Consider the following 71,804-nt stretch of genomic DNA (forward strand, 5'->3'; position numbering starts at 1 on the left):
TTGATGTGATGGCACAGTGAGAACCGAAAGAAAGATGGGAAGTTGAAAGCACCCACTACTTCTGTCATTAAGTCTCTCTATATAGCTCATCTCTTTCATTGCATGTATTTATAATTATCCTCACTATATTATGCAGAATGAAGATCGCCGAATTAAAGAAAAGACAAATCGGTGATATTGGGTTCGTTAACACATATCTCATAGATGCAACTAAGGTTCAACATCGTCCCGGAGATACCGAGGCCAACTTGCTACGATCATTCAAAAAAATGAAAACAAAGATATAATACTCTTTCCTTACAACTTCAAGTGAGTGTTACTGTTTTGTGCATATTCGGTTTCCCTTATATATTAGTCCAGGTTATAGTAATGTAATTGATGAGTTATGCATGCGTGTGCAGTTTCCACTATATTCTCCTAGAGATTAGGCTTGAGCAGGGAGTAGTAACCGTCTTGGACTCTAAACGAAAAGATCCCCAGGAGTATGCGAACATAACTGAAATCCTCAAGAAGTAAGTTAAATCGATCATTATTCACCATATCAGCAACTTTGTTCATTTCCTGATATCAAGTAATTGTGTTCTTTGTCCGACAGAGTTTGGACAAAATTCACTAGAAAAGTTCCGGGACTGCCGAAAGAGCTGGAATTTAGACACCCGAAAGTAAGTACTATAGTAGCATGTTCCGCGCATCTCCTAGTGATTCAAGCGCTAGTTTCATCAATACCATTTAGTATTCTTGCTTATCAGTTTGATTAACCTCTATTTCTTGTAAAGTGGTTGTGGCAGGAAAAAGGGAATGATTTCTGTGGATACTACGTCTGCGAGTCCATCCGCCACATGACCTGTGAGCGGGGCGGGTACTCTGATGAACAATATGAAGTACGTAAATAACAACATTTACAATTTTATTTTATTACCATCATTTGTATTGAGTTTCATTCATTCATATATATATATATATGTATTGACCCCCTTCTTCAAATTAGATGTTTCGGAAGCGGGATGAACTCCTAGCACCAGCTCGCATGCGAGCAATTTGAAGAGGAATTGGCGGCATTCTTTCTTGACCAAGTGATCGCTGAAGACGGAGAATACTATGTGGACCATGAGTCCATATGATTATATTTGTAAGAGATAATTATTGTATATATGTAGCCGGTAGTGTCGGATAGATATACGAGAACTTGTTGTTCGACCAATCTCTCGGAGAAGGAGAGGTGGTCGATATCACTTCTCTCTGTATGCATATATGTTCATGACGATCTTCTATTTCCTTCGTTTTCTTACTAGCTAACTAGCGTGTCTAGTTCTCTCTATACGTATGTATAGTACGTAGCGTCGACCAAGCACGGACGTAAGAGAGGACACTTCTCTCTATTAATTATAGCTAGCTAATACAATATATGAAACACCTAAATTAACCCCCCAAAACCCCCAACCCCCCCCCCTTTAAAAAAAACAAAACCCCCAGCCACAGAAATGCTGACGCGTGGATGCCTATTGGTCCCGGTTGGTGCCACCAACCGGGACCAAAGGGTCTCCTGCCTGGGCTCTGCGCACTGCCCACGTGGAGGCCCATTAGTCCCGGTTCTGGATTGAACCGGGACTAAAGGTACAGAGCATTAGTACCGACACTTTAGTCCCGGTTCAGGAACCGGGACTAAAGGCCCTTACGACCGGGACTATAGGCCCTTTTTCTACCAGTGCAATCCAGAAGATCAACAGCGGCGGCCTTGCTGTCACTACGCCACACGCACACTTGTGCCTCCTCACGAACGGCGGCGTTTGGATTGCCTACCCCGTCAGGGGCAGCGCTTGGAGCTTCTGGTCCGTCAAGAGCATAGTTTTAAATAGCCGGCTATAGCCCCGCTATAGCTCCGTTATAGCTGTTTGAGGGTGTTGCCGTTAAATGATTTCACGTACAATTTGCCGCTATAGCCCAGCTATAGCTGTTTTTAAGGGTCGCCGCTAAATGCCATAGCCCGCTATTTAAAACGTAGGTCAAGAGCGGCAGCGCGGTGTTTCCCAGTGTGACGCGCGAGTGCGGCAGCAGCGTGGCCTCCCAGCCTCGTTCCGCTGATGGATCTACCGCCATGGAGCAGAGTGCTCGCCTCCTTCTTCCGCCAGATCCTTGGTCGAGGTGGGGGGTGGGGGAGGACGAGGGGCGGGAGACGCTGACGAGGCTGCACTTCCGCGTGGTCGGGGCGCCGGGTGGGTGAGTCAGGGAGAAAGGGAGAGAGAGGCGCGAGTGAGGCGTTCCGCGTGGTCCGGCCGATTCGGAGGAACGCCCAGGTTCGGCATAAACAGGGAATATGCCGTTCTCTGGAATCAGTGGATTCTGGTTCCTTCGCCAATCTAAACACAGGAACAGGCCCTCGGGATGGAACCAACCCATGACATTCCGCTTCGTGATAGAAACCAAACACACCCCTAGTGTCTCTTTTGGTCAAAAAAACACCGTAAAATTTCATCGTGTTTGGACCTCGTTCGTGAAACGAAGAAATAGACAAAAAAAAACAGAAACTGACACTGGGCACTAAGTTAATAGGTTTGTCCACAAAAATGATATGAAATGGCATATAAAGCATACAAGATTTGTAATATACTAGAAAAAATGCCCGTGCGTTGCAACGGGAGAAAAAGTACGCATGCCCCTATCTCAATAAGCATGGTCTCAAGATCTCCATAGGTCCACGTCCTTTTGTTCAACATGACGCCCATCTATGTCACCGCCTATCCTCCTTCCCACCGTCATATTATTGCTATTTACTCTGGGAAAAATCATGTTATTTATCTTAATCCACTATACATTTTTTTATTTTGTATTAATCAAACTGCATTTGTTAATTATTTAATTTAACCGATCATGCATTAAGTTTTAATGTTTGTTACCCTGCAAAAAAAGTTTTATCGTTTGTGACTGGCCATGCACTAATTGTGTTTGTACTTATAAAATAAAATGGTATTTTACCCCATTAATATTTGCGGACTGAAACAAAGTAAAGTGAAGCAATTGCCACACGATGGAGTTTCCAAACTTGCACTAACTTTTCTTCTCAAGCTATAGTCATGCTCAAACATAGGGCATATGAAAGTGTACGGATTGTGGATCTAGAAAAATTGTGCGTATTCACATTATACCTCATTATTTTTTATGAAAATAATCACGTTATTTATTTTCATCCACTGTACATTTTTTGATTTGTTTATTAATGAAACTGCATGTGTTAATTATTTATTTTAACAGCCATGCATTAAGTTTTAATGTTTGTGAGCGACCAATTTTTTACACTTCCGTAACCAATTAATAACTTGATGACAAAAAGAATCGACCGAAAAGATGCATCCTCTTTGACATGTACTCCTAACTCCAGTCGGCTAAAAAAGAGTTCACGTCTCTTTTCTTTTCCCCACTTTAAACTTGATAGAAACAATATGATAGAAAAGATCCAATTCGCTGCCTACTTTTGTTTCTGTTCCCACGACTTCGTTCCTCTTAATTACCCATTTAATTGCCCATCATATTTCTCAAGCATGCATTAGGAATCCCGTTCCTTAATTATCCCACAATAGTGTTGATTTCTTTTTGCCCCATTCGATTTCCCCATAATATTTCTACGAATCCTCTGATCACCAATTTCCGAGCTGGCTTATTAAGATGATTGATGATAGGTAATTTGAACACGTATACAAATTGATGGCTGTGCTTTTAAAAAAGCGAGGTGGTACTATTTGCTAATAAAACCAACCGCTACCAGCTAACGTAGTAGGCCTACTTTAGTTGGTTGTTGTCGAGCGCTACAAGATGGAATGTTGTGAGTTCTATACCTCACGCCCGTGTTTTTTTTTTTTGAGACAATCTCGCGAAATTTTTATTAAACCGTCACAATGTTTACAGGGACGAACGGAAGATCTCCGGGATGGCCTAACCAAACATGACGGCCAACCCCTAGAGAAAGTGCATGTTTCCCTAAATTGTGAGCCTCATAATTTGAGCTCCTAAATTCATGGCTAAACTTACAAAAATCAAAAGACGACGAGTGATCTATTACTTCATGTATGATTGCTCCATACCGAGATGCATTTTCCTTCGTAATGTCCTCAACCACCACTTTGCAGTCGGACGCCACATGGATCCTCCGCAAGTATAAATCATCTGATAGAGCAAGGGCTTCCCGAATGGCCAATGCTTCCAATGTCTCCGGTTCTGAAACATGTCTGAACACTAGGGTTGAGGCTCCCAGGAATGATCCATCAGCGCTCCTGCTTATCGCACCCACTGCTCCGTATCTTCTGCTATGGGGTACTGCAGCATCCACATTTACTTTTGCACTGTCCGCTACCGGCGGTTGCCAGACGGTAGATCTTGCGGCCTTCGCTACCGCCGGCTTCGACGACACTGTATTCAACACTTGAAGCTCGGCCAAGTATCGTGTGATGAAACCGTGTATTGATAATGGTGACTGATAGATAGCCTCGTGGATTGCTTTCCTTCTCGCTCCTCAAATTGCCCAAAGCGTGACCACAAGCCGAACAAAATCTTCCTTACCCAGTATATCATGTAGCACAAATAGCCAGTCCTTCGGGCTCTCCTCTTGGCGATCCACAAGATGTTGCACCAGATGTTCAGGGGCCAACGCCCAAACACTGCTGGACATCGGACATGTAAGTAACGCATGCTTCCATGTGTCTCTTGCCCCGCAGAGGTTGCATGTATCTTCTGTCAACATATGGCGATGCATCAACAACTCACCGCAGGGCATAGATTGTCTAGCTAACCTCCAAACGAACATTCTGAGCTTTTTTTAGAACCATGGCTACAACCTACACCATGGGGGGGACATATTCGTTCCTCACTACATCCCTCATGTCATTTGGTACATCAGCAAGGAACATAAAATCTCCTGAGACACGTGCGTTCAAGGCTAGCTCATGCGCGAGCCTGTTCCTTTCCCTTCTAACTGCGTTGATCTCTACACTTGCGTAGCTCAAGAGGAGGGCCTTAGTTTCCGCAATCCATGCATGCCATGAGGATCTGCATTTCTCCTCCGCCTTCAGATCCCGAACGACTCCGGTATTGTCCATCTCAAGGATCAAATTTCCAAAGTAATACTTTGCAAATTCAGATAATCCCAATGCCGCCGCTGCAGCCTCTGCCTCTTCTGCCGAACTGCAATTGGGAAGTCGCCGACCTACAGAAAGAAACACATGGCCCTTGTTGTCTCTCGCAACCGCTCCGCCCCACGCTTCTCCTGTTTCCTCCAGGAAAGCCGCATCTGTGTTTAACTTTGCCCAGCCTGCTGGGGGTGCAGTCCAATGGCTAGGTCCAGTTATAGTCACTATGCTCGGTTTGGTCGGGAATAGAGACTGTTTATTCTTCTCACCTTCGTGCATCGGTTCGCGTGCAGCCAATCGGATCTCGTCATGGAGTCTGAGCAGGTATTGGACGGCAACTGACACCGTTTGTTTCCCATCACCATGGATCACATTGTTTCTTAGGTTCCAGGACTGCCACATGATTAGCATCAACTTAGTTCTGATCTCCTTATGCTGTCCCAGTAGCATCAGTTGTAGCCAATCCCCACCAGAGTATGTAAGTACAGATTCCCTAGGGATGTCCCAGTATGTCCTCATGGATTGGCGGAGGGCAACACTCCTCGTACATGCGATAACAGCATGGTACTCATCTTCCGTACCTGTACCGCAAATTTCACATACATTGTCATCGGCTAGAGTCCTTCTGTAAGCATTGTGTTTGGTAGCGAGTGAATTTGTGGCTACTCTCCATCCGAATACCTTTATCTTCTTCGGTATATCTGCCTTCCAAATTGCATCCCATATGCTCCGGTCACCCGGATCTCTTGAGGAACTTGTTGCTATCTCTGTTCTATTTCTCGTGAGAGAATCAGCGAGCTTGTAGGCGCTTCTAACTGTGAAGGCACCTGACTTCTCGTAGTGCCAGGCATAGCAATCCTCCATTTCGATCCGTGGGATTTTAATTTTGCATATCTCATCTGCATCAAAGGGATGGAAGATCTGCCTCACTAGTCCAACATTCCACTCTTTGTTTTGTGTATCAATCAGTTGGTTTACCCACCTCAGTCTAGACCTCCTTATAAAAGAGGCCACCTTCAATCCCTCTTTCCTTGGGATCCATTGGTCTCTTATAATCTGAATGTTTTTGCCATTACCCACTCGCCAGATGCTGCTCCAATTCTTGCTTTCATGCTGAACATATGACGATCCTTCCGTTTCATGCAGCCACGCCTCTCGATTGATTTTTTTCCTCAAGATCATACGGTATGCCGAGCCAACACTGAAAATACCACGTGGTTCCTCGTGCCATGCCCAAAAGTCTGAAACTGTGCGCGTACAAAGTGGTATCTTTAGGATTTCCTCAGAGTCGAACGGAGTGAAGATAGACCGAACTAGTCCTTCATTCCAAGACGGAGTAGATGCACTGATGAGTTGCGCCACTCTAGTAGGAGGATGTTGCACCAGAGATGTTATAGGTCTTTTGAAACTCTCCCTCGGTATCCAGTTGTGTTCCCAAATGTCTGTGGTTTCCCCGTCTCCAATCCTCCTGATCATGCCTTGTGCCAAAATGTCCCGGCCATCCACAATGGCCCTCCAAATCTGCGATGGATGAGACCCCAGCTCTGCATCTGGCAATGAGCAGTTTGGAAAGTAAATTGATTTTAGGATCCTGGAGCTTAATGAGGATTCCGAAGTCATTGTGCGCCAAGCCTGCCGTGCGAGAAGTGCCAGGTTAAATATTTCCATGTCTCTGAACCCTAGGCCACCCATATGTTTCGGTCTAGTCATAACATCCCATGACACCCAACTGGGCTTCCTTCTGCCCTGCTTACTCCCCCACCAGAATTGCCTTATGATCGATGTGATGTTCTCGCAAAGCCGGCTGCCATGGAATAAACAGGTATCGCTTGTGCCACAGACTTGATCAGAACTTCTTTGCCCGCCGAGGACAGCAGCTTCTCCATCCAACCTTTGATCTTTTCCCATACTCTATCTCTCAGGTATTTAAACGTTCCATTCTTTGAATGACCCACATCAGTTGGCATTCCCAGATACCGATCAGACAAGGACTCGTTTTGGACCTGTAAAGAATCCTTCACCTTTGTTCTGGTGGGGCCCGGACACCCCTTGCTGAAAAATATGGATGATATATCACGGTTTATCCTTTGCCTCGAAGCGTCACAATATTTCTCTAGCAGGTTTTACACTGCAACTGCTCCCTCCACACTCGCCTTGAAAAGCAACAGGCTGTCATCTGCAAATAGAAGGTGGTTAATGGTTGGAGCCATGGGGTCCACCTTGATACCTGCTAGTGATGACTGAGAACTGGATTTCAGGAGGCACGAAAGGCCCTCTGCTGCAATCAAGAATAAGTAGGGGGAGATTGGGTCTCCCTGCCGGATTCCTCTGGTTGGTTTGAAAGGGTCAAGTTTCTCACCATTGAAAAGAACTGAAAAAGAGACAGATGAAACCATAGCCATGACTGTGTTTATCCACTGTTCTGCGAAACCAAGTTTAGTCATGATAGCTCTCAAGTATGTCCATTCTAGCCTATCATAGGCCTTCATCATATCCAACTTCAGTGCACAAAAACTGTTTGACTTCGCCCTAGACCGCTTCATAAAATGCAAACATTCATATGCACAAATGATGTTATCCGTAATTTGCCTCCCTGGCACAAATGCAGACTGCTCTTCCGAAATAATATCAGGTAATATAATCTTCAACCTATTAGCGACCACCTTGGATGCTATTTTGTACAGTACATTGCAAAGACTAATAGGTCGAAACTGAGACAAAGCAGTGGGATTCGTTACCTTCGGTATAAGAACCAAAACCGTGTTATCGTTACTTCCATACTACTTTGCTACTAAATATTTTGCTGCAGATATTTAGTCTTTCAGGTTGGTCGAATTGACAACTCAGCTGCTAATACTTGAGAATATTCTTTGGCTCCCCTTGTGTCGAATCAATAAATTTGGGTTGAATACTCTACCCTCGAAAACGGTTGCGATCCCCTATACTTGTGGCTTATCAACATAATGTAGAAGGATAAACTCAAGCAATATGATGAAAACCCCATCTATTTACCCTTGATGGCAACAATACAAATACGTACCTCGCTACCCCTACTTTGTCACTGGTGAGGACACCACAAGATTGAACCCAAAACTAAGTGATACGTCCATTTTGTATCATGCTTTTATATCGATATTTATTGCATTATGGGTTGTTATTACACATTATGTCACAATACTTATCCTATTCTCTCTTATTTTACAAGGTTTGCACGAAGAGGGAGAATGCCGGCAGCTGGAATTCTGGGCAGGAAAAGGAGCAAATATTAGAGACATATTTTGCACAACTCCAAAAGTACTGAAACTCCACGGAAGTCAGTTTTGGGATATATAAAAAATATTGGGCGAAGAAAGCACCGGAGGGGGGCCACCCACCATCCACGAGGGTGGGGGCGCGCCCTACCCCCTGGGCGCGCCCCCTGTATCGTGGGCCCCCTGGCAGGCTTCCGGTGCCCATATTTGGCTATATGAAGTCTTTCACCCTGGAAAAAATCATAAGCAAGCTCTTGGGACGAAACACCCCTGCCACAAGGTGGAACCTTGGCGGAACCAATCTAGGGCTCCGACAGAGCTTTTCTGTCGGAGAAACATCCCTCCGGGAGGGGGAAATCATCGCCATCGTCATCACCATCGATCCTCTCATCGGGAGGGGGTCAATATCCATCAACATCTTCACTAGCACCATCCCATCTCAAACCCTAGTTCATCTCTTGTATCCAATCTTTGTCCCAAAACCTCAGATTGGTACTTGTGGGTTGCTAGTAGTGTTGATTACTCCTTGTAGTTGATGCTAGTTGGTTTATTTGGTGGAAGATCATATGTTCAGATCCTTTATGCATATTAATACCCCTCTGATTATGAACATGAATATGATTTGTGAGTAGTTACGTTTGTTCCTGAGGACATGGGAGAAGTCTTGCTATAAGTAGTCATGTGAATTTGGTATTCGTTTGATATTTTGATGAGATGTATGTTGTCTTCCCTCTAGTGGTGTCATGTGAACGTCGACTACATGACACTTCACCATTGTTTGGGCCTCGGGGAAGGCATTGGGAAGTAATAAGTACATGATGGGTTGCTAGAGTGATAGAAGCTTAAACCCTAGTTTATGCGTTGCTTCGTAAGGGGCTAATTTGGATCCATATGTTTCATGCTATGGTTAGGTTTACCTTAATACTTCTTTTGTAGTTGCAGATGCTTGCAAGAGGGGTTAATCATAAGTGAGATGTTTGTCCAAGGAAGGGCAGTACCCAAGCACCAATCCACCCACATATCAAATTATCAAAGTAACGAACGTGAATCATATGAGCGTGACGAAAACTAGCTTGACGATAATTCCCATGTGTCCTCGGGAGCGCTTTCCTTTATATAAGAGTTTGTCCAGGCTTGTCCTTTGCTACAAAAAGGATTGGGCCATCTTTCTGCACCTTATTTACTTTTATTACTTGTCACCCGTTACAAATTACCTTATCACAAAACTATGTGTTACGGATAATTTCAGTGCTTGTAGAGAATACCTTACCGAAAACCGCTTGTCATTTCCTCCTGCTCCTCGTTGGGTTCGACACTCTTACTTATTGAAAGGACTATGATAGATCCCCTATACTTGTGGGTCATCAAGACTCTTTTCTGGCACCGTTGCCGGTGAGTGAAGCGCCTTTGGTAAGTGAAATTTGGTAAGGAAAGATTTATATAGTGTGCTGAAATTTACTGTCACTCGTTACTATGGAAAGTAATCCTTTGAGGGGCTTGTTTGGGGTATCTTCACCCCGACCAGTAGAGCAAAGAGTTGCTCCTCAACCTACTGAGCCTACTGAAAATGTTTACTTTGAAATTCCTTTGGGTATGATAGAGAAACTGCTATCTAATCCTTTTACAGGATATGGAACATTGCATCCCGATTTGCACCTACTCTATGTGGATGAAGTTTGTGGATTATTTAAGCTTGCAGGTATGCCCGAGGATGTTTTCAAGAAGAAGGTATTCCCTTTATATTTGAAGGGAAAGGCATTGGCATGGTTTAGGCTATGTGATGATATTGGATCATGGAACTACAACCGATTGAAATTGGAATTTCATCATAAGTTCTATCCTATGCATCTGGTTCATCGTGATCGTAATTATATATATATAGTTTTTGGCCTCGCGAAGGAGAGAGCATCGCTCAAGCTTGGGGGAGGCTTAAGTCAATGTTATATTCATGCCCCAATCATGAGCTCTCAAGAGAAATTATTATTCAAAAATTTTATGCTCGACTTTCTCTCAATAATCGCTCCATACTCGATGATACGTCTCCAACGTATCTATAATTTTTTATTGCTCCATGCTACTTTATCTACTGTTTTGGACTATATTGGGCTTTATTTTCCACTTTTATATTATTTTTGAGACTAACCTATTAACCGGAGGCCCAGCCCAGAATTGTTGTTTTTTGCCTATTTCAGTATTTCGAGAAAACAGAATATCAAACGGAGTCCAAACGGAATGAAACCTTCGGGAACGTGATATTCTCACCGAACGTGATCCAGGAGACTTGGACCCTACTCCAAGAAGTTTCCGGGGAGGTCACGAGGGTGGAGGGCGCCCCCCCTGGGGCGCGCCCCCTGCCTCGTGGGCCCCTCGGAGCTCCACCGACGTGCTCCTTCCTCCTATATATACCTACGTACCCCTATTAGACCAAAGCCGGAGCCAAAAACCTAATTCCACCACTGCAACTTCCTGTATCCACAAGATCCCATCTTGGGGCCTGTTCCGGAGCTCCGCCGGAGAGGGCATCCATCACGGAGGGCTTCTACATCAACACCATAGCCCTTCCGATGAAGTGTGAGTAGTTTACTTCAGACCTTCGGGTCCATAGCTAGTAGCTAGATGGCTTCTTCTCTCTTTTTGGATCTCAATACAATGTTCTCCCCCTCTCTCGTGGAGATCTATTCGATGTAATCTTCTTTTTGCGGTGTGTTTGTTGAGACCGATGAATTGTGGGTTTATGATCCAACTTATCTATGAATAATATTTGAATCTTCTCTGAATTCTTTTATGTATGATTGAGTTATCTTTGCAAGTCTCTTCAAATTATCCGTTTGGTTTGGCCAACTAGATTGGTAGTTCTTGCAATGGGAGAAGTGCTTAGCTTTGGGTTCAATCCTGCGGTGTCCTTACTCAGTGACAGAAAGAGTTGCAAGGCACGTATTGTATTGTTGCCATCAAGGATAAAAAGATGGGGTATTTATCATATTGCATGAATTTATTCCTCTACATCATGTCATCTTGCTTAAGGCGTTACTCTGTTTTTAACTTAATACTCTAGATGCATGCTGGATAGCGGTCGATGAGTGGAGTAATAGTAGTAGATGCAGGCAGGAGTCGGTCTACTTGTCACGGACGTGATGCCTATATACATGATCATACCTAGATAACCTCGTAACTATGCTCAGTTCTATCAATTGCTCAACAGTAATTTGTTCACCCACCATAGAATATCTATGCTCTTGAGAGAAGCCACTGGTGAAACCTATGGCCCCCGGGTCTATTCTCATCATATCAATCTCCATTACTTTATTTTACTTGTTTTGCTTTTACTTTTCACTTTGCATCTTTATACCAAAAATACCAAAAATATTATCTCTATCAGATCTCACTCTCGTAAGTGACCGTGAAGGAATTGACAACCCCTAAGCGTTGGTTGCGAGTTGCTACCGTTTTGTGCAGGTAAGAGGGACTTGCGTGTGACCTCCTACTGGATTGATACCTTGGTTCTCAAAAACTGAGGGAAATACTTACGCTACTGTGTTGCATCACCCCCTCCTCTTCGGGGAAAACCAACGCTAGCTCGAGACATAGCACTCGATACTTCTTGTACTGGTTCTTTTATCATGAAGACTATTGAATTCAAATGGGATTTATTGGAAAGAATTAAACGCAACTCTAAAGATTGGGAACTCGGCGAAGGTGAGGAGTTAGGTATAACACCTAAGTTTGATTGTGTTAAATCTTTTATGGATACCGATGCTTTTCGTGAATTTAGCACTAAATATGGACTTGACTCTGAGACAGTAGCTTCTTTCTGTGAATCATTTGCTACTCATGTTGATCTCACCAAGGAGAAGTGGCTTAAATATCATCCTCCCATTGAAGTAAAAGTAGTTGAACCTATTAAAGTTGAAGAAAAGACTATCACTTATAATGTTGACCCTATTATTCCTACCGCTTATATTGATAAACCACCTTTCCCTGTTAGAATAAAGGATCATGCTAAAGCTTCAACTATGGTCAACAAAAGTAATATTAGAACACCCAAACCCTCTGAGCAAATTAAAGTTGAACCTAGTATTGCTATGGTTAAAGATTTCTTGGTCGATAATATTGATGGGCATGTTATTTACTTCTATGATGAAGTTGCTAGAATTGCTAGACCCGATACTAAAAATAAACATAGACATGTTGTTGGCATGCCTGTTATATTTGTTAAAATAGGAAATCATTGCTATCATGGTTTAGGTGATATGGGTGCTAGTGCCAGTGCAATACCTTATTATTTATACGAATAAATTATACACGATATTGCACCTGCTGAGTTAGAAGATATTGATATTACTATTAAGCTTGCCAATAGAGATACTATCTCACCTGTTGGGATTGTTAGAGATGTTGAAGTCCTGTATGGCAAAATTAAATATCCTACTGATTTTCTTGTTCTTGCTTCCCCACAAGATAACTTTTGTCCCATTATATTTGGTAGACCCTTCTTCAATACTGTTAATGCTAAGATAGACTGCAAAAAGGATATTGTTTCTGTTGGTTTAGGGGATATGTCTCATGATTTCAATTTTGCTAAATTTCGTAGACAGCCCCATGATAAAGAATTGCCTAGTAAAGATGAAATTATTGGTCTTGCTTCTATTGTCGTGCCTCCTAATGATCCTTTAGAACAATATTTGCTAGACCATGAAAATGATATGTTTATGAATGAAAGAAAGGAAATAGATGAAATATTCTTTAAATAGGGACCTATTTTGAAACACAACTTGCCTGTCGAAATTCTAGGGGATCCTCCTCCACCCAAGGGTCTATTCTCTATGCTCTTGAGAGAAGCCACTAGTGAAACCTATGGCCCCCGGGTCTATTCTCATCATATCAATCTCCATTACTTTATTTTACTAGTTTTGCTTTTACTTTTCACTTTGCATCTTTATACCAAAAATACCAAAAATATTATCTCTATCAGATCTCACTCTCGTAAGTGACCGTGAAGGGATTGACAACCCCTAAGTGTTGGTTGCGAGTTGCTACCGTTTTGTGCAGGTACGAGGGACTTGCGCGTGACCTCCTACTGGATTGATACCTTGGTTCTCAAAAACTAAGGGAAATACTTACGCTACCGTGCTGCATCACCCCCTCCTCTTCGGGGAAAACCAACGTTAGCTCGAGACGTAGCAAGAAGGATTTCTGGCGCCGTTGCCGAGGAGGCCTACGCCAAGTCAAGTCAAGATTTACTCTCCCGTCAACGAGCCATTTCTGGCGCCGTTGCCGGGGAAGCCTACGCAAAAGTCAACATACCAAGTACCCATCACAATCTCTATCTCTCGCATTACATTATTTGCCATTTGCCTCTCGTTTTCCTCTCCCCCACTTCACCCTTGCCGTTTTATTCGCCCTCTCTTTCCCAATCTCCTCCTCTTTTTCCCTTTGCATTTTGTTTGCTCGTGTGTTAGTTTGCTTGCTTGTTCGTCACTATGGCCTTACCTAATTTTGGTGATCTTCACCTTAAAAGGCTAGAAGATATCGAAAACGATGTCAGGAAGTTTATGGTCTTGCAATTTGAGCATACTAATTTCTTTAGAAACGAGCTTAAGGAACAAAAGAGTTTTATGAGTTATATGAATAAAGAGCTCGATGATATGTCCAAAGAATTTGATGGTGTAAGAGCCCAAATTGCTCATCTTGAAAAAATGACCGCTGAAATTTCGGATATGCAAGCCACCTTAGTCAATAAGATGGCCGCTAAACCGAATAACTATGAGAATCAAGATGAAGATCTAAAAGTTATTGATGTGTCCCCTATTAAATCGTTGTTTTGCAATATGAATCTTGATGAATCTAATTATGATCTTCCCTTACCTAGAAGGCGTTCTAAGAATTCTGAGTTTTTAGATCCTGATGATGAAATTGATAAAAAAGGGATTGAAAGAAATAAAAATCTAGATATTGCTAAACCCACTATTTTGGATCTCAAGGAATTTAACTATGAAAATTGCTCTTTAATTGATTGTATTTCATTGTTGCAATCCGTGTTCAATTCTCCTCATGCTTATAGTCGAAATAAGGCCTTTACCGAACACATTGTTGACGCCTTAATGCAATCTTATGAAGAAAAGCTTGAGTTGAAAGTTTCTATCCCTAGAAAACTCCATGATGAGTGGGAACCTACAATTAAGATTAAAATTAAAAATTATGAGTTTCATGCTTTGTGTGATTTGGGTGCTAGTGTCTCTACTATCCCCAAAGCTTTGTGTGATTTGCTAGATTTCCGTGACTTTGATGATTGCTCTCTAAACTTGCATCTTGCGGATTCCACTATTAAAAAGCCTATGGGAAGAATTAATGATGTTCTTATTGTTGCAAATAGGAATTATGTGCCCGTAGATTTTATCGTTCTTGATATAGATTGCAATCCTTCATGTCCTATTATTCTTGGTAGACATTTCCATAGAACGATTGGTGCAATTATTGATATGAAGGAAGGGATATTAAATTCCAATTTCCCTTAAAGAAGAGCATGGAACACTTCCCTAGAAAGAAAATAAAATTACCATATGAATCTATCATGACAGCCACTTATGGATTGCCTACCAAAGATGGCAATACCTAGATCTATCCTTGCTTTTATGCCTAGCTAGGGGCGTTAAATGATAGCGCATGTTGGGAGGCAACCCAATTTTATTTTGTGTTTTTTGTTTTTGGTTTTTTTAGGAATAAATAATCCATCTATATTCTGTTTAGATGTGGTTTTATCTTTTAATTAGTGTTTGTGCCAAGTTAAACCTATTAGATCTTCTTGGAAGATAGTTATTTGATCTTGCTGTAATTTCCAGAATCTTTGCGCTCAGTGCCTGAATTGTCAAAAATCACCAGAATGTGATAGAATAGTGATTCCAATTGATGCTGATCAATAAAAAAATTTCCCAGGTCTTCTAATTTTGGTAGAATTTTTTGGGTTCCATGATGGAGCTGTACAGGTCAGGGTGGACGTCGACCAGTTTGCTCTCCCTAATGATGCTTGCCACCTCCTTGACGACGTCAATCATCCTGCTAGAGACGCTCAGCTCATTCTCCATCAAGCCGCCCCTCTTCATCTTCCTATCAAGCACAAGAACGTGATCCCCACCCTTATCAGTACCATTAAGGATGATTGTCTTTGACTCCTGAGTGTCTAGATAGTCATGCGTAGGCAAGCCGAGCGGCTCACCGGAGCCAATGGCATGCTTGCACGTTGCCACCCGAAAGGAGAAGATCGTCGTGATAATCCCCAAGTGCAAGGAATCATCGTAGCACTTTCCAGTGAAGGTGTTAAGTATGGAGTGTCGAAACCACAAGGAGATACAAGTAGGATTGATATTTCCCTCACGTCGATGCCACTATTACATATCTAGAAACAAGAAATAAATCTACGCCACAAGTATAAGGAGATAGCTTTGTAAGATAATAAAGAACGTATAAATAAAGGTTAGGTGTTATCTAAGTAAAATTACAATAAAATACAAATAGCGAATGTGGAAAACCGGTGGTAGGATGTGCCGAATTGTCCCAAGGCAAATAGCTAAGTTACTAAACCGATTATCATCATTGCGGTTTTATATGTGGGAGAGGCCTCTGCTAACATACTATCCGTATTTGGAATTATATGTATGTATGATTAGAACTATTATGAAGCATTCGCCAATACTAACATGTTCATTAAGGTAAACCTAACCATATCATGAAGATATATTGGTCCCCCTTCAATCCTGTATGCATCAATTTCTACACTTAGCCTCGATGTAAATATAACATGAATACTTCAAAATATTATAAATATTTTGAAGATGTATCATGTTGCATTTGCGCATAGTTCTGGATGGGTGTGTTGAGGAACTCTGCGACCTTGGGGTAAGAAGGAAACACATCATGGTTAGTTGTGTCTGGCATGGTAGACGGGCTTAAACTAGTGGTACGTGCGCTAACCGTGATGTGGCCTTGGTAGTGCTTTGTCTCCGAAGGATCAAGGAAGTGTCCTAATCCCGTGATGCATGCTAAGGTATCTGAGCTTGGACACTGTCATCTATCTTGCTCTACACTTCCTGAGGTGGTGGTAGACTAGGGTCGAGGTGACCACTTGGCCACATAACTGAACACCTACTTGACAACAGAGTTCAAGTGCACCTCCTTGAAGCCCTTGTCAGCCCTCACCTCACTGGTTATGATATCACACATCTTGTTAAGCATGAATGCAGATAGGAACGGCTACCATTTCATGGAGTTACCCTTCAAGGCTCCTTTGATTCAAGGAATTCTATAGGATTTTTGGAGGATTGAAATCCTTTGAATTTTTTCCTACGTTTGTCCTTTGATTCATAGGATTGAATCCCATATGAATTTTTCCAATGAAATATTTTGTACTACATTTCATAGGAAATCTAACATCCACTCTAACCTCCTTTTACAATTCCTTTGCTTTTTCTGTGAAATCAAGCGCTCCTTGCTAATCCTATAGGATTCAAGTGGGCATGACACTCCAATCCTATACTTTTTCTGTTCCCGCGTTTTCAAAATCCTGCGAATCAAAGAGGTCCTCAATCCTTTTTGCCTTGGTGACTACCTTTTGTGCACCGGCATTAGGCACAACCAACACAAATGGTGGAGCTATTACAGATTCCTCAAAGAGATCTGAATCTGAAGGCATTTGCTCCTTGATGATAGGCCAGGAGTACTCAACGTAGGACGCCGGGAACTGACTCTCGGGCAGGACAATGGGTTGACTAAGCTCTTGCGTGGTCATGTCCTATAAGCGTTAGCGTCAATAGGTGTGGATCACACTACCCAGAGACAGTACGGATGAGCACTAAGCATGGAAAAAATAAACGAGCACTACACATGGACAACATGAACGAGCACTACATGTAGACAATATGAGTGAGGACTACAAATAGACAGTAAGCATAGTACACATGGATCATCTAGTTCAACACACCACCATATGACTGTTCTTCAATCTCAAAGCATACCATGGAGCCAACACACTTCCACACATCTACATACTTGCGGACACTACACATGAACTTGCATGCTACCAATCCATCACCACTAGCTATCAATCCTTGATGACATGGAAACAACACCTAGCATCCTATAAAATCCATCACCACTAACTATCACAACATCACATTCTCACAGATCGACATTGTAGAATGCTACAACATGGTCACAGATCTAATCCTATCACATGCTCACAGATCAAGCTAAAACGAGCAGACATGAATCGATGGCGTCGTGTATCGCCGGCCGGAGAAGAAGCGCCTCTTACCTGCTCATCGGTGTCTATCCGTGCAGACTGATGTGTGGACTAATGTATGCAGGCAACCAAACACACCTCCAAGTGTGTGGACTGATGTATTTGCTTTGGTCATTTTTACTCCGCGTATTAGAGTTGTGTCAAGTTAAATCTTATAAAGTTTGATCAAATTTATATTAAAAAAACATCAACATCTACAACACCAAATATATATACTACTCCCTCCATTCTGAAATATAGTGCCCCCGCGCTTCCCGATGTCCAACTTTGACCACAAATTCAACCAACGAGACCGACTGCGGTGGGCGGGAGAAAAAATCATATAGTTAAAAACTTCTTTTGAATACGAATTCACTGGTATAATTTTTGCTCCCGCCGCAGTCGGTCTCGTTGGTTAAATTTATGGTCAAAGTTGAAGCACGGAAATAGAGGAAGCACTATATTTTGGAACGGAGAATGTATCAAACCACATTTCATAATGAATTTAGCAATATTGACAATATTTGGTATTGTTAATATCGATACTTTTTTTCTCTACGTTTGATCAAAAATAAAAATACTTTGACTTTACACAAAGAAAATTATATGCAGACACGCGCCTCAAATATCTAAATTTGCTTGAACGTAAAAAAACAAACTGAATTTGCTCGCTCATGGTCACGAGAGAGCGGAGAGCCGAGGCTGTGCCGTTCCGCTGCTCTGATTGGCCCGCGGCCCCCTCCCACGGATCACGCCCCCCAGGCGAACATCCACCGTCCACGCCGCCTCCATCCAACGGCCCGCGCCCCGCATCACGCGGATCGCCCCCCGACCCCCGCGGGTATATAATCCCAGCCGCAGGGCCTCCATTTTCAAACCACCTCAGCAGCACAGCTCAGCTTCCACCCACTCTCAGCCCCTCCCGCCGGAGCCCAAGCAAGGAAGCAAGATGGACGGCAGCAAGGCGAAGAAGGTGGCGGCGAAGAAGTTCGGCGGGCCGAGGAAGAAGTCGGTGACCAAGTCCATCAAGGCCGGGCTCCAGTTCCCCGTCGGCCGCATCGGGCGCTACCTCAAGAAGGGCCGCTACGCCCAGCGCGTCGGCTCCGGCGCCCCCGTCTACCTCGCCGCCGTCCTCGAGTACCTCGCAGCCGAGGTACGCACACCACGCCACCGTTATACTCCTCGTCGACGCCCTACTCCTGCCTCTCTCCCCGGTCTGAACCAAGCCGCCGATCTTGTTTTGCAGGTGCTGGAGCTGGCCGGGAACGCCGCCAAGGACAACAAGAAGACCCGCATCGTGCCGAGGCACCTGCTGCTGGCCATCCGCAACGACCAGGAGCTCGGGAGGCTGCTGTCCGGCGTCACCATCGCCCACGGCGGCGTGATCCCCAACATCAACCCGGTGCTGCTCCCCAAGAAGGCCGCCGAGAAGGCTGAGAAGGCCGGCACCGCCGCCAAGTCGCCCAAGAAGGCCACCAAGTCCCCCAAGAAGGCCACCAAGGCCTAGATCCTAGTAGTGTGCGACCGTGCCGGTGGTGCTCCGGCAGCCCTCGTGTGCCTAGTGTCTGTGTTAATTAAGTTAGCTGTGGTGTGTTCCAGAGAGTGCTCAAGCTTGTACTTTTGCTTTGCCCCGCCATGTAACCGTGAACGAAGAGGAAGCATCTTGCTTCCTCTGTTCTTCTGAATCAATCTGGTCTCTAATGCAGTGTTTGTTAAAATGTCACTGAATTTCTGTTCTATTTTATCTGTTCTATTTTATCTGTTTTATTTTATCACTGAAAATTTGTATCTAGGAACAGTGTTCCTCTCTGCATTGTTGCAAGTTACAAATAGAATCTGAAACGTGACAAATACAAATTAGATGGTTGTGTACAGATTTTTGTTCTTATGCCTGACTTGAAGGCGCAAGAGGCTACAAAATAACATTTCAAGATTGTTTGCTGGTGCATGCTCGAGTCACACCAACAAATCTGCAGTAGTTAGTACTCCAACTGTCCCAAAAAGTTTGTGTTACATTTGCTTAGATATGGATGAATGTAGACACGTTCTAGTGTTAGACACATCCGAATCTAGACAACTGTAAGACAAGCTTTTTGGGATGGAGGGTTTAGTATTTTGCAAGGCAACAGTATGTCTAAATGGCCATTGTGTTTGTTGATTTATAAGTACGGGAGAGACATGGTTCTTGTTTTGCAACTGAATGACCATTATGTGTGTTGATTTATAATTAATGGAGTACTAGATATGCCAATCTATTTTCTGTAGCTGAAATTTATGTCATTCTGGTTGAAATTTTGCCATCAAGAACCATTTCTGTTTTTATGGTGTGAAGGAATCAGCAGCCATGACATACTTGATTTTCTGACCATGAGAAATTGACAATGAATTTCTTATGCCTGACTTGAATCGTCAAGAGAATCAACAACATCAAGGTAACAACAACACAGGGGCACCAAGGCCACAAAAGAATATTTCGCCACTCTTTCTTGTGCTAACTACTACATTCAAGGTCATAAAACCAGTGGTACATATGCCAACACCAACAAAATAACAGTACTTAGTTCGTAAGGTGAAGTGTCTCATTCTCCGGTTTTCATCAACATCGCCCCGGTCCGACGACAAGGAGCAGCGCGTCGAGCCGAGCCTCCAGGCAGCAGCCTACCTCCGCAGGCCCTCCACGACGTAAGTAGCATACAGATCCCTATGAACAGAACACCAAAGAAGACCGGCGTCAGCTCAGTACCAAGATCATTGAGGACACAGCCATGCTGAGGATTCAAGAAATAAACACTCACATGGAATGCTGAATGGCCTCATAAGCAGCAGTCGCAGGCAGAAAGTCGTTCACAGCAACCTCCTTGTTCTCATTCTTCTTGTCTGGATGTCCAGGTTAAAGAAATCATTTGATCGAAGAATTGGCATATATAATCAAACTTGCATTGCCTTGACCATTTATGCATGATATAAGATCCATGCTTTAGCTATCAACAAACTACAAGCACAAATGTACATAGCTGTGTACGAGTAGTGCATCAAAGAGGCGAGGACCAGTATTTTTTCCTAGAAATATTCTGCATGTTCAAGCCTAGGGGACTTTTGACAAGTAAAACCAAGATAAGCAGACTTTTTTTGGGTGGAATACTTGCTAGTCATATCTGAATATAAGTGGATCGACAAGGATACAGTCCTCAAAGAAGCGTCTGATTTCAGCCAACCGATGAGGTGGGAGCTCCTTGATATCATTGAAATGCTTGTATTCAGGGTCATCAGCACACACTGCAATGATCTTATCATCTGCTTCTCCCTGTTCAAATAAATAGTGATCAGCATCTCTGTCTTCTTTGGACTGCATGGTTAAGAGATGAAATTATGAAAACAAACCTGGTCAATCATAGGCATGAGGCCAATGGCCTTTGCGCGAAGGAAACAGCCCGGCACAACAGGCTCCTGTATCAACAAAAATGAACATTTTAAACACTGACCCAAACAAGTGTAGAAGTGACAAATACAAAGATTTGCAAATGCAGATTGCTAATGTTCTACAACCAACTAACAGATTATAAAGTGGGAAGCACAACGACCTTCTGTCCAGTGTTCACGAAAGGGAAGTAGTAAGATATACCTGCATAATAACTAGCACATCCATCGGATCACTGTCATCACACAGTGTGCGGGGAATGAATCCATGGTTGTGAGGGTACACCACTGATGAATAAAGCACACGGTCCACCTGCACACATGCATATAGCCAACGAAAACCATAAGAACGATTGGGCAAGAGAGATTCAAAATAGGAGGGAAAATGAATAGCAATGCTTTACCATTATCAGTCCAGTTTTCTTGTCAAGTTCATATTTAACCTTGCTGCCCCTAGGTATCTCAGTGACCTGGCATAAAATAGCATCCATTTTTTAGTTTGTGGTTCAGAACTCATGAGCATTTAGGACAATAACTAATTAAACAAAATTGAAAAGCTTGAAATGACATAGGTGGCTTAAAAGATGATATACTATTTTATGAGGTGGAACCCTTGCTTTTCAAGTTAAGGGAAGGAAAAGGGCTATGCTATTGATATGGACTTGTAGCATAAATATACAACAATTTCTGTTAGATAATTATAAAACGAAATTAGAAGGAAAGGAAAATCAACAGGAATATATTAGGGCGGCCTTACACAGTTGAAGATAGTTGGTGCATCAGGGCCTGCACAAAGAAGTCCAAAACATAAGTTTTCAGAAGACGGAAACAATGAAACCGATGTTTTGTGAAGATCAAATGTCAATACCTATCTCAAGATCATGCCATGAATGCGCTGAACCAGGTCTCCGGGTCATGGATGACAGTATTCTTTCATTAAGAACAGGAGGCTTAATGGGTGTGCTTGCCACCTTGACCTTCTCCGCTGCTTCAATAGCAGGAGCCATCACAAAAACCTGAAAGCAAGTGTATGTTTGCTTATTTTAGAAAACTAAATACTTAAATTCCAATTAAAGCTGTCCAACAGAAGTTAAGTCAATATCATCATAGAAGATACAGCAATGTTAACTGAAAAAACAATCGCCAAGCTTTGATTTTTTAGAAAACCATTAAATAAGTAGGACTAGTGACTGTTACAGAAACCACTAATTATAAGCAAGGCTAGTGACTCTTCCTTTTTTTGGGGGGAGAAACCGTTAATAAATAAGACTGGCCTGCCTAATCTGTGTACACAAAACAGTGCCCTAAGAATGAACCATTTCGTATGAAACACGCCTATCACCTACAGGAATCATGGCGAGTTGACGACGCAAATACATTTCAGCTCCCCCCTTCCCCGGTCAGATTCATTCGGCCATTTCGCCAGAGCACTGGCCAAAACGGCCGCCGGAATCGACCCACTGGCCCAACTTTGGAGGCGAAATGAGCAGGCTGCAGGCGCCGGCCGCTCCTCTCGACCCAAACATCCAGCGGCGGCAAGCGGGAGCCACAGCGCGGGCACCGCGTGGCCGGAGAGGGCACGTCGGGGATGTAAAGCAGACGGATGAGAAGGAGAGAGACGCACCTGCTGCAGACGGCGGGGGAGCAAACCCTAGCTAGCTTCCGGTGGAGGGAGAGCAGGGGAAGCAGGGAGGCGTTCGTATGGTATCGTATCGTACTTCCCGCCGCTTCTCTGCACCAAACCATCTATGTTTTTTCTTCTCCGGTTTAAGAGCATCTCTAGCAGATCCTAAACAATCAGACCAAAAAAATTACGGTTTTGATTGATAAAGAGACACCAATCGAAAAATTTACGGTTTTGATTGAAGAAGAACACCAATCGAATAGATCCTGTAAAACGAGATAACCCGCAGGTCCCCGGATATTATCACCTACATACCCCGTATTGCAGTTTTGGAGTCGGTTTTCTGAGGAATGAGTCAGCGCCTCGTGCCGGCGACTCCCGAGCTCGATTTCATGAAGAGGAGACTCGATTCCTGGCGAGGAGGTTCGATACTGACTGATTTCTTGGTTAAGCACGTCAACTCAAACATTTTTAGGGCAATTTATGTTAGCACAAAGATGACAAATTTAGCTAGCAAGCATGCTAATTTCCTGGCAAAAAAAAGTAAGGTGGATTTGCCATGATTATCAAATAAACTTGTCATTCTCGGCAAACATAAATTGACAATAAAAATATTCGATTCGCCATGGTAAAAAATCTAACGTAAGATTTGTAGTTGAGTCCGTTTTAATAGGCCTAAACTATGGATGCTAGTTTCTTTTTTAAGACTAAGCATGACACGGGTCGGAGAAGACTTGCTCCATGCACAACAAGAGTGCAAAGACTATATCTTGCTCATAGCGAGTATAGTGTCTGTCTCGCCTGAAGGATTTCCTTGTGTAATTAATGGCCCAACCCATTTTTTTCGTTCGCTGGGTTTCGACTGAGACACTTGTGGTTTTGTTCCATCGTTGCACTCTTTTGGCTCATTTTCGTTCTTTTTAGTTTTCTTTGTTTCTTCACTCGTTTTCTCGAGTTTCCTATTTTCTTTGTTTTTGCACCGGGTTTTCATTTATTTCTCGGGTTTCACTAGGTTTCATTTTCTTAACTTTTTACACGCACAATTATTATTTTTCAATTTTTTTTTGCAAAGCGATTTCTATAATAGATAAATCCAGAATACTTTTTGAAATATAATAAAAACAGTAATAATTACAAAATATGAAAAAGGATGAAAAAAGGAACGTAGAAGACCCGCTGTCTGCATTGGGCCAGCCCATGCAAGAGGCGAGGCGTGGTACTGTCAAGAGCAAACCTCCTAAGAGCATCTGCTGCCGGACTTACTATTTTGACTGGGCAGACGGAATGATAGTAGTTTTCAATTGTCTCTTATTTATTTATTTTTTGTTCTATTTGGTTTTCTTTGTTTCTTCACTCAATTTTTCTTGTTTTCTTTTCTCTTCTTTTTCATCATTTTTTGTTTATTTCTCGGTTTTTTGTTTGTTTTGTTTTTCATTGGTATTCTTCATTTCTTTCTTGTTTTTCATCGAGAGCAAACCTCCTATAAGCATCTACACCCGGACTCCCTATTTTGACTGGCGGGCTGGCCTGATTAATGATTATTGTCCGATTAGCTTTTAAATGTCTTTTTCTGTTCTCTTTGGTTTATGTTGTTTCTTCACCCATTTATCTGGTTTTCTGTTTTGTTTTGTTTTTTCACCGGGTTTCTTCTTTATTTCACGATTTTCTTTGGTTTCTTATTTGTTTTGTTTTTTCATCAGTTTTTATGTTAATTTCTTGGTTTTCACCACTACTTTTTTATTTCAGTTTTACTACTTGTTTCTTTTGTACGCTTTTTCAATACATGTCTATGTTTTTCAGTGCGCAATACACATTCCTAGTGTACAAATGAAACAAAAATTTGATACATGTTTTTTTTCAAATAGACGATGTACGCTTTTCTTTTAATATGGTTTTGAACATTTTTCTGAATACATGATCAACCTTTCTAAAAATACAAAATGAACATTTATAAATCAATAAACATTTCTTTTAACTATGCATTGTTTTAAACATTCTATAGACATGCAAGAAAAATCATGGGAATCTTTTTAAAACATGTGAATAATTCTTTATAATGCCACGTCACTTTTTAAACCTGCGCAAACATTTATTTTACATTGTCTAGACATTTTTTGTGTACAGTTTTTAATACTACATGATTAACATTTTTTCAAACATATATTTTGATGTCATGTTTCATACACATTCTACAGTTCACGTATACACCAGGAATATTTTTTATATACATGTTTAACCTTCCAAATACATGATTAACGTTTTTGAAAAATCATTTTTATGCCTTATTTTCATGCACATTAAACATTCTTTCCATACATCAGAACATTTTTTGTATATTTGTTTAACATTTTTTTACGTACATGTTTAATATTTTTTAAAGATATACTCCCTACGATAGTGTCAAAAACGCTCTTATATTATTGAACGGAGGGAGTAGTTTTATGTTTGCTTTTTTCATACATTTTTTGTGTACTTGCGAGGGCCCAAGCCGGGCAGGGGGTGGCCGTGCTCGCAACCCCATGAAATTAAAGCACCTCCATGGCCAAGCTCCCACATGGAAGCACCTACATGGGAGGAGGCGAGTCAAGGCGGAGGAGGCCAGCGTTAGGAGGGCCAGGCGAGGGCCCAAGTGGGACGGGAGTGGTCGTGCTCGCAGCCCTATTAAAGCACCTCCGTGGCAAAGCTCCCACATGGGAGCACCTACACGGGAGGAGGCAAGTCGAGGCGAGGGAGCCCAGTGTTAGGAGGGCCGTGCGAGGGCCCGAGACGAGCGGGGGCGGCGATGGGAGCCATAGCGCTTCGTCCAGTGGCGCTCGGCTTGTTGGGAAAGATGAAGAAAAAAAAGATTTACGGTATAGTTTTACGGGATCTGTTTCGCACGAACCTTCACGATACCATAAAATCGTTTTTGGGGTAATGGGAATGCATTTTCCAGTTTCAATTTTTCCGGCATCTGCTAGAGATGCCCAAAGGCTAAGCATGTCAACTCAAAAAAAATTAGGGCAATTTATCTTGACACGAGGATGACAAATTTAGTTAGGAAGCATGCTAATTTCATGGCAAAAAACAATGTGAGGTTGGTTTGACATGATTATCAAATCAACTTGTCATCTCGGCGAACATAAAATGCCAATAAAAACATTCGATTTGCCATGGTAAAAAAACTGACGTAAGATTGGTAGTTGAGTCCTTTTTAATAGTTCTAAACTGTCGATGCTAGGTTTTTTTCAAGACTAAGCACGGCACGGTTCAGAGAAGACTGCTCCATACCCAACAAGAGCGCAAAGATATATCTTGCTTATAGCGATTATAGTGTCCATATCGCCTGTTGGATTTTCTCGTGTGATCAATGGTCCAACGCATTTTTTTTTTCGTTCGCTAAGTTTTGACCAAGACACTGGTGGTTTCGTTTGGTCGTTGGCTCATTTTTGTAGTCTTTTTCCCTGGTTTTGTCTTCCTTGTTCTTTTTGGTTTTCTTTGTTTCTTCACTCGTTTTCTCGGGTTTTCTGTTTTCTTTGTTTTTGCACCGGGTTTTCATTTATTTCTCAGGTTTCATTTGTTTTACTTTTCACATACACAATTAATATTTTTCAAATTTGTTCGCAAAGTGATTTCTATAATAGATATATTTAGAATACTTTGAAATATAAGAAAAAAATAAAAACATTAATTACAAAAATATATGAAAAAGGGAATGTAGAAGACCTGCTGGCCGCACTAGGCCGGCCCATTCTAGCGCATGCCTGAGGCGAGGCGTGGTACTGTCAAGAGCAAACCTCCTAAGAGCATCTACAACCAGACTTCCTATTTTGACATAGCGGATGACACGGCAGTGATTTTCAAATGTCTTTTATTTATTTATTTATTTATTGTTCTCTATGGTTTTCTTTGTTTCTTCACTCAATTTATCTGTTTTCTTGTTTTTTCATTGTTTTTCGTTTGTTTCTCGGTTTTTATTGTTATTTTCATTGTATTCTTTTCTTTCTTGGTTTTCACTAGTATTTTTTACCTTTGGTTTCTTTCTTCTTTCTTTTGTAGGTTTTTCTTTGATACATGTCTACTTTTTTACCAGTACACAATATACATTTTTGGTGTACAGATGAATCATTATTTTGGTACAAGTTGAATTTTTCCCATATATTTGTTTGTATACACGGGGAATAATTTTCATATATATGTTTTGATGTTTAGTTTTCATACACATTATACAATTTTCAATAAACTTTAATATTTTTCAAATACTCAATTAATATTTTCAAGTCTGTATGTGAAGTGTTATTTATTATATATATATATATATATATTAATATTTCAAAATATTAGTAAAAGTAAAAAATAAAGCAAAAATGTGAAAAAGGATGAAAAATAATAGCGCTGAAGACATGCTATCCGCGCTGGGCCGACCCATTTTGGTGGCTGCCTGAGGCGAGACATGCTGCTATCAAGAGCAAACCTCCTATGAGCATCTACAACCGGACTCCTTATTTTGACCGGCGGGACGGCCTGATTATTGTCCTATTAGTTTTTAGATGTCTTTTTTTGTTCTCTTTGGTTTACGTTGTTTCTTCACCCATTTCTCTGGTTTTCTGTTTTCTTTGTCTTTTCACCGGGTTTCTTCTTTATTTCACGATTTTCTTTGGTTTCTTATTTGCTTTGTTTTATCATCAGTTTTTATGTTAATTTCTTGGTTTTCACGAGTGCTTTTTTTGCTTCAGTTTTCTTACTTGTTTCTTTTGTAGCCTTTTAATTAACACGTGTCTAAGTTTTTTAGTACACAAATATACATTCCCAGTGTACAAATGAAACATAATTTTGATACATTTTTTTCAAATATACAATGTACAATTTTCTTTTCATATGGTTTTGAACACTTTTTTTAATACATGGTCAACCTTTCAAAAAAACAAAATGAACATTTATAAATCATTAAACATTTCTTTTAACTATGCATTTTTTAAAACATTCAATAGACATGCAAGAAAAATCATGGGCATTTTTTTTAGAACAAGTGAGTATTTCTTTATAATGCCATGTCATTTTTAAACCTATGCAAACATTTTTTTACATTGCATAACATTTTTTGTGTAAAATTGTTTTAATACATGATTAATATTTTTTCAAACATATATTTTGATGTCATGTTTCATACACATTCTACAATTTACGTATACACCAGGAATATTTTCTATATACATGTTTAGCCTTCCAAATACATGATTAATATTTTTGAAAAAACATATTTTTTATGTATTTTATTCCACACACATTATACATTCTTTCCATACATCAGGAACATTTTTTGTATATTTCTTTAACATTTTCACGCACATGTTTAATATTTGTTAAACAAATAGTTTTTATGTCTGCTTTTTTCCGTACATTTTTTGTGTACACGCGGAACATTTTTACACAAGTAACCTTTTCCAAATACATGATTAACACATTTTCATATATATATTTTGATGTCTACTTTTTAATACACATTGTACAATTTTGTATACATTACAAACATATTTCTATAAATGTTTTAATTTTTTTTGAATGCGTGATTAATATTTTTCAAATTTGTATGCAAATTTATTTTTATAATATATATTTAGAATATTTTGAAATATAGAGGATGTAAAAAAGCAGAAAACAAAAAAAAATGTGTAAAAGGATGAAAAATAGCGTTGAAGACCACCTGTCTGTGCTGGGGCGGACAATTCTGGCATATGGGTAGGCGGGATGTGCTACTGTTAAGAGCAAACCTCCTAACCGCATCTACAACCGAACTTCCCATTTTGACTGGGCAGACAACCCGGTCAGTGTGCGATTAGTTTTTTCCGACCCAGCTGGCCTCCTCAAACGCCCCCTATACATCTGGGCTGCCCGGTGCTCCTCGTATCTAGCTCATATATGAGGCGGATATGGGGTGGACCGGATAAGACCGCAATCATCCTAGCCCATGCTGGCCCGCACCAACCACAACCAATCCATACTAAAAACTTCCACCCGTACCAAACCCTACCTCACTCTCTCACTCTCCGTGTGCTCCCCGTCGATTCCCCTCCCCTCTCGTCCCCCTCCTCTCCCAATGTCATGCACCGGCAGCGGCGACATTGGGTCTGACAGCGATGGCGACCCCACCGACTGGGAGGCCCTCGTCCACGAGGCAAAGGTGGACGACGATGAGGAGTTAGCCCTCTGCATCGTGCTGCATCGGCAACAGGTGGACCGGGGTGGTAGTGATGATTCGATATTTTGTCACTCTTATAAGAGGGTTTTGATGTGCTTTTTGAAAGTTTTCGATAATTCTCGTGTGTTTCTAACGCTAATCCTTTGAGAAAGAAGAAAACTTGCCTTTTTCATTGATGTGTAGGAATATACATTTTTGAAAGGAAACCAATCAATATCCCATCAAATGAAGTCATATGGAGCAATTTTCCTTTTGGGCGAAAGTTCATTAGAGGCATCAAAGCGCAAGATGACGCATGGCACGAGCGCACCTGCTCGTACCATGATGTCGCCACCACCTTGCCTGTACAAGCAACTTCTATGAAGGGAACAACACCGAATACAAAGAGGAGCCACCGCCACCACATCCATAAATAGAAAGAGAGAAGAGATCAGGAGAAGAAGAACTCCCAAAGATCCGTCCAGTCTCTTTCTCCCCATCCCATTTTCATGCATTGCGATCATCACCACAGGAAGAGGATTCCCAAAATTAGGGTTTGTAACTCTTTTTCATATCCATCTTGAGATCGTGACTCGTTTAATCACCTATCTTATTGCGAATTTTTGTGTTACTATTTAGATGATTTCCCTTTGTTCTATACGGTTTTTGGCTATCCTCCTCTCATGCGTGAGTAATCCACCTAGACGTGGGAGATGTAGAGGATTGGTGAGATTCATTTGTGCCTATTCTATATATCGTCATTTGTTGTAATAGTTCTATGATTGTTCAGTAAGTTGTTTATCTGTTATGAACACAATGCGTGTTGTCCAATGTAAGGGCTCTCAGGCAAAATGATTCGAAGCCTACACATGCGAGACATATTGATTAGCGAGTCCGTGACCTCCAGGTGGCGTGTGTTGGTATCTACAAGGACCGAAGACAATAAATGAGATAACAGGAATCCACGAAATCTAATGCGTTGTTCCAGTCTTACGACCTTAGTTGCAGAAACGATTATGTTATGGCAACGTCAAAGTAGGATTGTAGGGGAGAACAATTTGGACATCAAACACGGTGCCGTATCGGCCTTGTCACCGCTGTAGTCACCCATAGTGTACTCCTCCACCCCTCGCTCTTGCGCCGAGATGAGTCAATGTTTCAAGGCAGCACACTCCGGCTCATTGTGTCGCAATGCCGCGATGGTTCAACACTATGATTAGGGTACCAGTAGGAAGGAGACCGAGAGTACTCGTTAGTGACCTGGACATGGATGCGCAATGCGACAGCGTCAAGAGCAGCGACGAACCATGTTTTGTAACGATGAGGGGCAATACAACAAGGGTTCAATCTAGAGCATACTGGGAGAGGGCATAATCCAAAGAAATTTGAAGGTGGGCCCAAATATGAGAATAGAGGGGAAAACCAATCGGTGTTATATTCTATATACTTCACCCATTCGATTAAATATTGACCATAAATTAGACTAAACAAACATGGGTATATGTGATAAAAATTACATCATCGAATCCGTACTCAAAAGAAGTTTTAGTGGTACAATTCATGGAGTAAAAGAAAACATTGTTCTAATTTATGGTCAAAGTTAAATTTTTAGATGTGCGCACGCGTTATTCACTAAAATGGAGGGGATATAATTGTCACTCAAACATGTGCTAGTTTACCAGAGTCAAAGAAATGATCAAAATGGCAAAGGAAAAGATGTTCCATCAAGCTCCTAAAATACGTAACGTAATCGCCAGGGGAGAGAGTGGGCATTCTCCGGCCTTAAACAGCGAACACCCTTTTTCCTCCACCCAGACGGCCACACCTGCTGGTGACGGGGGAGCCAAACCCAAGAAGCGGCGGGCGGAAAGGGGAGGGGAGAGGAGAGGCGGCAGCAGCCAGCCGGCGGAGATGGCGGCGGCGCCGCCCAAGGCCTGGAAGGCGGAGTACGCCAAGTCCGGGCGGTCCTCGTGCAAGTCCTGCAAGTCCCCCATTGCCAAGGACGCGCTCCGCCTCGGCAAGATGGTCCAGGCCACCCAGTTCGACGGCTTCATGCCCGTGCGTAACGCCATCTCCCTCCTCCCCCCTCCCCTTCCTCCACCCCGCCCCTCCCCGCCATGAACCCCTCATCGCCCCGCGGGCGGATCTATCTTTGACCGACCCCTCACGGCTCCGCGGGGGTAGGGTTTTGGGGCGGTTTAGCGTTCTTGTTTTTCTTTTCCGGTGGGTCGGGGGCTCCCGATTGGATTCGGATTAGATGAATCCAATCCGATGGCGGCTTCGCGTGCGGCATGCACTGAGTCGATCTGACGGGTTCGGTTTTGGTCTGATTTCTGAACCTGACTCGTTCTTGGTAGTGGTTTGGTGAGTCTGGTCTGACTGACTGACCAACCCCTTCGCAATGCGGAGCCTGTGATGATTGAAACACCCCCTTCGCAATGCAGGGCTCGAAATGCAATTCCGTATGCTTCGATTTCAGCACTGGGTGTCCACCGCTGCGTTATCTGTCGATTTGTAATATCCTTTTTTGCTCATACCATTGCTGGAAAGAACTCCTGAAACAACTATTTGTCTGACATGTAAAATGCAGGCTTTGAATCTTACATCTCTGGTTAACTTGATGTGTTTTTGTTTATGTTATATGCCTTTCTGCATCACCAGCGGTAGGCTGCTCTAGTTTCATGTGTCGTGAGGTAACCATTAACTGTTTAATTGTTAATTTAAAGCGAAGAAGTCTATCTGAACTGCATAATAATTTGGTACAACATCAACATGGTGCCGTTTCCCATGTTTCTAAAGTAGTAAAATCCAGTGCCAGGTTAGATAATAGTTTGGCCATCATATTTTTGTGAGATATGTCTGGATATGATTCTGTGCTTGTTTGGACTTTGAACCATTTTATGATACAAGTGCGATAAACATAGCTTATAAGCCATTTCACTTGTATACGATTCCTATTAGCATTTGTTAACTGTCAGGCAACCGCAGTTCTCATCTATTTGTTACTGGTTTTCATAGTACTGGTGGGTTCTTAACTGTTGTGATTCTATAACTGTTTGCTTTGGTTTGGGCCATGTGGACACTCTAATTTTTTCACTGGGAGAACACTATATTACATAGGGAAATTAAGGCGACTCTTGGTTATTTCCTGGTTCTGAAAGTCACATTATCTGATCATTTTTCTAACACGGATAGCTTGCTTAGCATTATGTTTTCCATATTATTCAGAGGGTTATGGATGGGTACAGTATCTATGTCTCAGTGATGTTCTGATAGACTCTGTTTTTCTGGAATTTTATGTCTAGCATTTCGTTGGGTGATTGGTCGGTTTTTCAAGAGGCAGAGGAAAATATGATGCCTTGTGCCAACTTATATCACCAATGCAGTTTTGCTAATTTACACATCTATTTATAATTTATATTTCCATGTTTTCTCTTTTCCAGATGTGGAACCATGCCAAATGCATCCTCAACAAGAAAAACCAGATAAAATCGTATGTAGCTATGTCTCTGACTCATCAACTGGATTTTAGGCTTCAGTATTCTGCCTGTTAGTTTATTCGACTCTTGTATCTGAGTATAAACCATGGAAAATTTAACTCTACTCTTAACTTCTGACCAGTGTTGATGATGTTGAAGGAATTGATGCACTTAGGTGGGATGACCAAGAGAAGATAAGAAACTATGCTGCAAATTCCTCGACTACTTCAACTGCAACTGCAACTGCAAGTTCCACAGCTGCTATTCCTGACAAATGTGCTATTGAGGTTGCTCAATCTGCCCGTTCTTCCTGTAGACGGTGCAGTGTAAAGATTGCAAAAGGCACTGTACGTATTTGTTGACCAATTGTTTTGCACATTTCTTTTTGTTGTGAATATAACTTTATTAGTCTTGCGTGAACCCAGGAATTTATACTTACTAGTGCTTGTGTATAAAATGTTTATGGTCCTAAACAGAATCCTCCTCATGGTCAATAATCTTAATGTGTTGTTCTTATTTCTCACTTACTAGTGACTGTATATAGAGACATGAGTTTCACAATCTTGAATAAATCTTAATGCAACTGCATACAACCGTCACATAATTATAGTACTGCCATATTTCTAGTTCTAATTCTAATCACCTGACACCTATTGGGGGATATGTCGTAGTCTCCCAAACCTAAACTTGTTCTTGATTTTTTGAATCAGAGATTAGAACTGTTCTATATATGGCTTTGAAACACATGAACATGACACATTGTTTCTCTGTCGAAAAAAGAACATGGCACATTGTTTTCTGCACCCTATCTATGACCAAGTCAAACTGCAGATCAGGTTGCAGATAATGCCCAGGCTTTTATTATTCTGCTGTGTTGGAATCTGGAATGACTGTAATATCCTGTAAAGGCAGCAACATGGTATCTTGTTATGTAAAAATTCTCTGCTACTAGCATGCTAGGTCACCTGCAAAATAAGTTCTGAAAAGTAGGAATTGGTAAAGCAAATGATTGTGTTGATTTATATTCTTTTTCATACATGGAATTCCTGATTTTGTGCTAGATTGGTTGATGAACGATATGCATTTCTTTGATTTCTGGAGTCCAGATCAAAAGATTCTATGGTTTAGAAGTTCATGTTTGATTTGTAATCTTTCATTTAGCTCACCAAGTATAAAGAGATACTAACATTTAATACCAGTGGTAGGGTAAGTTATGCTGTGAAATTATGTTATTTGTCTTGACTCTTAAATTGTGTCTGTAACAGTTTGCTATGTTGATTAGGTTCGTGTTTCATCTAAACTTGACGGTCAAGGTTGGTATCATGTTAGTTGTTTCTTGGAAATGTCCCCAACTGCAAGTGTTGAGAAATTCCCAGGTTGGGAGACCTTGTCGCACGATGATAGAGCAGCTATTATTGATGTTGTTAAGAAAGGTGCTGCCAGCAAACGTAAGCATGGAGATCATAGTTTCTTGTTCCTTTTTTTTAACATAACTTGATAATCTGACTTGTTGTATTTGTAATGGTCATCAAGAAGAAACAACTTCGAAGGGCTCCAAGCGCAAGATTGGTGACATTGATGTGCGTAACTCCAAAGCTCCGAACTTAGATGGAAGTACATCTGAAGGTGCTGTACGAAGCAAAGGAAAACTTGTTGTACCATGTGAGCCAAATTCTAGTTCTGCTGATCTGCACCAAAAGCTTAAAGAGCAGAGTGACACACTTTGGAAGTTAAAGGATGAACTCAAAAAGCATGTTTCAACTGCTGAGCTGAGGGATATGCTTGAAGTTAATGAGCAAGATCCATCTGGACCAGAGCGGGATCTATTGGAACGATGGTAATATTTTTTTGCTATTTTTCTTTTCTTGATGGATTTTCATCTAATCGCAAATTATTTTACTTGTTGTCATGTGCTAAACTCGGTAAGGTCCAGAGACTGGGATAGGGCACTTGCCTCTGGCCATAACTTGGGCAAGGGGTTAGGTTCATGCCTATGCCATACAGGCGGTTCTTTGTGTTGTTAGAATAAGTTAGAATTATAACTATATGACACTTAGTGCTTGTAGAGGAAGTGGAAACTTGTACAAGCGGATCTTTTTGCTAGTGATGATTTTTGTGCTTGTTTTCTGGATCCCAAATCCTGGTGCTGACCTGTTGGTACCAGGAATCTGATGGGGCTTGTTTTCAAGATATTAGGTACTATTTTGAAGGAACTTATGGTCAAATACTATTTAGAGGTAAAGGGGAATAACATTTCTTCTTAAGAATAGGGAAGAAAAACACTTAAACCAAATTTGGTAGGAAGCAAGATGGCGTTCTATTATTATTCTACTGGTTGGGTCATAGGGTATTTACCAAAGCAGAAGAGTCGAACCTCACTTGCTTTAGTTGTTTTTTATGTGCTAATAAGCTCTGTCTGCTCCTGGCTGGCTACCTTAATATTTTGGATCATGGCTATCTTAATGCTTGACAAACCATCTCTTTAGATTCCCTGCCTGGAGTACTAATGATTTTAGTTTCCACTCAAATTTGTACTCCGTTCCTATTTACATGCGTCTACGTATTTTGTGATTTAACTTTGACCAGTAAAATAAGAGTCATTTGTCATAAAACTTATACAGTTGGAAACTTTTTCGAATACAAATTGAATGCTGTAATTTTTGTGGCACACAACCCACGTTACATTGGTCAAATTGATGGTCAAACTTGAGGGGGAATTGGATACATTTAACTATAGCAACTATTTTTGAGTGAAATGCAACATACACCCAACATGATTATATAGCCAAACCAGCACAATCATGTGGCTAACTGTTGATTGTGTGTTATAGATGGGGACATCCATTACTTGTCTAATGCTAAGTATTACAACTATTGAACCAATATTATACGTTCTATAAAGCAATTCTAATTGATCAACAAAACTAAGTTCAATAATTATGGGGTTTAATTGACCTCAAAAGCCACATTAAGTTTTAAGTCAGACTTCTCCATATTTGACCAAGTTTATAGAAAAATGTGCGTATACCTACAACATCAAATATATGTAGTATGAAAATATATTTTATGACGAATTTATTAAAGCTAATTTGATGTTGTAGATGTTGATATATTTCTCTGTAGACCTGATCAAACTTAAAGAAGTTAGACTTGGGACAAAGCTAGAACTTCAATTAATTTGGAATGGAGGAAGTAGCTTTTAGTGGAGCTGAAGAGCTCTGAAACAAGGCCTGGTATCCTGCTGAAATATTGTTGAATTTTGACTACACCGACCTGCCAGCCTGTGGCATTGCTCTTTCTGTCGTACTTCACAATATTCAGATGCTTCACTCTTTATAATGTCTCATGGTTCTATTTTTTGTAACATTTTTGTTCTCTTGCAGTGCTGATGGGATGCTGTTTGGAGCGCTGGGCACTTGCCCAGTCTGTAATAGCTGCCTATACTATTATGGTGGTCACTATCAGTGCAATGGCCATGTTTCAGAGTGGTCCAAATGTACCTACATGACAACAGAACCTGTACGCATGAAGAAAAAATGGAAAATTCCCGATGAAATAAAGAATGATTATCTTACAAAGGTAGGGCATCTTGGAGCTTCTCAAGCTCAAGTATTTACTTTTCGTGTTAGAGAGCAGCGTCTTGTAGCTAATGTGGGATTCATCCAAGGACCAAAAGAACCATATATTTAGGTAAATAATTAAGTGCTTCCCAGAGCTAGATATTATTTTTGGAGGGGAGATTATGCATTATTGGGAACATTGTGCTCCATGGTTAGAACTTCTAAGGGCACCCAATGGTTGGACCCTCCCGCCCAACCATGTCCCAGGCTCATTTAGTTCCCAAGCCCGCCTTCTGTTTTCTCAGAAAAAAACAAACTAGAAACTCTTGTGATCGAGTTAACAGTAGGCACCACTCACTAACAGAAAATAACTAATAAACATGTTTGTCTTGCAGTGGTTCAAGTCTCAAAAGGTTAAGAAACCAGAGCGAGTTCTTCCCCCAATGTCACCTCAGAAGTCTGTAGGTCAATCACCTCAGCAGTCTCTCGTCGGTGAAGCATTGGATAAATTGAGAGTTTGTATAGTAGGACAATCTAAAGATACTGTAAGTAATCTTCATTAATTTTTTTGTACGCTATATTTTTAGGTTATTTTTCTGTTTTGCTTGCCGTTTGGTTACATCCTACGTAAAATGTCTATTAGTTTAAAGTAGGTGCAAAATTAATTGCGTGAATCTCTAGTCTTTGTTGAGTTGCATCTATGCAAGTATGCATCCTTGCTGAAGTAGTATGCATCATGATTGCTTCAGTAAATTTGTGTCAAGGGATACTTAGGCTCATTTTGTTGTCACTGAATATGCTATGTATGCTGTGCCTAATTTATAATCTTTTGTGGAAAAGTAGCCTCCAAAATAGGCAGAGGCTGGTTAGCCAAAAGATTAAATGGGCATAAGTAACAGAGCCTTACTATATTGTACCAGAGAATCAGTTTATTCATACACTGCATGGTTTGTCTATGAAAAAACTGAAAACGTGGAAAGTACTACCTCTGATCCAAAATGTAAGTCCTTTAAGCATTTTTACCGATCAAACATTTCTAGATTTTACTATCTAGAGGAGAAGAACTACTAGCATCCAAAACATCAGATTAGTTTTACTAGATTTATCATGAAATATACTTTTATAGTTCATGATTTTTTTTATTTGAGGCACAAATCTGCACAGAAATTGATCTTCAATGTATCATTGAAAAACGTGTCAGTGTCCTAAAAGGCTTACATTTTGGATTGGAGGGAGTACTCAGTACTCAACTGACCTCTGGTATTTTGAAGTAGTTTTCTGATAGTTTTTGAGCTGTTAGTTCGCTTGAATGCACTAATGTCTTGAAAGACACAGAGAGCTGTGTGTCAATTGTTTCTTTATGTTTCTCAACAATTTCTCCAATTTACATTATATTCGATATTCGTCGGAATATGGAGAGTTAGCTTGTTAGACCATGTCTAATCCTGCATCGGTTCAAAGAGAAAAAAGGCAAGGCTTTGAATCTATGAGCCTTTTCCTCCAATGTATAATAAAGGGAAGGAATAAATTGATGCCTGCTTTGTTCTTCCTTGGATTTGCTGCAAGAGAAAAAAGGCAAGGCTTTGAATCTATGAGCCTTTTCCTCCAATGTATAATAAAGAGAAGGAATAAATTGATGCCTGCTTTGTTCTTCCTTGGATTTGCTGCAACTTCAAGCATCAGTCCCTTTGAATCGCTTTCTGCAGTGTATCAATCTAGCTCTATACTTCCTCCAAATCACTTTTCTGCAACACTGGTCTTAGAATGTAACATGAGCAAAAGGAGCAAGGTGTTGAATTCATGTAAAATCATTTCTTGTCAGATTCTAGGGTCGGATTGCCTCATGTGATCTGTCTCCTTTATTTCATATCAGATGGATACTATAGGTCGTATATCTAGTTGCATGTGACACCCAGTTTTTTTTCTCTTTTTTTTATTTGTTGTAATTAGGTAATTTATTGCTTGTTTCAAATGCTCTTTACAAGTTTTATATTTAATTAACGAGCTGAACTCTTGTAGGATGAGTGGAAGCAGAAGCTTAAACTTGCTGGTGCCCACTTCAGTCCCAGGGTTACCAAAGGTTTTTCTTTGCATATATGAACTTCTTTTACAATTGGATTTGTATAACATTGGAACCTAGATTTCCTTGTGCAACATATATGGATAACTGAGGTAATTGTTTTATGGAGTAGGGATAAAGGGAAGAGGCTATCTTATGGCTATTCTTATGTCAATATGGATTGGTGCCTCGTTGGCTATACCACCCTTAGATCCAACTATCCAACATCACTTCATGTTTTGAGATTCTTATATTTTCACCATCTTCACTGTAGCACACCCTCATGTCACACCATAATAAAGACACTTCTGTAGTGAGGCCTTGGTTTGACTACCACTTAATTGATAGTTCATATTCAGTCCCTAGCATGCACAGATTAGTTTATCACAGAGTGCAATGCCGCATTGTGCAGAGAAATAAAATATGCGTCCCTCAGCATGAGCCCATGGTCTGGGTTCGACTACCATTTAATCTTCAGTTTATTTTCAATATCTGGTAGTGCATAATACGAGCTGAGTACAGATTGGTTCATCACGGAGGGTACAATGCTGTATTTTGTAGACATAAAATATGCGAACCTCAAAGTACGATGTTATTGCACTATGCTTATGTTTACCTGCATTGCAGATATTAATTGTGTAGTTTCATGTGGCGGGCTTGATAACGAGAGTGCTGAAGTCAGGAAAGCTAGGTCTCACATTTTACCCTATCCATTGTTTTTCAATCATAATTTGGCATGTTCTTTTTGCTCTAATGCTGAGGTTGGAATATCATGTTATATATATGAATTTGTTTGCAGGAGGCAGAAGATACCAATCGTCAGAGAAGATTACCTTGGAGAATGCATTAGAAAAAACAGGGTGCTTCCATTTGATTTATACAAAGTAGCGACTACCTTGGAGGAGTCATCAAAAGGTAGCACGGTCACTGTTAAAGTTAAGGGCCGAAGTGCTGTTCATGAGGCCTCCGGTCTGCAAGATACGGGCCATATTCTGGAAAATGGCAAAAGCATTTACAATACAACCTTAAACATTTCTGACATGACACAAGGTGTTAACAGGCAAGGTTTTTGCTCATAATATTTTTTTGAGGGTTTGCTCATAATATTTTGTTGCAAATTCGTGACATACATTTTGAGTTAGGGTGATTGCGAATAGTGCCTACTGGTTAGGGCACTTTTAGACTTCTAATAAATCCCGCAACAAGTTTTTTTCTCTCATTTACCCCCTGCAAGCTTTCCATTCCAAATATCCTCTTTCGACTGCAGTATCCTTCAATTTTAATGAATTCCACCTGAACTTTAGTGGTTAGGAGAAATATACAATAACCGTGAAGCAACTATCTTATTTGTGTATGTATCCAGGCTATAGGAATTGGAGGTGGTTAATCTATAATGGGTAATAAATCTGAGTTACTATTCACATTTTGTTTTTGATGTGGTTCCTCGAATTCAATTTGAGTTTATCTAAAACTTAGAGGATGGTTTAATACTTTGTACTCCAGAATTTCTTCTCATCCACACAAGGTTTATATACAGGGGCATTTTAGAATGACCGACTAACTAGCCTGAACAGGCTCAAAATCAGGCCAAAGGGTTGAGGATAATTTCGTCAATGCCTCACAATGGTACGGCAGTTGCATGTGATTTGTAGTCAAGGGAACATCACCTCAGGTCACCAGGTCGATTTTGACATGATTTACCCCAGGGCCCCTTGTGTGGGTTATATCCCTTCTCCTGCCTCAGTTAGTAGTATTATATGGAAAAAAGTGCACAATATTGGTTACAAAAGGGAGATCTCCCGAGTTGGTAGGCAACTCGCCGAGCTACGATAATCAATCTGGGCAATAGGCGCCATAATCACTAGGGTTTGTATGGATCTAGATTGCTTGGTCCCTTTCTGGGGTCCTCGGCACCTTTATATAGCTCCTGGATGGCGGTAATCTTCCTTCTCCTTTATATAGCCTCCGTCGTACACGCGTAGGGAGTTTGGATCGGATACAATTAGAACTTGTGACCACCTCCTATGCAAGGTTTCCTTATCTTCCACCTGTAATATACACCCTCTAGATTAGTGGTCCTTCACATCGGCTTCCAAGTCCCATATACACCAAGGCCTGTACGGCCCGCTTGTACAGTTTGCACGGCACTGGGATACGGTAAGCTGGCTTACCATCGCCAAAGGGTAGGGTAATAACCAGCTAAACAAAGAAACCATAGCAGAATGGCAGGAGGGTTGGGTGCTACCACCTCGGTCATCTTCCTCGTATGAGCTCAGTTCTTGTTAACATTGTCACCATGGAACTTTTATTGATCACCATCATAAATGTCGTCGCATTGCTTTTGCCATCACAGTCGGCGTTGATGTCAGCGTCACGTCTCCAGTTGATCATGCTGAGGGATGGCGGCTGCCGGTGTGATTTGTATTAGGCTCAAAGGGAAATATACAGACTATGTAGCACAGTACACATATGGATACAGGGACACCGGAAAATAGTATTTATCAAACATAGGCTTATCGGGATACTTATTTAGGTATATAGTGAAAAGAACATGCCATGTATAATTTATGTTTTAGAGGAGAGAAGATGAGAGTACTGCATGTTTCCTCCTTCAGTCCTTCTCATTGACGAATGATGTTGATCTCCTCAAGTTAACTCCTCAGTCCTCACACGATGGTCTTTACAACATCAAATACATCATATGCTAGTTACCTTGCTGGTGAGATGGACATGAGGATGAATGTGGGAGGTGGATGGCTCTTGTCTCCCAGCGGCGTGCAGAAAGACCGGTCTGAGGGGATGTGGCGTGGCGACCGCCAATGAAAAACAAGATCGCCCCCCCCCCCCCCCCCCCCCTCAACACACACACACAAAAGATTGGGCCTTACATGGTCTTTCAGTGGAGGGGTTACTTGATCAACTTGCCCCATCTTTGTTTTTATTTTTCTAATACAACTGTAAGAAAAAGGGACATTTGGCTGCTCTATCCATGTAGAAATTCCCCATTCGAGTCTACTAAATTAAGTACATGATTGTAATTGTGTATATCAATAGTTTCCAGAATCAAAAAACATATGCGCAAGTTTACGTTGATTATGGTTCCTGTTCCTGTCGGAGATTGATCTCCAGGAACATAAACACTATACATTGGGAAAATAACTAATTCTGCTGTTGCTTCGTTATATAGGTTATTGCTTGCCTTACTTCATCTCTTACAAATTGCTTTTTTGTTTCTGAAGCTACTATATACTTCAGATCATCGAAGAGGATGATGGGAGTGAATGCTATGTATTTCGAAAGTGGGGACGAGTTGGCAGTGAAAAGATTGGTGGAAAGAAACTGGAGGAGATGTCAAAAACTGACGCAATACGTGAATTTAAAAGATTATTTCTGGAAAAGACTGGAAACCCCTGGGAAGCATGGGAACAAAAAACAAATTTTCAGAAGCAACCTGGGAGATTTTATCCACTTGACATTGTATGTTGTTGGAAAAAAAAGTTTGTTCACATAGTTCTATTTCTCCTTTTTGTGGATTCGAACTGATGATGTGATATACATTATTGTAGGATTACGGAGTAAGGGAAGCACCAAAACGGAAAGACATGAGCAAAATGAAAAGTTCACTTGCACCTCAGGTGCTGGAACTCATGATGATGCTTTTCAATGTTGAAACATATAGGTGTGCCTCAACTTTCTTGTTCAGGGAATTGCTTCCATCCATGTCTTCTTATTATTGAAGTCATTATTCACGTTATTCTGTTCCAGGGCTGCTATGATGGAATTTGAAATCAATATGGCAGAAATGCCCCTTGGGAAATTAAGCAAGGAAAATATCCAGAAAGGTCTATCTTGATCATGAGGAAGCCATTTATTTTTGTTATCATATAATGTTATTATGGTTCGAAGATTCTTAGCTGCATTGCGTGCAGGATTTGAAGCATTAACTGAGATACAGAATCTACTGGATGACACTGGCAATCAAGAACTGGCTCTTAGAGAGAGCTTGATTGTTGCTGCAAGCAATCGTTTCTTCACTCTTATTCCTTCTGTTCATCCACATATTATACGTGATAAGGATGACTTGACAATGAAAGTATGTGCCTGTTGCCTTGCATTGTATTCCTGTCAGTTGGCAAAAGTATCCTATCCCTATTCGCACTTCCTAATTCGTGCCAACTTCTTCATATGTGGTGGATGTACGAATGTTCAAATCTGCAAAGAATTATCCTATTATAGTGATGTGCAACTAGGGTTCATTGCTACAGCTGGAGAATGAGACATTTGCCTTAACGCTTAGATGAAATCAAAAGAAGAAAAACATGTTCTTGTTAAATCCTATTCTAACAGAGCCACAAATGAAACAAACTCCTATAGGTGAAAACAAAACTGATCAAGGTGCAAATTCTCAACGCCTCACATTTTGCAAGGATTCATGAGATGTTATAATGCAATACAGACATTTTTTTTTATTCTTCACATGTTTCTTGTCATTTGATTATCTTGATTCAGTTTCTTCTCATGTACCTGTTTTTCTTGATTATATGACCTGAGTTATGTTATACCTAGCTGATTTGTAGCTACTTTTACACAGGTGAAAATGCTTGAAGCTCTTCAGGATATTGAAATTGCTTCTAAACTAGTTGGTTTTGATGGTGACAATGATGAATCTCTTGATGATAAGTACAAAAAACTTCATTGTGACATCACCCCGCTAGCTCATGATAGTGAAGATTACAAGCTGGTTGAGAAATATCTCCTCAACACACATGCTCCTACTCACAAGGTATGCAATTTCTTGTGTATAAATAATACTTTGTTTCTGTGTAGGTAGAATACAGAAGACTACTTTCTCTTGTCTTCTGTATATATACATGCTGACATGTGCTTTATTTTACTTTGAAGGACTGGTCATTGGAATTAGAGGAAGTTTATGTGCTTGATCGAGATGGGGAAGGCAATAAGTACTCAAGATATAAAAATAATCTCCATAACAAGATGCTATTATGGCATGGTAAGTAATTATTTTGAACTACACAAAGCATATAGTTTGTGGCAATATTTCGAAGGTATTTAAGTTGGAAGCTTCTGCGCACGCTGCTTTTCTGCTATTAGAGTTGAATGGCTAAATTTGGGTTGGAGCGGAAGTTGATCCGTGTTACTAAATTGATTAACAAATAGTTTCCAGGCAATCAATGATTCTAGATGCTTTACCTTATCATTTTGAGCACTTGTATGATTGCATTATGTTAGGTTACAGGTGTTTAATTTCTTTGCTTGTCTTTCCAGAATTATTTTTTTCTTTCCTGCCATCTCATGGCCGTAAACTCAATTTTTGTAGGTTCAAGGCTGACAAATTTTATTGGAATTCTTAGTCAAGGACTAAGGATAGCACCTCCTGAGGCTCCTGTGACAGGCTATATGGTTTGCTCTTTATTCACTTTATACATTTTATATGCTGTAACTCTGCTAAACTATATGTTGAATTTAATAACATGTTTCTTTCACTTGTTGAAAGTTTGGCAAAGGCCTGTACTTCGCAGATTTAGTAAGCAAGAGTGCACAGTATTGTTATGTGGATAGAAAAAATCCGACTGGCTTGATGCTTCTTTCTGAGGTTGCTCTAGGAGACATGCATGAACTGAAAAAAGCCACGGTGAGTTACAAAATATCTTGGTATTCAAAGGGAAAATTTAATTGCTCATGCTAACTTTTGTCCTTGCACCAGAAGTAACCATGTGTGATTTGATTCTGTGTCAGCTATTTTTCTAGATTCTTGTAATCAAACTTTCTGAATATGTTTTTGTTAGGATGTTCATTGCTTATCAAAATTTCAGCAAAAAGAAAGAAACTCAATGAGATAGCACATTGTTCCCCAATGCATGGCACTATTGTCTTTACTGCTCAACATAAAAGCTTTCAGTTTTTTGCATGTTTATTCTGATTTAGGCTCTGTTCGGATATCCACCGGAATTAGAGGAGTTGCGGAGCACCTAATTTTCAACTCCAATATTTTAGTCTACAACTCCGCCGGCTCCGCGGAGCTGAGTCTGGGAGCGGAGGGACTCCGAACACTCCCTTAACATCTGTACTTGGTACTTATTGTGCAGCCAATGGACAAACCTCCAAGAGGAAAGCATTCGACCAAGGGCTTAGGAAAAACTGTGCCGCTAGAGTCAGAGTTTGTGAAATGGAGGGATGATGTCGTCGTGCCTTGTGGCAAGCCAGTGCCAGCATCTATCAGGGCATCTGAGCTTCTGTACAATGAGTATATAGTCTACGACACAGCCCAGGTTTGTTGAACCTACTTGCTGTTATGCTACCGCAGTTACAGGAATTTGCTGCTCATCTTGCATGAAACCTTCTTCTCCTTTGGCAGGTGAAGATGCAGTTCTTGTTGAAGGTCAAATTCCGTCACAAGCGTTGATTGGGAAGCTAGGCGAGTAGAGTTGGACTGTTAGTTGAAGAATCTTTGGTGTCAGTACTCAGTAGCTAGTCTGCACTGTTTCATATGCAATGGCATCGGTGAATTATTCCGCAGCTTAAGGTAGGTTGTGCGGTATCCCGCAGCTTAAGGTAGGTTGTGCGGCTCTCGCGTTTGATCCATTTTGGGAATATGGCATGGGCATCGAGTGTGAGTGGCGCAAGTAACTCCCCTTGTTGTCCCCTGTTGATGATGGATGCTCAATCTTTAGGAACTGCTGCTTTTCCTGATGTTTGCTCTGCACATGTCAACTGTTGCTGTCCTGCATTATGCTTTGCACGTACTTATATTTCAACTTAATTTGATGCTGTACTATTAGAGGTAGAGCAGCCAACCGTGTGAAAACGTGCACACGCACACACACAACACATGCTTCGGCAATTGTCCAAAGTAACGGTTGCAATTGGATCTCCCATGAGCGTTGCAGATCGAAGAATTGGTGCGAACGGTAAATTCTGTCAGTCTTGGCTGCCTGATGGTTGAGAGTCTAGAGTGCAGCTTTCCTTCAGAGTCTTGGTCGTCTGATCGGACGGTCTAGAGTGCAGCTTACCGGTCTGGTCATGACAACCATCATCATTTTGAGTCTGGTTATGACGACCACCCTTGGTTTGAGTCTGTCTGAGGCCCCTCAAGTCTACTCCCTCCGTTTCTAAATATAAGTCTTTGTAGAGATTTTACTATGGACCACATATGAATGTATATAGATGCATTTTGAAGTGTAGATTCATTCATTTTGCTTCGTATGTGGTTCATAGTGGAATCTCTCCAAAGACTTATATTTAGGAACGGAGGAAGTAGAATTCAGGCAAATTTTTTCCTTTCCGAGCCAAATAAGGATGCTCCCAAGTCTGGAAGGTTTCCACATGGTTGGGCCATGGTGCTAACAACCTCCTGCTGTTCCCCTCACAACCCTTCTCTGTCAAAGCTTCAGGCTTCGAACCCCTTGGAGCCGGCACGGTTTGGTCTTGCATCCATCCGTGCTCCACCGTTCAGTCAGAGTTCCGCATGCCGCTGAGGAATTAGGACGTCTGCTTGTCCTTGCACTACAACTTGAATTTCCAATGTATCCCATTTCTAAAACATGTCCCCGTTCAGTTGCTGGAGCCACTCTTTGTATTGGTCATATTCACTCTCTCTATAGACTTGTCCATATTGTATGCAATGGTCACACATCTACTGTAGTTTCGAGCATTGGTTATGCTACAAGAGGGAGCTAGTTATTTATAGATATGATGTAAGTGAGACTTCATTGCTTCATCAAACTTGACAGGCTTGCCTTTTATTTTCTTCCTTAAAGTGTAGCCAAAGTTGCCGAGGAATTAATATCTCTAAGGCTCATCCAATATATGCAGCTTTGACATGCCACAAGTTGGGATCCATCTTGGTTACGAAAATAGGGTCAATGTGTCTACAAACAAAACTATAATGTCTCCAGTCGCTTCTCTCTCCATTGCCTGCCAACAAAATCTTCTTTCTCCTGCAGAAGCTCATTTTCTTTTTCTATCAAAATATTTCTCTACACCGTGGGTGCTCTCAAACCATTGCATACCAGCAACCTAGGCCGAATGGTGTCTGCTAAAAGGAAAAATAACTAAGTAACCTTTGTGATTGAACTGTCTGCCACTTACTTCTTGGGGTTTATTAGTTTTCTCCTCGGAACGACCAAAAAATAATAATTGTTGCACCAAACACATGCATATAAATCAACAAAATATTTGAATCCAAACGGTTTTGAAATATCAGTTTATTATTGATACTAATCAATACGGTCTCATAAACGGTTCCTTCGGGATTATGAATCTTCGCGTATTCAATGTAATCATTCACGGCTATATGTAGTAACCAGGCGTGTCTATGCAAGGCTTGTGAGATGCACCCCACTATGCTATCTGGGGTTGAATAATGATGTTCTTGCTTTATAATCACATTTATCCTTATCTCCTGACCTTATTAAAAACAAGAGTTTGAGCCCTGCATTTTTCGTTACTACAACAATCAAAGTTCTTGCATCAAATATAGAAACACAATACGTACCACACTTTCGAGTATAATGCAACTAGCATTACTTCACGAGGCCCCAACAAAGGACACATGTACTACTACATAATTCAAATTTTAAAGCTACAATACCAAATAACTTCTTTTGAGATAATGAAATAACTACTAGGATCTTCTCTTCATAGACTACATAGAGGAAAACCACATGCTGCATTGGTTTATCAACAGAGGCCTTTTTCCTCAGGCAACTTAGAAGTCCTTCCTTGCAACCTGATCCAAATAGCTTTGCCTGACACTAGATTATGCTAACATGTAGGCGTAATGAGCCCTAGACTAATATCAGTGATGGTGTGCTTGAATTAAATAGAAATAAGGTATCATAGACCTGTATTTGGCATCATTCATGCTATCCTCCTTTTCGAATTTTTTTTCTGGCATCATTCATCGTTCACAGACTAAAATATTGGACGAAATTTTTTTCTGGCATCATTCATCGTTCACAGACTAAAATATTGGACTCCCCAAACTACCTTCAAGGTTAGAATGTCGTGCGGTCCTCTCTTATTTATTAGCCTACACAAGCGCGCGCGCGCCCACACACACACACACACACACACACACACACACACATATATATATATATATATATATATATATATATATATATATATATATATATATATATATATTGTATTGATGTCCCACCTAGAAGAAAAAATGTTATTACACATAGATCTGGCACTAACCATTCTCAACCTCCTACAAATCTCATTGAATGTAAATCCAATTGGTTAAGGCCCCAAACCTGTTAGAATGGAAGAAGATCATTTATAATTTTCCAATAATTCCAAGGATAAATCCTGAATGGTCACATGGTTCATTCATGGATGACAAGAAGGTGTGGACGTTTAGTCTCCCCCATCCTCAAGTGGCAGGCGGCGGCGGAGGAGGAGAACACCCGTTTATGTGTTGTCTTCTCATGCTCTTAGTGGAGTGTGAAAGAACAATACCCGTTCAAAAAAAAAGTGATGATTTCAGCAATCATAGTCCATGAGTAGACACATACAACCTAAACAATTTGACGACACAATGTTCTATTGATTTTGGTGACGGTCAATAATAGGTTATGTATCATCCTATCCTCGATCAATTATTTTTGGGTCTTGTCATCACTTTGTAAAACATTTCATATGTTTCTTATGATACTTCAATGAAGATGCTTGTGTGCGCCGAGTGATGCTTATGACCAATGGGGGAAGGGGGGTCAACCTCATTTCGAAAAAAGAAACTTCACAACACGAGAGAAAATATAATTGCTGCTACATTACAGGGCTGTGATAGTGGGTTTAGACGTGTGAACCGCTCAAGCGAGACATCCCAATAAATCAGTAATGATGATTTCGGTCGATTGAATCATTCATGTCGAGGGCTGGAAGAATACACCGTGCCATCATGTATAATAGATATCAGAGTACCTAGGCTACCAAATAAAGAAACAAGGTCCTTTGTGTCGATCGAGGCTGAATCCCAAGATCGGTCTATGGCTCCTGCACGCCAATCAGGTTTCTTCTAACATATATACTTGCCATATGCTCACATTTTCATGTCATAGAGAGGCAGCCACTTTCATGCACGAAACTGGTTGAAGCTTGATGTTGTTATAATAAAGTTATGCTGCAACCAATGTCCGGATTCAGTTGATTACTCTACACCAAGTTGCACGTCTAAAACTTTGATTGGTGCCTGGAAGAAACATTGACTTTTACAAAATAGGTGCCGCTATCAATTGGGTCAAAACGAGACTGATCCAGTAGTGTACTCCTATATATGCATTATGCAGCGTGTGTACAATATGAAATAATTTCAGAAAACTGAAAAAAATACATATAGGTCGACAATTTTACATCATGTGTCCATATCCCATGTTTTCACTCGCACATGCACAATGCACTGTCGCCTGCTTTGTTCTTGTTGGTAGCAAACCTCATGAAAGAAATTAAGCATCATAATATCCCTCGTTCAGATGACTATTCTATCTCTCGAAACATGTAGGGCTTATTTGGTTGGCGTCCTCGCTGTGCCGCGCCTTGCCTGGAGCATCGCAGGGATCTGTTGGGAGTTTTTTTGGTTGTTGCCGTCAAATGAAAACTTGCTTGCCGAGGCATCCACACATCTTGATTGTCCTAGAAGATGTGTGACTGGAACGTTGGCATCGATCGTTCTAGAAAGTGATTGGGGGAAACAACAACGACACTACAACGACGTTGCATCCGGTGTAGGAGAAGCTCCACTCTTTGAGACGACGCCATCACTTGTGTACTGTGGAAGAGCTCTGACTGCCAGCCACAGAAATGAGGTCGAATGCCCTGCCGGAGCTCTACCTTTCATTGCAAGGAATCATGATTCAGCTCTAACTCAAATTTTCATTGTATCCCATTTCTAAATTATGTCCACTCGCTAGTGCCACTCATAGTGTCGGCCATTCTTGGTGTCTCCATAGACTTGTCCATACTGTACGCCATTGTCACACACCTCTATTGTAGTTTCGAGCATTGCTTCTTCGACACCAGCTGAATAAGTATTTATACACATGGTGTAAGTACAAACTTCATTGCTTCATCAAACTTCACGTGCCTACCTCTTTATTTTCTATCCTTCAAGTGTAGTCATAGTTGTCAAGGGACTAACATCTCCAATATGCATTACTGCATCCAATGTATCCATCCTTGACATGCCACAAGCTGGGCCCCTCCTTGGTTATGGAAATAGGGTCCACGAGGTTAAAAGATCTCTCCATGCAAACTACAGGTGGCACTCATTGTGTCAGCTATTTTTGCTCTCTCCATAGACTTCTCCTTATGCAGTTTCCTAACACATCTCCCTTGTAGTTTCGAGCATTGCGTTTACTACATAAAAGAAACTAGTTATCTATAGATAGGGTGTAAGTGCAAACTTCATTGCTTCACTAAACTTCACGTGTCTTCCTGTTTATTTATTGTTCTTCATTCAACTTTACTTTTAGTTATGGAAAACTAACATCTATATGGTGCGTTAGTGCATTCAGTATATGCCACCCTGACACGCAAAAAGTTGGACTCCATCTCGATTATGGAAGTAAGGTCCATGGGCTTAGAAATAAAACTATAAAGTTCCCAAACACTTCTCTCTCCATCGTCATCCCATACACCCTCATTCTTCTTGACAAGCTTGTATTCCTGTCATATCTTTTCGCTACAATGTGGCTGCTCTTACCCACTTACATTTCAGCAACCTAGCATGGTTGGCGATGGCTCAAAGGAAGAAGAAACAACCTTTGTGGTCCAACCAGCTGCCCCCAAATTTCTTAGGATTTATTTATTTTTACTTGAGACGATCACAAACAAAAATACACATCACAACAAACATGTGCATAAATCAACAAAAATCCTTAGCCCAAATGATTGTGGAAATGTTATTCATCATTGACATTGATTATTATGTACACAAAATGGTTCCCATGGTTTGATACGGAATGAATGATTACCCAGTTTAATTATTTATGGCATTATATGTAGTCACCATGCATGTGTCTTTATACAAGGCTTACGAGACACCCCATGGTGAAGTGACTAAGGATGTTTTAATTCTAATGAATTTGCATCCCAATGTCTTTATGTACTATTTAAGAAGAAAGAGTCAAAACTCTCCAATTTTTATTACAATAGCAATCAAAGTTCTTTCATCAATATAGAACCACAAATCATACCATACACCTGGACATAGCGTAACTAGCTAGGCCCCATGGAAAAACATAGATGCCCATAAATAACACAAAATAAGAGAACCAAAACTACAAAATAAACTCTATCCTCACAAGGACATAACTATTAGGATCACCACATGAATGCATTACTCAATAATCTTGTAGGTAAAGTCACATCAACTTACATAGTGAGAGGAGAGATAGATGCGCCGGGACATAGTAGCCTCTTTGCTAACTGGGTTCCTAAATATGAAGATCCAGAGAAAATAGTCGGAGATGATGTTTCTGAGGGTGCCAGACACCAAGTGATGCTTGTTGCAGAAAACACAGGCGTTGCGAGAGTCCCATATTTTGTAAAAGATAGAGAGGGTGACGGTGGGCCAAATGTTGATGTCAAGGCCCTAGCAGGGTGTGAGGGTTACAAATGTGGTCGATGGTGGTAGGGGCATTGAGGGCGAGGAGCATCCAAACCTACGCTGTCTCGGGGCATAGGATGACAAGGTGAGCTGCATCCTCGCAGTAATGATCACATCATGGGACGAAGGACTCGATGGATATGGTCTTGTGGAGTAAGTTCGCCTTGGTGTTCAACCTATCTCTGAACAAAAGCCATGCAAAAATCTTGACCTTGATTGGGGCTGACGATTCCCTAATGAAATTGACATTGACATCAATCTTGGAGTAGGGGGAGAGTAGTGAGTAAGTACACCTAGAGGAGAATGAAGTCCCATGGATGAGGAGCTTGTCATCCAGAGCATCATTGAAGGTAACATCCTGCAACAAAGACAAAATAGCAACAAGTTCGACAAAAGCAACACAAGTTTGGCGATTCCGTAGGTTAGCGAGTAATCTATTTTGCAAGACGTGGGATACTAGACCGAGGGGGGAGGTGGAGTGAGAGTAAATGTGGGGGAAGGCCGAGGCTTGGTTTTATTCGATCAACCAAGTATCAAGGCAGAAGAAGGTGGAAGTGCCATTATTGGTAAGGACGTAGGAGATATTTTGGAGAAGGGAGATGGCCGTTCACTATTTTCCAGAGGAAGGAAGAGTTTTTTTTGTCAAAGTTGACAGAGTATTGATTACGGTACAAATGGACTAAAGGGAGTTCGTGGTTTTGTAAAATCTTGAAGTAAAATTCCACGTGGGGAAAATTGTTTTGAAGTTGGAGGTTTTTGATGCCTACACCACCGGTCATCTTGGGTTGACATACGTTTTTCCAAGCAGTAAGGTACTTGGTACCAGATGGTAGCCCAAATGGACCTACAGAAGCATCCAAGTTCTTTATGATCTTCTTTGCTAAGCAGAAGATGAACATGAAGTAGGTGGCTAGGGAGTCTAGAGTGGAAGAGAACAACGTAACCCACCTCCCCCCGCAAGAGAGCAAGTGGGCTGCCTAACTAGGTAGATATTTGCAAAAACATTGAATGTTAGGTTCAAAGGTGAAAGAAGGCATGCATGTATCATGTATGGGATGGAGGGAGGGCGTAGATCTAGGGGCAGTAGGAGAGATGGTAGCCGAAAGTGTTTCTAATGTTTTGAGGAAAGAAAGGGTCGACATGGACCAATATGAAAGTGGTCTTGTTAAAATTGATGGAGAGGCAGGCGGCAAGAGCGAAATCATCGAGAATATTTCTTACGACGACTGCCGCATTAACAGATTCATGAGCGATGATGAGGGTGTCATACGCATATTGGAGAACTGTTGGAGGGAGGTTCAAGTAAATCGATTGATAGAGCAAGTTTGGGGAGTGTGCATGCATGATCACGCGTTGAAGCAGGTCAGCGATGATGATGAAGATATAAGGGGAGACATGGTCTCCTTGTCGAAGACCATTTTGCAGTTGATCTAGGCGCCTGGGACACCATTTAGGAGACCTAGGTGGGAGGGAAACCTCTAGTGGAAAGGATCAACAAGGAGACTCCAAGAAAACATAGTCGAAAGCTTTATGGAAGTCGAGCCTGAACACCATGGTAGGAGATTTTCTTATATGGTAGTCACTAAGGAGACCCATCGCATAGATGAAGTTTTCTGTGACATTCCTCCCAAAGATGAAGCCCGTTCATCCCCCTGGACAAGTAGAGGGATTAGGGGTTTGAGCCTATTTGTTAGGATTTTGGCAATCACTTTGAATTTTGTAGAGAGATAGGACAGAAGGCATCCGATGATCTAGCAGGCACTTTCTTAGGAAGTAGGATCATGTGGGCCCTGTTAAAATGGTCGATGTTAGTAAGGAGGTGGTTGAAATCATCAAAGACAGGTATTAGAGTACCCTTGATGGAAGTCCAGAACTACAAGTAGAATCTTGGTCCGAGGCCATTGGGACTGGGCTAACATTAGGGTTCATTTGGAAGAGGCACCAATGATACCATGGAAGGTTTTTATAGGATCGAAGCTTTTGGTCGTGGGAGGTGAATTCGACCCCTAGTCCACAAGGATATCGATCTTATTCTTGCAAAATCACTGTGAGGCAGAAATATGAAAGTACTTGGTGTTTTCATCACCGTCAATGGTAGTACTATTAACTTTAGAGCTTTGCTTCCAGAAGAGGATTTTTTGTGGGATTGCACGCTGAAGGGACGTAATGATGATGAGTCTTGGAGAGGTTTTGGGTCACGAGATATTTCATTTTTCTGAAGGGAATCAATGCGATTAATGATAAGTTCGCAATTTTGTCTCTCTTGTGAGCCGGTCTAATAGTTTTGGACCAACCCATGCGTCAGTTCCTGGTTTTCTTAATGGCGATGGCAAGGCGACTATCAGAAGAGAGGGGCTGACGGTCTTGAGACCAAGCAGAGGAGACAAACCTGCTGCAAGCTGGGTGAAGGGCCCAGAAGGTTTCAAAACAAGAAAAGGTGGGAGCAAGGGATGAGGGAAGAGACATTGACGACTAGTGGGACATGATCAGCCGCGAGCTAGGTTAGGGAGGAGAGAGTGGAGTTCGGAAACTTATCCTCCCACACGTGGTTGAAAAAAGCACGGTATAGATGTTTGAGGGTCAATCCGAGGAGATTGTTTGACCAGGTGAAAGTGCGATCGAGAAGTAGTAGCTCAAGCAACGGGAGGTCCAAGATTGTAGTGTTAAACATATTTGCTTCGGAGGCATGGAAGTTCACATTGTTTTACTCATTAGCAGAATGAATTAAGTTGAAATTGCCAATGAATAGCCAAGGCATAGCACCATCAGGCGCAATGTCTGTAAGTTCCTGAAGGAATGCAGGTTTGAGGGGGCGTTGAGATGGCGCTAAACATTAGAGATAAGGAAGGTGATGTCAGATGTCGGGCGAAAGAGTTTGAGAGAGGCTGTGAAGAGGCCATGAGAGTGTGGTCTAGCAGGGTGAGCGCAAGGGAGTTAGTTGACCGAGAAACGTGCCCCCATCCTAGGAGGGACACAAATTTGTAAAGGAAGCTAGGAATAAACGAGTTTAACTTGGCAATGGATAATGTTTCTATCTTAGATTCTTGGATGAGAGCAACATACAGGTTTAAGGAGATAATCTCAGAGAAAATGCCACTGCATTTGTCACCGTCGCCTAAACCTCTCACAATCCCTGATATGATAGAGAAAGATGTTCGATTCATAACAAAACCACGTCACGCCGGGAGCAACATTCTTTTCCTACAAACACATTTGACGGTCCGCGTTCAAACCTCTGAAAATCTAGTCGACGGTAAAACACACTGAGCAAAGACCTCCAAACAATAGCCATGCAGAATTTTGTAGTCACAACCCGCGAGTGTTCTAAAAAAGTTTGAGAATACATGATGAAAATTGAATTTCACCGATGATCGATCTCCTTGACAAACCCGGTAGTTGATCCTGAAACAAACACATTTGTGTTGAAATATGAGCCTTTTCAACCATGGAGAATTACCGCAAATTTGGGCATGCGACCCTCAGAAATTCCAGTGAGAAACGCTTCAAAGGAGAAAAAAAAGGCATACACACACATGCAAACATTATCACACACGGGTAAAATAAAAACAGAAACCTTCTGGCCGTTGATCGGCAGGCTGCGCTGGATGCAGCAGCAGGCAGCAGGATGTGGACGGTGAATGATGGGGTCGCGCATCCACCCTATCACGCGAACGTTCGCGCTTGAGTGCGTTTCATCGATCAAAAAAAAAGAAAGCCTATGGTCTCCTCCGTCCACCGCCCACCAGACCAAATCGCCGCCGCCTCGCTCCTACCTACCCCGGCGGCCGCCGCCGGCGAAGCACACCCCAGGCTGCACCCCCCCTCCCCCCCTCCAGCATCCTCTCTCTATTCCTCGCACGCGGCATCGGTTCCTCCCCAGCGAGGGGCCCCACGGTGCGGCTGTGGGGTGGCCGTCGAGGTCGCGGGTGGGCCCCCGCTCGCTTCCCCGACCGATCACCTCTGCCGGCTCCTCCCTTGGCTCGCTTCACCGGCCATGTGTGGCTCGGGCCCATATTTCTTTGCCGAGCCGGACAGGGACGGGGTCGGAGATGCTCTGAACTTCAAGAGGAGATATTTGGACTGCAAATGGACGCATTTTTCTATGAGCGCACGCACATGGTATCACATGGTTTGTTGCTGAAGACATGGATGGGCTCATATTGTCGAACTGAACGGTAAAGTTTCTCCCTTCATGATCTTATTGGCTTCGAATTCTCTCCAAAGACTGAAAAAAATTTCAGGTTGGTAGAATTTTGAAGATAACCAATGTTTTTTTTTTACTATTCACATTCAGTCTCGTCCGTTGCTAGAATTACCACCTTAAGAATATGCTATCTTTGCCTCGAGATGGACACATATTATACTTAACTTCAAGTGGATTCATTTTTTAGACAAAAGACATCTATTATATTTATACTTAACTTCAAGTGGAGTCATTGGGTGCATTTTTCTATGAGCACGGATAATATTAGTATATTGTTAGTGGCTAAAGCTAAACTTATTGCCTTGTGATTGCTCCCAGACCAAACCAATCATACTGCTCACGAAATAAAAACCTGAACCGCGAGATAAATCGTCCGTGGGACCCACATGTCATCGAGGATTAGGCAGTTCTCCAGCGTTTTAGCCGTCGTGCGTAGTGGGCGGCGGTTTCGAATTTCGTGCCATTACCCCGTCCACCCCCATCTCTCGCCGCCCATTCCTTCACTTTCCCCCTTTGCTTTCGCCGTTGGTTGGTGCTCGGAGGCGGTTCCAAATCCGCCGGGTTGTGGTCGACGGCGGGGCGCGCCGCGAGGGTCGTCGTCCGCGGCGGCTCTGGTACTGCTCCTACGCGCGCTCCTGCTTGTTTCTCCACTCACCCGTCCTCCTTTTTCTGATGAGGCCGCTCGTTTTCTGGTGAGGTCGCGGTCGTTGTCAGGGAGGTCGAGGTAGAGGTCGAGGTCGCGGTCGGGGTTAGGGAGGTCGAACTCATTTTCCGGCGAGGTTGAGGTCACCCCAGCGGACTACTTCGTTTGGGAAACTGCCGGATTGGCAGGGGTGGGTTAGGGTTGTGCTCATCCCGTCGTTTTTGCGTTGCAGTAGGGGTGAGCTCGTGCATATGGTTCAGGGAGGATGAGTGGTTCGTGGCGATAGAGCCTCTTCTGTGGATTGAAGCCTCGCGGTGGATCTGGTGTTTTTGATGAGTGTTTTCCCCCCGCGGTGTGCAACTCTGTCGCCCCTTGCATGCAAATTAGGAGCAGTAGTAGACAATTTTTGAGATAATATAGCTAATCTGCCAGCCTTCTGGTGGTTCTCGTGGGTCATGTGTTTTTCTCCTCTTGTTTGTAATTAGGGACCATTACATGTGCAAATTAGTACCTCTGCAAATTAGGGACCATTACCTGTGCTAACCAACTAAGAGGGTGAAACTTATATCACGACCACTTTTTAGTTGGTAGACACTTGTGTTCCAGTTGCACAAAATTCTATCCAGTTGGCTTCATTCATATAGTAGATGGCTGTCCCTATGTTCTGCAGTTGCACCAATTTTTTGCTAGTTGGGTGTCTACATACTATTCAGTTGCACAAGTTGCCTGCTCAGTTGGCTACATCACTTTTACTAGTTGGCTGTCCATATGTTCTACACCTGCACTAGTTTGTCCCGCTTAGTTGGTTTGCTGTTTTGCACTAGGTCGACCGTCTATATGTTGTTCATTTGCACAATTAGATGGATGCATCCATATACTAATTGGCTGTATATATATACTGTTTTTGTGTTGCAGAAGTTGCTCTGCTTTCGTGGTCAAGTTGGTTGTCCATGTGTTTTACAATGGACACTAGTTGCCCTGCTTAGTTTGCTTGCTATTTTGTGCTAGGTTGTCTGTCTACGCGTTGTTCAGTTGCACAAGTTGCCTGAATAGTTGGCTGCATCCATGTACTAGTTGGTTCTGTACTTCATTTTGCGCATCTTCTAACTCATTTTGCGCATGAGTTGGCTGTTTTCCCCTCTGCTGTGTGCAACTAGGGACTCTTATTTGCGCAATTTTAGCACCAATGCTTGCCAGTTTTCCAATATAATCTACCCAATCCACCAGCGTTTGTGGTGGCTGTGGTGGTTTATGTGTTATTCTTGTGCTTTTGTGCAACTAGGACCCCTTTGATTTGTGCAAATTAGTACCAATGCTTACCAATTTTCCATTTTTAATTTTTCTCAATGTGCAAGTCTTTTTGTTGTGGATATGGTTGTTTTAATGTGTCTTCTCTCATGTTCAACTAGGGACATTTTTTTCAGAATAAGTTATCTCACCGAGCTTGTTGCCTTTACTTAACTTTTTTCTGTCTAGGTATTACTTGTCACAGTTGGCAAGTAATAATTAGGCAGAAAAAAGTTAGTTGGCTTATTTGATGTCCAGTTTGCACAAGGTTTACTGCCCAGTTGGCTGCATCATTGTAGTAGTTGGTTGTCCACATCTTCTAACTATGTTTTTTTTGTTGTATTTCCTGCCGCAGGGCAAAAATGGTTATAATAGGAGGAGATACGGATGACAATGAAGGAGATGTATTTTTATTCACTTTTTTTCTTTTGTTTTTGAGTTGTTTTCAACTTATGCATGTATGCTAATGTCTTTTTTTTCATGTTTTCTTTTGGTTGCTTAATCAGCGTTCTGGAAGTCAGCCGCTTCGCCGGAACTCGAAGCGTCCTGCTAATTGCCAGCCACGACCTGCGCAGAGTGTTGAGCAGGGAGAGGATGTTGAGGTAAGTGGCATGCTGATGACACAAGTCCATTTTTTTGGTTTTGTTCGGGTCATATAACATTTTTTTTTGTTTTTCCCATGCTCATGTTTTTTATTTTTTTTCTTAGGATGCTGATCAGTTCCGTGTTGTAAAGCGGACTAGACATGCAACACTTGGCAAGGGAGCTGAGTCATCTTCTAGGGTAAGTAAAATCTCAAATATAAGTGTTTTTCTCGCCTTTTTTAGATAGTGATGAAATTATGCAGCAGTTCGGACAATTATTTTTGTTTTTAGTCTGTCAATAACAACCTTTTGTAGTTGACATCTCTAGTCATATTGATTTAAATACAGTTGACATTAGTTGGCATCTTGTAGTTCACTAGTTGGCATCTTTTCATAGTTGACATCAGTGGTCATTTTTTTGTGCAGGCAGCAGTTGCTGGAGAAGCTGTCGCATCTTCCGCAGCAGATGCTGAGGTATGTGGGTTTTGTGTGTGTGTTTATGAGCTATTTGAATAGTTCTTTGCAAACCTTTTTTTTAGTTACTGTTTTTCTTGTGTTGCAGTATCATTTCTTATTGTTGCACATACACTAGAACTTTTTGTAGCTGCCAGGTCTCGTTCTTTTTTTATTTACTGTTTTATTGTTGCACATTCAGTTGCACACTGGCAGTCTTGCAGTTGTCCTCATGAGCTTTATTAGTTGCACAAATACATCATATTAGTTGGCATGATCCATTTTATGAATATATAGCTCATTCTAATACTGATCCAAATGATGATTGCTAGTTTTTTTTCATTCTTGTTTTTTCTCTTGTGTTTAATGTTTGTGTAATGCTTTCATTTTCTAATCAACAGTGCAGCGGTGAAGGAGTTGAGGTGGCTCCAGGGGAAGATGTGGAGCGACCATCACAAGCAGGCAGGATAAGGGCATCACCAGCGCGCTTTGAAAATTTCAACGCCTCTCTAACCCCACTACAGAAATCAGAGCTAGTTTTGAGGTCGGTCGGGGGGCTATTGAACTTATCAGACACACTTCCAGCGGACCTCACTAAGTTCCTGGTGCAGTCCTACCAGCCACAGACCTCTGAAATGGTTTTCCCAGGAAGGGGAAGGATCCGTGTCGATGCTGACAGTGTTCAGAGGGTATTTGATCTCCCAAACAAGGGTCCAAAAGTCAGATATTTAGTTGACAAGGATGCCACTAGGAGATTCAGACAGGCTTTCAACATAACTGGAAATTCTCATCCCCAGATCACTACATGGCTCAAGATGATTCAGGATATGGCTGGAAGAACGGATGACACATTCTTTATGGCCTGGCTTGCGGTTGCCTTCAGCACTTTTCTAGCACCAACCACGGCCTTGAAGCTCAGCCCAAACTGTTATGGACTTGTGCTAGATCATCAAATGCTAAAGAATACAAACATCTGCCTCTTTGTAGCAGAACACATTAACGAAGCTTTCCGGAACATGGACCAGGAGAAGCAAACTGTCTGCTGCTGCTTGTATCACTTGATGGTTAGTGAAAACGACCACTTTTTTCCATCTGTTCCTGTTCTTTCTGTGCAGTTATAGTTTGCTGAAATTCTCATAACAATAACTAAACTTGGCCTTTTCTTTTGTTTGGGTCTGGTGCAGATACTATACCTTGATGCGCTCATACATGACATCCCAGTAAGCAACTGCGCGATACGATCGAATGCATGGGATAGTACTCTAATTGCCAAGGTGATCAAGAAGGATACTATCTCTCCTGGTGTGTTCGGCAAATTACAAGTGAGTTCTTTTTTGTTTTTTTCCAACAGTGTCTTCCTTCTATGTTCTTTTGATGTCTGGTCACTCTTTTTGGAAATTGCACAGAAAACTGTCATCAGCTGGCACAACAATGCATGTAGTTGCACAGATTGTAGCTTTCAGTTTGGCAATCTGCACACATGTTCATTTTAAATTGGCACACCATCTTTTTTATGTTGCACAGTTTTACTAATCTTGTTGCACAGATGTGTTGCATCAGTTGGTAGAAACTTCTTTTAGGTGCCATGTGTGTTGCACAGTTTTTGTGTCTTTGTTCAGTTGCATATATGTATAGTTGAATTTGTCTACCCCAGTATCTTGTTGTAGTTGCACAGGTTGTAATTTGTGGTTTCATTCAACACACAAATCTATTTTTGATAACCTTGTTATTTTCTGTTTCTCTTTTTTTTTCACATCAGCTTAAAGAGGAGTATAGAGGCACGGAGCAGACACCACTGTTTGGTGGAATTTTGCAAGCTGAAGCATTCGTGGCATCCAAGTTACCAATAACATACAATCCGCAGGTTAGTGTTTTGCATACAGAAACTTGTATCACTTACCAATATTTTTCTATTGGCTGGGATGTATGTTCAGATGGACATGTATAACTTTTGTAGTTGCGAGAATACAGAATTTAGTTGGCTGTGATGTATGTTCAGTTGCACATATAAGCTTTTGTAGTTGCACATGTTCTTTTGGACAGTCAAAGTGTTCATTTACAACCATTGTCATCAACTTTTGGCAGAATGTATGTTTTTTAGTTTGTGCCACAGTGCATGTGTAGTTGGCTAGAATCATGTTTTTAGTTGGCCAGAAAGTGTGTATTAGTCGTTTTTGCTTATCACATCATGGTCAGTTACAGACATTTTTACTTTTTACTTTTTCTTTCTAACTGAATCAGTACTGAATCTTTTTTGTTTTGATGCAGAAAAAGGCAAAGATTGCGAAAGTGGTCAATGAGCTGTGCAAGGCTGTAACTGAACATGTTGGCACCTTCATTGAAGAAGTTGCCAAGATCGATGACGAGGAACCAGATATTGATCCTTACGTACAGCAGCCATCAATGCCAACTGGGCCGTCACGCCGTGCTCCAAAAAGAAAGAGACGGCGGTCAACTATACAAGAAGAAGAAGAATTTGTTGAGGATGAGTCAGAAGAAGATGAGGAAATGGAAGCAGCGATAGATGCTGACGACGATGAGGATACAGATGCGGATGAATCAGAGGAGGAGGATAAGGATGAGGATGACAATGAAGAAGATGCAGAGGAGGAGGAGGATGAGGAGGAAGAGGAGGAGGAGGAGGACAAACAAGAAGAGGACAAAGGAGAGGAGGAGGACAAGGAAGAAGATAGTGATGCAGAGGAGGAGGAAGAAGAAGGTGAGGCCAAAGAGGGGGACGGGGACAAAGGGGCAACAATTGATGGCAGTGAGAGGGGAGAAGACAAAGGCGCAGCAGCTGATGGCAGTGAGAGGGAAGAAGACGATGATGAAGAAGACGAGGATGATTATGGTGATGATAAAGGGGGATCCAATGGAGGCAGCGACAGCAGCGATGACGATGATGATGACAACGCCCCTGGTTCTGGTGGTACAGGTGGTAACACATCCAGGAGGACTAGCACTCATGCCACCCCTGCGAGCAGCAGCACACTACAGATGTTGATTGACAAAACTTGCTGGAAAGACAAGGATTTGCCAAAGTCAAAGAAGAATGACGAAGCAGAGTCTCAGGACAGCATTGATATGTTCAAGCTCTGCAACTTGAAGCCAGCTTTGCCAACCACCTTTCCCGTGCCAGATTTCAGCGACAAAGATATGTGTGAGAAGATCAACTTTGCCATTGACAAGAGCCTGTTCTTATCAAGTGATGCTGAAAAGAATCAAATTGACATGGAGGAAGCATGAAAGGGTCTTGACTGGGTTCATTCAAAGGAAAAATACAAGGAATATTTAAAGCAGCTCCCAGACCTAAGCTCCAGCAAGAGCAAGGCAGCATCCACGGCAAACCCTCACGTGGTCCAGAAGCGTAAAGCAGTTTCAATGAAGAAGAATCTGCAGTTGCCTCAAACCAAGTAGAAGATGATGAGTGCAGATGCTGAAGTAAATATGGTCAAGGAAGCTGTGCTTCAAACTGATATGCCAACAGTAGTGAGCAGAGAGCCAACCAATGTCAGAGAAGTTCAACAGATCAAGGGGAAGACTCCCCTTTCAAAAGTCCCACCAAAACCACCTAAGCAGAAGATTGTCAAGTTTGCCAGGGGCGCAAAGGGGAAATATGCCACAAAAGATTTGGGGTTCAGAGACGAGAGAGAGCTGCGAGCCGCATCCATTGATGCAGGGGTGCCAAGTTCTGCTAGGTTGCTGCCAACTCAGACTGGAAAGATGCCAACTACAGATACCAGTGTGCCAACTGATGTGTCAGTTAGCAGCATGGTCACAGTTAAAACCACCACAGCTGGTCAGAAAGGCACCACTGCAACTGCAAGTCCCAAGGTGCCTACTGATAGAGATGCTTCAATGCCAAACACAAAAGGAGGTGATCCAACTATCAAAGTGCCATCCCCAAGAGCTGACTTTCAGCAACCATTAACACAAGAGGAGGTGTTCGACATTATAAGTAGGTGCAAACCTTCAAGGCCGCCAAGTACAACACTATTGGGAACCAAGTCAGTGAATGATGCACCCGTGTTTGTGCCGCAAGGAGATGCCCTGGTCCTTGAACCCTTACGAAGATCAAACTCTTATCATGGTGACGGGTTCTGCGATGCACCATCTTTTGACCTCGGCATAGATGGTGATGCTCCAGCACCTGCTCCAGCAGCAGAAACAGCGGAAGCCGGTATGATCAGCATCGATGAGTGTGAGTTGGACCCAGCAGCTGTGAATGAAGGATGTGATGCTGCTGATGCTGGCAAGGCAATAGCTCAAGAACTAGATGTTGGTTCACTAGAGAATTGCCACACCCCGATATGCGCAGAACCAAAACTTGGCACGAGCAGTTCTTCGGGGCCACCTCTTGCACGAAGACAGAGGAGGGTAAGAAGGCCCGCAACATCTCAAAGGTCTCCATTCATTGACTACAACAAGAAGAAGACTTTCAGCACCAATGAGGTAGTGAACAAGCTTTACGCTACCCTCTTGTATTGGGTCAGGCATCACAAAGGAGCAGATGATGGAGCTACCAGGTAAACTAACTCCCCACAGCCTACATACATATCTTTTTCAGTTGCATAGGACCAGCCACTTAGTTGCACAGAAAGCATAGCATGTTGCACATAACAGGGCTTTTAGTTGCACACTGTTCTGTTTTCATTTTCATGCACATTTTTTTGCTGCTGTGACCCTTCGAGCTAACTTGTCTTTTTATTGCTTTCAAAAAAAATTCAGCCCTGAGATAATCAGGTATGGTGCTTTCTACATTTCTTTAAAGGAGTTAGTTGATTCAATGAAGCCGGTTCAATGGTTGTCAAAAATTGTTATTGAGACTGAAATCTTACACATTATGGATAACTTACCAGAAGGGTCAAAGAAGGTTGTTATGCCACTGAGGTTTTCTTTAAGTTTTTCCAAAACCTTCTTTTTACCCTCATCTTTGTTCTGTAGCACTTTTTTCGTTGACCATTTGAGGGAGGCCTTTCACCTACTAAGGAGTTTTGAGCCATGTTTTATAATCTCTGCAGATAAAATTACAGCAAGGGATGCACAATGTGAATGAGATAAACAAGAAGTTTGATTACAAGAACCGTCTCGACAAGAAAGACTTGGTGAGTGTTGTGCCCACATGATCAATCTTTTTTTAGTTGGCACCCACAGCATGTCCAGTTGCACATGACACATCTGTTAGTTGGCAGATACTTGTTGCAACCCGTTTTTAACTTGACCAAGTCTTTTACTGTTTTTCTTAGCTACATCTTGTATTTGTGTCTGAAATCGTTCACGCTTGCAGGTCATGCTGCCAGTGCTCGAGTGTGCAGATGTAACCGATAAGGACGGAGGGAGGCATTATTGGGTCTTCAGTGTCAACTTGAGGGACGGACGCTTCGAAGTTCTTGATTCAAGCAGGACGCTAGACAACATTGAGCTGATGAACACCGCCTCTACCATTGCGGGGGCAGTACGCCAGCTATGAAGGAAGCATTACCCAAAGTTCAGCATCGAGCACTTCCAGATTATTGACATTGACGTACCGAAGCAGCTCGGCAAGTAAGACAATAAGCATTTCATTCCTTCTCAATCAAATACCATCATTTTGTAGTTTTTAAATTTTTCTACATGTGCAATCTTTAGTATTTTTAAGACACAGTACTAGTCTTCAATCTGTTTTATCATTTTTATGAGTTTCTAATGGATTATCTAGGTAGTTGCAGAGTGGCGCATAAGTAGTTGCACACTGGCACGTAAGCAGTTGCACAGTGGCACATAATGAGTTGCAGTAGAACACAAGCAGTTGCACAGTAAGTAGTTGCACAGAGTGCATTACCTTTATTTGGTTTTAATTTTATGTGACAATTTTTTTGCCCATTTTTGTAGTAATGAGTGTGGGTTGTTCGCATTGCTTAACGCCACCGAGTGAAATGGTAGCCAACTGCCCAACTACGACCCCAAGGAAGTACTCAACATCAGGAAGAAGCTGGCATATGATTGGGTCACCAACGTGCACAACACCGCCCCATGGAGGAAGTTGCTGAGATACGAAAAGGAGTAGGTCAGTACTATTTTTTTCCTGCTCCATGGAGGAAGTTGCTGGTTTGTACAATTTTATTAAGTAGATTTTGTAGTTGCACACTACTAGTAATTGCGTTTGCAACTCAATATCATCACTTTTGTTGATACATTAGGAGCACTGGATATACAATTGTTCAACAACTAAATATTTAACCAGTTGCCAACAAAGGCAAAAATAGCAACTTTTTTTACACAGTGCATGAACTAATTCAAGTAGCATAAATTAGATAAAGAGGAATCATAGATGCTGAATGTGTCCGCTTGGTCTCAACATTGCTAAAAAAGACATCATTATTTTCCTTTTTTGTTCCAAAGTTACAAATGAGGAAACAAAATCACAGGAGCCTCTGTGGACACACACCAGCAGTGTGCTCTGTAGATTGGCACTGGCTGCATTTGTTTTTCTTCTTTGGGTGTAGCTCCAGCGCTGATTTGTACCGTCGACTCTTTGCCCTACCCTTTGTAGTAGACCTTGGAGGATCCCTGGGCACAAAATCATCAGAAGCTTGTGCAAGGGATGCAGCCTCCAACGGGCAGTAGGACCGTCATGATCACCTGTGTAATAATCATATAAAAAGTTTAGTATTTTTGTTATTGTGCAACCAGCACTGATGTTCTGTGCAACCACACAGTACATTTTGTGCAACTAACTGGTTGTTGTGTGCAAGTTAAGTTGAAAAAAACACCTGCAGTAGCACGGCCTGTCATGGTACTTGGATTGTAGTCGCCTATGGGCAGAACATGAAAAACAAGTTAGATTTTTAGCTTGATCCTCAAACTAACATAGCGCACGCAACTAGGCAGCATGTTTCTGTTCAACTGGGCACTATGATATGTGCAACTAAAGTCACTCACCCTAGTTTTTGTTTTGGAGTCGGTGAAGGTACTAACCTGGGTTATGAGCCCCCTGAGTCCTGCCTGTAGGTCCATTGGGAGTAGCACAAAGGGCACTGCTAGTTGGGCCTGGCGGGGGAGGAGGTCTTTGAGGGTTGGCATCACCTATAGGCAGAACAGGACAAACAAGTCAGTTGTGTTTATCTTTTTGATGCTCGAACTAACACAACATGCGCAACTAGGTAGCCTGTTCGGTGCAACTGAGCACCATGATGTGTGCAATTGGAGTTACAGACCTAGTTTGATGGGGAGTTGGGGCAGGTAATTACCTGGACGACGAGCCCCCTGAGTGCTGCCTGTAGGGCCATTGGGAGGAGCACACGGGGGAGGAGGTGGCGGAGGATGCCGTGTACAGCCAGGAGGGGGAGGAGGTCCTTGAGGGTTGACATCACATATATCCAGAAGTGGAAACATAAGTTAGCTGTGTTATCTTGATGCTTGAACTAACACAGCGTGCGCAACTAGGCAGTATGTTCTGTCCAAGTGGCTACCATGGTGTGTGTAACTGGGCACAATGATGTGTGCAACTGAAGTTACACACCTAGTTAGATCAGGAGTTGGGGCAGGTAATTACCTGGATGATGAGCCCCCTGATTGCTGCCTGGAGGTGGAGGAGGTCCTTGAGGGTTGCCATCATCTGATGGCCCCGTTGCAGCAGTCGGTTTTTTCTTTTTCTTGGACTTGTTCAGGTGGCCGATCTCGGTACGTGCTGCACGCATATGCTTGTATACAATAGCTTGTGCTGGATCAGAACCACTCGCAAACTTTGCTAGTTTCTGAAAATCGTATATCATGTTCCTCTCCCTTATCTGCTTCTTTGATTGAGGAGGCATTTCATCCGGTTGCTCATAACCAGTCCCTAGCGCACTAGGTACAACAGTAGGTGTCCACCGTCTTAGCAGGTACCTTTTCGGTATGACATCAACGCCAACATGGGTGAACACCTTGAGGATGTGGCAACAGAGGATGCCGTCCTTGTCCATTTTACAACACTCACACAAATAGGAACCCTCCTCCACCCTTGCCTGCACCAAGTAGTTTCGAGAACCATATTTCGCAACAAATTCCTGGTTCGGTCTGAGCTCAAACGCATCAACACCAACTTGGAATGCATTATAACGTCCAATCAGCTCAAACTCTTCTCTGAACTTGCGGTAAAGGTCTCTAGTATAGGTTTTGTAAGCTTGCTTCTCTATTGGGAAGTTGGACCACAACTCAATCTCAAGGTGTTCTGTCCTGTAATCATTGCAGCCTTCCTTGGCAAGGATGTGGTTCTGTATTTTTTCATATTGCTTGACGAAGTTCAGCATTGAGTTGTGTGGGTTCACATATCTTTTGAGAACGGTGTTGAACCCCTCACTACGCTGTGTAGACTAGAGGAAGGGAAAGAACCTGTGTTTGAAGTAGCACGGCACCCAAGTTGACCTGTATTCGTACAACTTCTCAAAGTGCGTGTGTGTCATAGCCTCATACTTCATCATTAACCCAGCCCAATTCTGCTCAAACTCGTCTATAGTGAAGCTGAAGTCAACACACTTGTTGAAATCATCAGAGAGTCCTGGATTCCGGCACAGCAACCAACCAACCTTTTCCTGAGCCTTTTTCATGATGTGCCATCGACAACAGCGGTGCACGGTGGTTGGAAAGATGCTCTGTATTGACTGCCTCATCGCACCATCCTGATCGGTGATGAAGTTGTCAGGAGGTTTGCCATCCATAGCCTCTAGGAATGCTCCAAAGACCCAATCAAAGCTCGATGCCAACTCCTGCCTCACAAACGCGCAACCCAACATGAAAGATTGGCCATGTCGGTTTATTCCTATGAAGGGCGCGAACGGCATATTGTACAAGTTGGTCATGTAGGTGGTGTCAAACGATATGCAATCGTGGTACGCCTCCGCATAAGCTTTTCGAGCTAAGCCGTCCACCCAAAATATGTTGACAACTCTGTCCTCTTCATCATTTTTCACCTTATAGAAGAAGTCTGGATCGGTTTTTTGTATATCCTTGAAGTGCGCAATTGTCTCAATCAGATCACCCTCCTTTGTGTCATCTCTACGGAAACTTATACAAAGATTTGTTATTGCCTTTGGTCCGAACGGCACCATCATCTCAGATCCATAGAACTCTGCCATTACATGCATCATTCGTCCTGCATAATACAAAAACAAACAGTATATCCTTTTTTAGTTGCACAAATGGCACATCCAGCTGCACAGTAATAGGACACGTGTTGGCACAGAACATAATCGCAGGAAATGGACACCTAGCTGCATCTTTTTAAAAACACTTTGCAGTTTTTGCATACAGGACATTGTGTAGTTGCACAGTAAAGACAATCTAGGTGCACAAGAAGCACCAAAAGTGATATACAAAAAGCATGGGAAGTTGGACACCAGTTGCACAGTTAAGCCATTTCAGTTGCACAGTAGTACCATAACAGTTGCACACTGGACTGCCTAGAAGGAAACTTAATTCTTCAAGGGATATAGAAAAACACCACACCCGTAGTCAAGTTGTAGTTATACAAGATGCGCAGAAACTCCTTTTCATCAGGTGAGCTGCCTTGGTGGGATCTCAAGTATTTGGATAATGACGGTTTGTTCACAAGCGGATGATTGTGGTCACGAACAAAGTGCGTCACCTCCCATCGCCCATCTATCAGCTTCACCAACATTTTCACCTTGCATTCAGTCTGCTTTATTGTCTCGCGTTTGCGCTTCTTCTTCTTCTTACTAGTACCAGCCTCCTCTTCAGCAAATATTGGAGGTTCTTCTTCCATCTCCTCATCACTGTTAACAGATTTTGGATCTGGAATAGGGTCCAGGACAGGAGGAGTCTCAGCTCCTCCATCATCAGCTTTGGGCTTCTTGAACTTGTTGTAGCAAAACTGTTGTTTTATCAATTCATTGGTGCGGGCTGTCCGCCTAGAGGTGTTCATCTTGATAGAGAAACCCATCCGTAGTGCGCAACTGTTGTAGTGATCCTTAGCAATTTGAAGGCTGTCAAACCTCATGCCAACATAGGGTTCCATAGGTTGAGAACCAGCCTCGTCCTCTCCTTCTTCTACTTGCACAGCTCTGTCAACAGCCCCAGCTTCTAGCTCAGTCCTGGTTGGACCAGGAACATTTGCCTCGGTTCCTGTGTCATCAAGAGTATGGCTCTCTGACTGCAAAGACACCACTACAGGGGCACCACGGGCTGATGACTGGCCTGCCACATTGTCATGGCCCATAGGGTTACCATCACGACTTGCCTGCGTGTAGTAAACAGATCGACCATTTTCTGTCCAATTTCCTTGTTGTATGCTGGGTTGTTGCTGATCCATATCACGAGGAAGCTCATTGAGATCTGAAGGCAACTCATTGAGATCAAGCATTTTTTTCCTTGTTCTTGGATGCTGCCACACACTCCCTGCACATATATAAAAAAAAGAAATTGATGTCATCAGTTGGTAACCACAGAAAAAGAGTGTTTCAAACAAACTAAAAACTTAGTAAATAGACAGTTGCACACCATTTTGTGATAATCTTAGTTCCAAAAAACAACATGACCGTAGCATAATCTTTTATTATAACGGTTATGAAATTTTTTGTTTGCACAAATTTGTTATGTTAGTTGCACAGTTTGCAGTAAATAACTGACAAAAGCATGACTTCTTTTTGCTACAGAGTTTTTCTGACTTTCCCCCTTTTTATTTTGTTGTAATGATCTATAGGTTTCCGTTTCGCAAGGAGCTCTTTTCAGATTTTTCTACACATAATTGGATGCTACATTTGAGAAGGAAAATCCAGATGAAAAAAGAAAGAAGAATTGGAGGACAGATTATAGTTATATGTTTTTCATCGTCGTTTATGTTTCTAGTTCTGGTATATTTGAACATATTAATATGGTTTGCAATAGGTGTGGGACCAGAATATATGCGTGGGACAAGATTATATGTGTGAATATGTTAATATGGTTTGTGGCTTCATTAGCCATGGATAAAAGTTGTTGTGCTTTTCCTGTTGCACTACAGATTTCTGGTTTTCGCTAGAATATGCGTCTCAATTGCCAGGATGTATCTTTGCACTTGGCCAGCATATATATCCAGTTGGACATTCAATGTTTTTAGTTGGCTAGAATAGATGTCTCAGCTGGCCAGATTGCATTTATTTCAGTTTTTGGCCAACATGCATGTTCAGTTGGACAGTTAATACATTCAGTTGGCTAGAATAGATGTCTTAGTTGGCCAGGATACATTTTCTCAGTTTTTTGCCAACATGCATGTTTAGTTGGCCAGAAAACATGTTTTTATTTGCACATATACTATAGTTTTCCCAAAATGTTCACTCACAAACATGTATTTGCGAAATATACATGTTTACTTGGCTAGGATACATGTTTAGTTGGCCAGGATACATGTTTTTTAGTTGGCCAGATAACACGTGGGGTACAATGCATGTTTTAGTTTTGGCTAGCATGCATGCCGAGTTGCCAGAATATAGGTTCAGTTGGATGGGATGCATGTTTAGTTGCACATTTATGAATTTTTCGTTGCACATATCTATTGGACAGTCAATTTTTTGTTCATTTTGCAAACAATAACTACAAGTTGGTAGAATGCATGTTTAGTTTTTGGCTACAATGCTTTGTTGAGTTGGCTTTAATCATGTTTTAATTGGGCAGAGAACTTGTTTTTAATTGGCTTGTTTAACACATCCAGGTGGTAGAAACTTGTCTGGCATGCATCAAGTAGTTTTTGGCATGTTTAACACATCCAGCAGTAACATCAAGTAGGCTGGTGTGATGTGCCAGATTCACCTCTTTTTTGAAGCAGATTCTCCATGGATCCATGGAGAAGGGGGTTTACATATGCCTATGCAGTACAAGAAAGGGGGAAGTGAAGAGGTGCAGAGGGGGCTTACCTGCTTGATCTTACTGCCTGGTATGGCTCTGACCACCCTGCCCTTTAGATCTTGAAGCAGCTCCTTCTACTTTGGGGCTCCCATGGCGGCTGTGTAGGAGGAGGAAGAAGGGTTGTGGGCGATTTCTGTTTGGATCTGCTTCTGGCGTGGAGAAGAAGAAAAAGGCAGCGTGGGAGGGGCTGAGGCGTGGGGGCGAGCGGGGGCGTGGGTGCGAGCTAGGGACAGCTGGCTACGTGGGCGCTCGATCGGTTTGTTTGGTGGCCGGTCGATCGGTCTGTTGCCTTCCTTTTCTGTTTCGTGGGGATAGGGGGTTTCCTTTTTTAGCCGGCCACTCGGTTGCACTAGTGGGCAGCCGGCCGCCCACTAGACACGCCCAATAAAAAATCATGTAAGACTTGGTCTTTTTCACTGTCGAATTAGAACCCTATGAAGACATGACAAACGGCATTACTAATCTCAAAGTACCTATCCCTTAACCTTATTAAGTCTTAACCCATCGTCTTGCACTCACCTGCCCCAACCACCTCCCCCCGGAGAGTCAACACGCGCTCATCCAGTTGCGATCTAGATCTGCACAACCACATACCATTTCTCCTCTGCATAGCTCTTGTGTTTCGCTGTGTTTGTGAAGTGTGTTCTCTTGAGCTGGGAGCTGGACGCATTTTTCTGTTAGCACACACACATGGTAGGTCGTCGCTCAAGGTAAAATTGATTTCACCCACGATGATCCTATCGGGTTGAGATCTCTCCCGGACTAATCATACTGCCCACGAGATGAAAACTTAGGCCACCACTCTCTATGTTAAACGACAGGCGTCCAAGTGCCTTTAGAAGAAAACCAATGTTTTTTACTGCTCATATTCAGTCTCTTCTTTGCTAGAATTATCACTAATAATAATACCTTTAAAATATGTTCTGTTCGTATCGATATGGGCACAAGTTATACCAAGTCATGAGCAAGTGAAGTCATTGTGTGCATTTTTTGCAGACAAAAGGCATCTATTATACTACTCCCTCCATCCTAAAATAAGTGTCTTTGATTTAGTCAGTGTCTTTGATTTAGTACAGCTTTGTACTAAAAATGCACTAAATCAAAGACACTTATTTTGAGACTGAAGGAGTAGTACTTGACTTCAAGTGGAGTCATTGGGTGCATTTTTCTGTGAGCACAGATGTTATTATATGGTTAGTCACTAAAGTTAAAGTTTCTCAGAGGATGAATGATGGATCTTGTTTCCTTGAGATCCCTCCCAGTCCAATCATACTGCTCATGAGACAAAAATCATATAAGTGTTTTGTCTTTTTCACTATCAAACCAAATCGCTCTTAAAATATGACAAACGGCAATACCAATCTCAAAGTTGCTACCTCTTAACCTCTTATTAATCCTTAACCCATCGTATTCCACTCACCAGCCCCAACCACCTCCCCCGGGGAGTCAACACGCGCTCATCCAGTTGCCTGGAATCTAGATCCGCACAACCCCAGACCATCTTTCTTCTGCATAGCCCTTGTGTTTCCCTGTGTTTGTGCAGTGTGTTCTTGTGAGCTGGGAGCTGTTAGAGCAACAATGGCGGAGTATGTAGTCAGGCCGCTAGTATCCATGTTGACAAACAAGGCGTCCAGCTACCTGCTGGACCAGTACAAAGTGATGAATGGCATGGAGGAGGAGCGTGAGACCCTGAAGCGCAAGCTTCTGGCGATCTTGGATGTCATCCAAGATGCGGAGGAGAAAGGAGCTTCCCGACCTGGAGTGAGTGCTTGGCTCGAAGCACTCAAGAAGGCAGCCTATGAGGCGAACGATGTCTTCGACGAGTTCAAGTACGAGGCGCTCAGGCGTGATGCCAAGAAGAAGGGACACTACAAGAAGCTTGGCTTTGACATCGTAAGCCTCTTCCCTGCTCACAACCCCATTGTATTTCGTTACAGGATGGGCAAGAAACTGTGCAGGATTGTGCGCAAAATTGAGAACCTTGTCAGAGAGATGAATGACTTTGGATTCAACCAAACTCAGCAAGTACCACCATCCAAGCAGTGGCGCAACACAGATTCCATAATAATTGACTCTGAGAAGGATATTGTCAGCAGGTCCAGAAATGAAGAGAAGAAGAAGATCGTGGATATATTGATTGATCAAGCCGGCAATAGGGATCTCATCGTCCTTCCCATTGTTGGAATGGGCGGGCTGGGC

General features: G+C 42.0%; 4 protein-coding genes across 5 annotated transcripts in view; 3 read left to right on the forward strand and 1 right to left on the reverse strand.

Annotated features, from left to right (window-relative positions):
- Positions 1–18,515: 18,515 nt before the first annotated feature.
- LOC123187371 (histone H2A.2.1-like) lies at positions 18,516–19,365 on the forward strand. Its single transcript, XM_044599223.1, has 2 exons — positions 18,516–18,795; positions 18,889–19,365. Exons 1-2 carry the CDS (start codon positions 18,592–18,594, stop codon positions 19,147–19,149), a joined length of 465 nt encoding a protein of 154 aa, XP_044455158.1. The 5' UTR covers positions 18,516–18,591; the 3' UTR covers positions 19,150–19,365.
- A 652-nt stretch (positions 19,366–20,017) lies between these two features.
- On the reverse strand, positions 20,018–22,071 carry LOC123187362 (soluble inorganic pyrophosphatase 4-like). The gene is made up of 8 exons (XM_044599217.1): positions 21,928–22,071; positions 21,817–21,845; positions 21,464–21,529; positions 21,265–21,372; positions 21,024–21,089; positions 20,826–20,946; positions 20,438–20,519; positions 20,018–20,343 (listed from the first exon to the last, which is right to left on the reverse strand). The coding sequence occupies exons 1-8, from the start codon at positions 22,064–22,066 to the stop codon at positions 20,301–20,303; spliced, it is 654 nt and encodes a 217-aa protein (XP_044455152.1). The 5' UTR covers positions 22,067–22,071; the 3' UTR covers positions 20,018–20,300.
- An 8,526-nt stretch (positions 22,072–30,597) lies between these two features.
- Positions 30,598–44,649, forward strand: LOC123187381 (poly [ADP-ribose] polymerase 1). Of its 2 annotated transcripts, none has more exons than XM_044599240.1 (20): positions 30,598–30,898; positions 32,284–32,333; positions 32,462–32,666; positions 33,602–33,767; positions 33,856–34,156; positions 35,703–35,898; positions 36,275–36,424; positions 37,899–37,959; positions 38,566–38,629; positions 38,738–38,998; positions 41,178–41,415; positions 41,505–41,617; positions 41,704–41,780; positions 41,868–42,031; positions 42,530–42,721; positions 42,841–42,949; positions 43,277–43,359; positions 43,454–43,591; positions 44,046–44,228; positions 44,315–44,649. In XM_044599240.1, the coding sequence occupies exons 1-20, from the start codon at positions 30,752–30,754 to the stop codon at positions 44,360–44,362; spliced, it is 2,946 nt and encodes a 981-aa protein (XP_044455175.1). In that variant the 5' UTR covers positions 30,598–30,751; the 3' UTR covers positions 44,363–44,649. The 2 variants fall into 2 exon arrangements, with proteins under 2 accessions (XP_044455175.1, XP_044455170.1); XM_044599235.1 differs by having other exon boundaries at positions 30,599–30,898; positions 33,853–34,156.
- A 26,534-nt stretch (positions 44,650–71,183) lies between these two features.
- The window catches only part of LOC123076735 (disease resistance protein RGA2-like), a 1,153-nt gene continuing 532 nt past the window's right edge, over positions 71,184–71,804 (forward strand). The window contains exon 1 of the mRNA XM_044498885.1: positions 71,184–71,804. This exon is cut by the window's right edge and continues 532 nt beyond it. Coding sequence (XP_044354820.1) covers positions 71,184–71,804 — 621 coding nt within the window.

The sequence above is a fragment of the Triticum aestivum genome, chromosome 1A, assembly GCF_018294505.1.
Source record: "Triticum aestivum cultivar Chinese Spring chromosome 1A, IWGSC CS RefSeq v2.1, whole genome shotgun sequence".
NCBI classification, from domain to species: domain Eukaryota; kingdom Viridiplantae; phylum Streptophyta; class Magnoliopsida; order Poales; family Poaceae; genus Triticum; species Triticum aestivum.

Excerpts from the sequence above, each read along its gene's own strand:
- LOC123187371 (XM_044599223.1), top strand. The coding sequence starts at position 18,592 with ATGGACGGCAGCAAGGCGAAGAAGGTGGCGGCGAAGAAGTTCGGCGGG. Across the intron at positions 18,796-18,888 it reads TCGAGTACCTCGCAGCCGAG|GTGCTGGAGCTGGCCGGGAA; the intron begins GTACGCACACCA and ends CTTGTTTTGCAG.
- LOC123187362 (XM_044599217.1), bottom strand. The coding sequence starts at position 22,066 with ATGGCTCCTGCTATTGAAGCAGCGGAGAAGGTCAAGGTGGCAAGCACA. Across the intron at positions 21,530-21,816 it reads CACCAACTATCTTCAACTGT|GTCACTGAGATACCTAGGGG; the intron begins GTAAGGCCGCCC and ends ATTTTATGCCAG. Across the intron at positions 20,520-20,825 it reads CAGACGCTTCTTTGAGGACT|ACAAGAAGAATGAGAACAAG; the intron begins GTATCCTTGTCG and ends CTGGACATCCAG.
- LOC123187381 (XM_044599235.1), top strand. The coding sequence starts at position 30,752 with ATGGCGGCGGCGCCGCCCAAGGCCTGGAAGGCGGAGTACGCCAAGTCC. Across the intron at positions 37,960-38,565 it reads CAGTCCCAGGGTTACCAAAG|ATATTAATTGTGTAGTTTCA; the intron begins GTTTTTCTTTGC and ends CCTGCATTGCAG. Across the intron at positions 38,999-41,177 it reads ATGACACAAGGTGTTAACAG|CTACTATATACTTCAGATCA; the intron begins GCAAGGTTTTTG and ends TTGTTTCTGAAG.